At 39.1% G+C, this 72089-nt stretch overlaps 1 protein-coding gene across 2 annotated transcripts; it reads right to left on the reverse strand.

The window, feature by feature from the left end:
• Positions 1-33686: 33686 nt before the first annotated feature.
• Positions 33687-56359, reverse strand: GDAP1 (ganglioside induced differentiation associated protein 1). 2 transcript variants are annotated; one of them, XM_049853831.1, is made up of 6 exons: positions 56204-56359; positions 55297-55489; positions 41559-41732; positions 39880-39974; positions 37670-37784; positions 33687-36520 (listed from the first exon to the last, which is right to left on the reverse strand). In XM_049853831.1, exons 1-6 carry the CDS (start codon positions 56318-56320, stop codon positions 36138-36140), a joined length of 1077 nt encoding a protein of 358 aa, XP_049709788.1. In that variant the 5' UTR covers positions 56321-56359; the 3' UTR covers positions 33687-36137. The 2 variants fall into 2 exon arrangements, with proteins under 2 accessions (XP_049709788.1, XP_049709789.1); XM_049853832.1 differs by having other exon boundaries at positions 55442-55489; positions 56204-56242.
• Between the last annotated feature and the right edge of the window lie 15730 nt (positions 56360-72089).

Genomic DNA, 72089 nt, shown 5'->3' on the forward strand with positions numbered 1-72089 from the left:
ATTTTTTACGTCTTCTTAGATTTCTTTCATCAGCATTTTGTAGCTTTCAATACACAGATGCAGTACTTGTGGTAAATTTATACCTAAATATTCAAAGCTATTGTAAATGGTGATTCTGAAAATTTTGACTTGTAATTTTTTTATTAGTAGTAGATATAAATATGGCTGATAGTTTTCATTTACCTTATCTTCTGTCACCTTGATAAACTCACTTATTAACTCCAGGAGATAATTTTTTGTCCTTTTGAGATTTTCTACATAGACAATCCTATGTCCTCCGTAAATAGGGAGAGTTTTATTTTTTCCTATCCAAGCTGTAGAGTTTTTTCCCCTTCCCTTATTACACTGGCTTGTACTTGCGGTGCGATGTTGAATAGTAGTTGTTGCCTTGTCCCTAACCTTAAGAATAAAGCATTCAGTCTTTCACGATTAAGTAAGACGTTACCTGTAGGTTTCTTTGTAGATGACCTTCATCAGGTTGAGTAAGTTTGCTCTTAAGTTTGCTAAGAAATTCTGTCATAAGTGGATGCTGAATTTTGTCAATTTTTTTTTCCCTACATCAATTCATTTGATGATATGGTTTTTCTTCTTCAGATTGTTAATATGTTGGTTTGCATTGATTGATTTTCAGATATTGAATAAGCCTTGCATTCACAGACTAAAACCTCTGGTAGCACAGTGGTTAAGAACTTGGCTGCTAACCAAAACTTGACAGTGCAAATCCACCAGCTGATCTCTGGAAGCCCTATGGGGCAGTTCTACCCTGTCCTGTAAGGTCACTATGAATGGGATCAATTCAACAGCAACTGGTTTGGTTTGGGGGGGGGGTTGGTATTGGTGTGTAATTCTTTCTATATATTGCCAGATGGGAGGATTGATACACCTTCCACAAGTTCGGTGGTACTTCAAATTCTTGACGTCTTTCTGAATCTACTTGATACTCTATTTTCAATGGCCTCAGCTAACTACTCCATGAATTCTCTTCAGGTTTTATATCTGTTCAGTGGGAGAAACAGAAAGCTTCCAGCATTTACACCATCTTGTTATTCTACCTTATTTGTTTGCTTTCAGTTTTTGTTAGTACAAAATTTTTTTTACCTCCATTATTGTATTCTAGATTGACAGGAATGTTCTCTCAGTACTTTGAGGCTGTTATTCCGCTGTTTTCTATTTCCTGTGTCTTTTTTTGACCTATCTGTTGTCAGTTAATTGTAATTCCCCTATAAGTAACATACTTTTCTCTCTTTTTGCTTTTAAAATATTTATTCTTTGATTGAGCTTTGCTGTGCTTCCTGAATCTAGAAGTTAATGTCTTTAATCACCTCTGTAAAATTTAAGGTATTATGTTTTCAAATACTGTCTCTCCCCCATTCTCTCTAGGCTTTCTTTTTGGAATTCTACTTTGACTTTTAAATGTTGCACTTTCTCATTCCATTCTTCATATCCCCTTTGTATTTCTCATTTCTATATATTTTTGTGTCACTTTTGACACAATTTTTTTCAGATATATCTTCCATTAATAACTTTCTCTTCAGATAACTATAATCTGCATTTTAATCCTTCCAATGAGTCTGACTCTCACTCATAGCAAATTGTTTTATTGTATAATTGTGGATTGTGGACTCATGTCCCACTGGGCCTTTAGTGAAGGAATCCCAAATAATATGACTTAAAAAAAAGTCCCAAATTAATCTCCGTTTAAAAAAAATGGCTTAGAAAGAAAGAAGGAAGGAAGGAATCCTTAGTGTTTGAAAATCCCTGACAGATATTGATTTTGGGATTCAGGGATGAGAAATTGGAAATCTCAAGAATTCTCAAAATCATAAGTTGTTCTTAAAATATTTTCAACATTCTTCATACTCTTTATTTACTATTATGGATACATAAAAAAATGTTTAATAAATAACAAACATTAACTCATTAGTATTTACATGTGTGTTGTTGTTGTGTGCTGTTGAGTGCTTTCAACTCATAGTGACCTCATGTGACAGACTAGAACTGCCCATAGGGTTTCTTCACAAGAGCAGACCACCAGATCTTTTCTCCTGTGGAGCCGCTGGTGAGTTTGAACCACCAAACTTCAGATTAGAGGTGAGCTCTTAATAATTGCACCACCACTGCTCCTGACATGGAAGGGTAGTCTGTAGCAAATATTTAAACTCTGGAAAATACCAGCAAACATTATTGGATAGTATTCTAATAAAAACAGCGCTACACAGAATCGTGAGTCAAAATTGCCAAGTTGAGGTCTTATTTTGCTTCCAAAACTCATCATTTCTTAGAACACTACTCGTAGGAGTTGTATAAAGTATGCTATATGTAAAAAGATACTAGTAATTATTTTACTTGCAAGAATGGCTCACCATTACCAGCAGACAGGGCCACAAGCATGCATTTATAACGTGGCCACAGTATAAGTAAAACTGACTAGATCCTGACCACCAAGCTGCTGCTTTTCTATGTGCTCTTGTCCAGGCTTCTAGAATTATCCACCTTAACTCTTCCTCCACATGTCAGTGTATCCTGTTCTTGCTTTTGACTTGATCTCAGCAGATTCTTTTGCATCAGTGACATTGCTGTGTTGACAAGTTTTAACTCTTGCAAGGAATTATAATACTTTCTCCCCATTTCCTCTGTTTCTCTACTGAGAGTTTTCAGCATTTAAAAAAAATTTAAATACCCTAAGAAATGCTGGGAAGGAATTTCTACATGGCAACACTGATGTTGAACTATACATATCTATTTTTAACTGTATCTAGTTGAATATTTCATGGTCATAGACTCTAATACCCAAGTCTCGGTTCCTGCTGATGATAAAAAATGTAACATTGCCAGTTCAAGGTATCCCAGTCGTTTCTGGTTGTAAATACTGACAAACTCAATCACCTTAAGATATCCACTTTTTCCTTCTCTTTTTCTCCTCTCCTTGGAAGCTCTAATTTTTTCAGTGGGCTTCATAGCTTTCTGGCTATCGACCAAGGCTCTTGTGAGTGAGTTTGCATGACATTCCCTCTGCTGACTACATATAATTGATTTTAGAGGAAGAGAAAAAAAAAATTTTTTTTTTTTTGGAAGCTAATATTATGTATCGTGCTCTCTTATTGACAATTCCCTTTTGTAGCTCTCTTAATTCTCTTCTTTGCAGTGATGTGGATGTTATTACACAGTACTGGGAATACTTTTAATTGAACAGGTGTGCCTTATCTTAGATGACCAAAGAAAGGCATAAGGGCCAAACAGAAATAATACATTTTAAAAAATTAGCTAATCACATCTTCTAATTTTAGACAGAGTAGACTGCCACATAGCGTTTCCAAGGAGCAGCTGCTGGATTTGAACTGCCAACCTCTTGGTTAGCAGCCGAGCTCTTAAACACTGCACCATCAGGGTTCTTTGCTTCTGTATGAGGGAAAAATTCTGATTGCATATCAGAATCACCTGTAGGGCATTTTTTCCAAACTTACATTTTTCAATAGACAACCCAGAAGATTAAGTAGGTCTAAGATAAAGTCCATGAGCTGGAATCAACCCAATCTTAATGGATTTGCATTTTGGGGGGTTATTTTTGTTTGTTTGTTTTCTTTCTTTTTTTTTTTTTAGGATGAGGTTCAGAAAACTTCACTTTTCTTTCTTTTTTTTATTGTAATTTAGATGAAAGCTTACAGAACAAACTAGTTTCTCATTAAAAAATTGATAACACATTGTTTTGTGACATTAGTCGCCAACCCCAGGACATGTCAATACTCTCTTCCTCTCGACCTTGCGTTCTCCATTACCACATTCTCCCTTGCTCCAGGCTAGGTAGGACCAGTGGCCCATCACAAGCTTTTAAGACCCCAGATGCTACTCGCCAAAGTAGGATGTAGAACATTTTCTTCATAAACTGTGTTATGCCAATTGAGCTAGATGTTCCCCCGAGACTATGGTCTTCACAGCCCTCAGCCCAGTAATTCTGTCCCTCAGGGAGTAGCTTCCGTGGCCTTGTCTTGGTCAAGCTGTGCTTTCTTCCCGAGAATTGTTCACTGTCTTACCCTTCACCAAAGTTACCACTTACCTATTATCTAGTCAGTGTTTTTCCCTCCCCACAACTTGCCTCCCAGTAGCCATCAAAGATTGTTTCTTTCTGTGTGTAAACCTTTTCATGAATTTTTGTAATAGTGGTCTCATACAGTATTTGTTCTCTTGTGACTGACTTATTACACTCAGCATAATGCCCTCCAGATTCATCCCTGTTGTGAGATGTATCATAGATCATCATTGTTCTTTATTATTGCTTAGTATTGCATTGTGTGTATGTACCAGTTTGTTTATCCATCCATCTGTTGATGGACACTTAGGTTGTTTCCACCTTTTTGCTATTGTGAGCAATGCTACAGTGAACGTGGGTGTACATAAGTCTCTTCGTGTGATGGCTCGTATTTCTCTAAGATATATTCCTAGTAGTGGGATTGCTGGATCATACGGTATTTCTATTTCCAGCTTTTTAAGGAAGTGCCATATCGTTTTCCAAAATGGTTGTATGATTTTACATTCTCATCAACAATGCATAAAAGTTCCACTCTCCCCACACCCTCTCCAACATTTGTTGCTTTCTGTTTTTTGATTGGTGAGAGTAATATTGGGGTGAGATGATATCTCACTGTAGTTTTGATTTGTATTTCTCTAATGGCTAGTGATCTCAAGCATTTCGTCATGTGTCTGTTAGCTGCTGAATGTCTTCTTTGGTGAAGTGTCTGTTCATACCCTTTGCCCATTTTTAATTGGATTATTTGTCTTTTTGTCATAGAGGTGTTGAATTTTCTTGTAGATTTTAGTTTAGGCCTTTGTCAGGTTTGTCATAGCCAAAAATTTTGTCCAGTCTGTAGGTTCTCTTTTTGCTCTTTTGGTGAAGCATTTGATGAGCATAAATCTTTAATTTTTAGAAGACCCCAGTTATCTAGCTTATCTTCTGGTGTTTGTGTATTGTTAGTTATGGTTTGTCTGCTATTTATGCCAGTATTAGGGCCTCTAGAGTTGACTCTATTTTTCCTCTATGATCTTTATAGTTTTTTATTTCATATTTAGGTCTTTGATCCATTTTGGATTAGTTTTTTATATGGTGTGAGGTATGGTCCTGTTTCATTTTTTTACAGACAGACATCCAGTTTTGCCAGCACCGTTTGCTAAAAAGACTGTCTTTTCCCCCATTTAACAGACTTCGGGCCTTTGTCAAAGATCAGGTGACCATAGGTGGATAGATTTACATCTGGGTTCTGGATTCTGTTCCACAGGTCAACGTGTCTGTTATTGTACCAGTATCAGGATGTTTTGACTACCATAAACTGTATAGTAGGTTCTGCAGTCAGGTAGTGCAAGTCCTCCTACTTTATTTTTTTCCTACGGCAGTGGGTTAGTGGGTAGTGCTTTACTTATCTGAGACCTCTTTATTTTCCATATAAAATTAGTGATTAGTTTTTCCATCTCATTAAAGAATGCTGTTGGTATTTGGGTTGGGATTGTGTTATATCTGCAGATCACTTGAGTAGGATTGACGTTTTCACAATGTTGAGTCTACCTATCCATGAACATGGTATATTTTTCCATTTATGTAGGTCTCTTTTGGTTTCCTGCAATAATGTTTTGTAGTTTTCTTTTATAGGTCTTTTGCATCCCTGGTTAGATTTACTCCTAAATATTGTATTTTTTAGGGGTTATTAGGTGTTGCTTTCCTGATTTCGTTTTCCGAGTTCTCTTTATTAATGTATAGTAATCCTACAGATTGTTGTATGTTGATCTCGTATCCTGCTACACTCTTGAATCTTTCTATTAGCTCTAGTAGTTTTCTTGTGGAATCCTTTGCGTTTTCTCTATACAGCATCATATCATCCACAAATAGTGATAGTTTTACTTCTTCTTTACCAATTTGAATGTGCTTAATTTCCTTTTCTTGTTTTATTGCTGTACCTAGGACTTCCAGCACAATGTTAAATACGAGTGGTGACAAAGGGCATCTTCGTCTTGTTCCTGTTCTCAGGGGGAATGTTTTCAGCCTCTTTCCAGTAGGAACGATGTTGGCTGTTGTTTTTGTATGGATGCCCTTTATTATATTGTGGAATTTCCCTTTTATATCTATTTTATTGAGAGTTTTTACCAGGAATGGGTGTTGGACTTTATCAAATGCCTTTTCTGAGTCGATTGAGATGATCATGTGATTCTTTTCTTTAGTTTTATTTGTGTGATAGATTACGTCGATTGATTTTCTAATGTTGAACCATCTTTGCACACCTCGTATGAATCCCACTTAGTCATGGTGTATTTTTTTTATATGGTGCTGAATTATATTGGCTAGAATTTTGTTTATGATTTTTACATTTATATTCATGAGAGATATTGGTCTGTAATTTTGTGTGTGTGTGTGTGTGTGATATCTTTGCCTGGTTTTGTTATCATGGTTATGCTGGCTTCATAGAATGAATTCAGAAGCATCCTTTCCTTTTCTATGTTCTGAAATAGTTTGAGTAGTACTGGAGCAAGGTCTTCTCTGAATGTTTGGTAGTATACTCCAATGAAGCCATCTCAGCCAGGACTTTTTCATGTTGGAAGTTTTTATTAACCTTTCAATTACTTCTCTCTTTACGGGTCTGTTCAGATTTTCAACCTCAGTTTGTGTTAGTTTAAGTAGGTAATGTGTTTCTAAAAATGTGTCCATTTCCTCTAGTTTTTCAAATTTGTCCGAGTACAGTTTTTCATGTCCTCCGTTATGATCCCTTTTATTTCAGTTGGGTCTGTTGTAATGTCCCCCATTCCGTTTCTTATTTGGGTTATTTGCAACCTCTCTTGTTTTTCTTTTGTCAGTTTGGTCAGTGGTTTGCCAACTTTGTTGATCCTTTCAAAGAGCCAACTTTTGGTTTTGTCGATTCTTTCTATTGTTTTTCTATTCTCTATTTCATTTATTTCTGCTCTGATCGTTATTATTTCCTTTCTTCTGATGGCTGTGGGCTTCTTTTTCTGCTCTCTTTCGGTTTTTTCAAGTTGTATAGTTAATGTTAATGTTTTGATTTTGTCCCTTCCTTTTTGATGTGTGCATCTATTGCTATAAATTGATCTCTGATCACTGCCTTTGTCGTGTCCCAGAGATTATGGTATGATATGTTTTCATTCTCATTTGATTCTTGGAAATTTTTTATTCCATCTTTGATTTCTTCTATTACCCAGTTGTTTTTAAGCAAGGAGTTATTTGGTTTCCAGGTATTTGATTTTTTCCTTGCTCTTCCTATTATTAATTTTTACTTTTATGGTGTTGTAATCAGAGAAAATGTTTTGTATTATCTCAATGTTTTGGATTTTGTTTGAGGGTTGTTTTGTGGCCTAAGACCTGGTCTATTCTGTTTTGGAAAAAAATAAGTACTTTGCTGCTATTGGGTGGAGTGTTCTATATATGTTTATGAAGTCAAGTTCGTTGATTATGACCTTTAGATCTTCTGTATCTTTGTTGAGTTTCTTTCTAGATGTTCTGTCCTTTACCGAGAGTGGTGTGTTGAATTCTCCTACTATTATCGTGGAACTATTTCTCTTTTCAGTGCTATTAGAATTTGTTTTATGTATTATGGAGCCCTGTCATTGGGTGCATAATTTATTTATGTTTATGTCCTCATGGTAGATTATCCCTTTAATCATTATATAATGTCCTTCCTTGTCTTTTATGGTGGATTTTGTTTTAAAGCCTATTTTACCTGAGATTGGTAAGCTACTCCTACTCTTTTTTGATTGCTCTTTGCTTGATATATTTTTTCCCATCCTTTGATTTTTAATATATTTATGTCTTTGTTTCTAAGGTGTGTCTCTTGTAGACAGCATGTTGATGGGCCCTTTATTTTATCCATCCTGCCAGTCTCTGTGTCTTTATGGGTGCATTTAAGCCATTTATGTTCAGCATGATTATTGACTGGTGTGAATTTGTTGCTGTCATTTTGTAGTGCTTTTTTTTGTGGTGCTGACGTTTTCTTTGTTCCTCTTACTTTTCTGTGCTCAGTTCCTTTTGTTTGTGGATTTTTTTTTCATTTCTTTCATTTTTGTAGATTTTCAGTTTACTGAGACTATATGTTTTTCTTCTTTGCTAGCTTTCTTTGTGGTTGCCTTGAAATTTACCCCTATCTTCCTAAGGTTGAACCAGTCTTTTATTACTTGATAATGCCTTGACTTCCTCTCCATTTGAAAGTTTTATACTTACAGCATTTATTTCCTCTTTTATTGTTCTGACATTGTTGTCATTTACAACTTTCGCTGTTGTAATTTTTTTAGTTTTGCTTTATCCTTGAGAGTTCATTATCTAGGTTAGTACCTGGCTGATGCTGTCTTATGTACTAGATTCAGGTTGTTGTCTGATGTTGGTTCTCTAACAAAAGGACTCCCTTTAATAATTCTTCTAAGTTTGGTTTGGTTTGGTTTTTTACATATTCCCTTCATTTCTGTTTACCTGGAAATGTCCTAATTTCAGCATCATATTTGAGTGAGAGTTTTGCAGGATATATTATTCTTGGTTGGCATTTTTTTCTTTCAAAATTTTATATATGTCATCCCATTGCCTTCTTGTCTGCATGGCTTCTGCCAAGTAATCAAAGCTTAGTCTTATTGTTTCCCCTTTTTATGTGACTTTTTGTGCTTCTAGAGCTGCTCTCAGGATTCTTTGTCTTTGGTATTAGCAAGTGTGATTATAATAGGTCTTGGTGTTTTCTTTTGGGGTCTGTCCTCTATGGGGTTCTTTGAGCTTCTTGGATTGTCCGCTTTTTCATCTTTCATAATATTTGACAAGTTTTCTGTCAGCAAATCTTTGATTATCCTCTCTGTGTTTTCCATTTTCTCCCCTTGTTTTGGAATTCTGATGAAAGTGGAGGAGGTTTCATACAGGGAAGAAGAGTGGGGGGTGGGAAAGCATGTATCTCTAGTTGCCGGGTACTCTGCCCCCTATTGGGAGCTCTGTGAAGTTGCCTTCCCATACTCCCTGTCTGTGTTCTTTGGTGGCATAGTTCAAGATGGCAGATCTGGCCACATTAACTGATAGAGGGCCTCCACTGCGTAGCCCTCCTCGTTCTCTGCACTCCATCAGTTTCTTATGCTAGTCGGTGCTTGATCGAGTTCTTTATTCCTTCATTTGGTGCTTAGGTTTTCAGGGTTGACATTCGTACCTATTTTACACCGTTTTTTGGGCCTTTGATGCAGAAATCTTCATTTTTGAAAGCACCCCAAATGACTCTGATACAGGGGGTTGGGGCCACACTTCAAGAAAAACTGCCTTTAAACCTCTTTAAGAATCTATCTCAATTTACCTGGAAAGGTCAGATAGGAACTGTAACCAAATTACGTCCACTAATAAAGGGCATATTTGTTTAGTACCTCTGCTATATATACCCCTCAGGATCCTACTTGGGATAGCTACAGCCACATTAGAAGGTTTCAGAGATTTGGGGATCGAGTCTGGCCCTCTTCTTAGAGACACCATTAACAAACAAGTCAAGAAGTCAATACAAAGGCAGAGAACCAGGGGAATGGTACCACATTCTTCCCCTTCTGCCCACCTCCCCTGGGAGATATTTTAGACTAAAATGGGGATTGCATTACAAAACACACAAAAAAAATGCAAAACAACATTGTAGAAATGTAGGGAAGAACCTTTTAGGGTTACCCCCAGAGAAAAGAAAGAAGGAAATATACTCCTTTTTCCTCCCCTCTTCTCTTATTTAAAAGCAACACAGACCTGGAATGTGAGATATTTTGGTTACATGGAGGTGTGAAAGGATTCTAAAATCTGGAGGATTCTTAGCAGACTGCATCTGAATGGAGGTGTAATTTGATATGTGGGTACTTTAGTTTCGGGAAGTCCATTTGATTCTGGAAAGCTGAGAGAGGGATGAGGCCCAGAAGAAAAGTAGAACATCTTAGGCTTGTAATCAGGTCTGATTTTAAGAAGAGGTAAGATATAAGTACTTTTCTGATTGTTTAAGCCTATTCACCAGAGGAATAAATGAGCAGGGAGTAAGGACAGAAATTCTGCCCAGGAATACAGACTGTACATTTGTCAAGATGCTGTCAGAGCAGTTGTTCCAGAAAGGTATTTCCACGAGCCACAATTTCTTCCTGATTAATGGAAGACATACACGTTTCTTAGGTAATTTTTATTAATCAGAGTCTAAAAATTTCATTACACAAGAGGGATCGATACAGAATTTTTTTCAAGTATATCAACTACAATTAAGCGTTACATCAACAGACAAAATGATATCAGGAATAGGCAGCGATGGTGCACTTGGTAGGCCTGATTAAAAAAGATTAGCTGCCTTTATTTGAAGTAAATCTTCCTTAGTGAGTTAATTGCACACAGCTACCCACAGGAACTTTAAAGAATCCTTAATGTGTCTTCAGAACAAGAATTTTCTCATGGTGGCTTAACTTCTGGACCTTCACTAGAACCAAGTGGAACTATCAATCAAACACCACTGTTTACTACGGAAAACTGTGGTAGAATGTTTACTACGGAAAACTGTGGTAGAATGTTTACTATGGAAAACTGTGGTAGAAGTAAAGGATGAAGAGGTAATAAATGATTAGGCAAGTTTCCTCACCATTTACAAGCTTCTCCAAGTACAAAAACAATTAGGAGACAGAGAACATAATATATCCCCCATGTGTTAGTTCTAAGTTAAGCCCAATAATAATTATAGAATTTCTTAAGTGACCTTAAAGGTGTACCTGGTATAGAAGCTCTTTAAATGTGAATTTGCTGCTGTAAATACAATTTTCCATGGTTTCTTATAATAATAAGTGAAGTGAGCTGTACATTTAAGGCAGAACTGATGTTGCAGACCAAGTTTTCTTGGTATCACAGAGTATTATGGTATCCCAGAGTAGTTCTTGGTATCAGAGTATTAATGCCAGGCCTGTTAGAAGTACATGCATGTTTATAGAGCCCACTCCAAAGAAAAATTTCAGACATAGAAAATAAACAGCATCATTGAGTCACTGCTTATTTATCATTGCTAGCCTAGAATTCATTAAATGGCACTGACTGTCTTAAGCTTTAATTTGAGCCTCAATATTCTCAATGTATTGCCATGGTGCTGAAAAGACATGTGCACCACACATTTTTACCTCGTCTGCCTTTCAGCATCTAGGAATTACAGCTCGGCAGAGATTAAAAACAGGATTTAAACTAAGACAAGGTCAGGTGAGTGTCTTGGATGATTCAACGCATGTGGATCTGGCTAGGCAGTTAGCTTTTGTTTATGCCAAGGGATTTATATTGCTACGTTAAAATGGTTTAAAAGCCTATGCGTGCTACTGACATTTATCAATTCAGAGATATTTTTGGCTCCTCGAAAATGTCCCATGTGGAAACTTTCACAATTCGGAATGTCTCCTCAGACACCTATTCTTTGCCAGAACACACCGTTTTGTGCCCCAACAGCTCCCCTTAATGTTTTCAATGTCATATTAATGACTGGCCTCTGGTGCTGAAATATTGAAATCCTACTCCTTTGAATATGTTTTGCCCTCAAGAAGCTCACTTGTGTTTTAGTCCCTCGACCTCTCCTCTTGCTTAAAATGCTGCAACTCAGCTTTTCAAGACTGATTTAGCAATTGTGAAAATAATGCAACTGTCTATTCACTTAGAAGGAATATTATTTGAAAATCTAAGAAAAAATTAAGCTCCCATACCACAAAAGTAAACTTGTGGTAAGTACAATAATATAGGTGTGACAAAGATGCTAGCAAAGTAGAAAGGAGGGGCCCCAGCTCAGCACGGGAAATGATAGTTTAGTTCCGTTCAACAAGTACTTACTATGACCCTCTTTATGCCAAGCATATCCAACAAAGGATGATGGAAGAGGATGGGGCAGAAAGATAACTGAAACAGGTTAAAAAAACATTTAAGAAAGAGAAAATTCTCCCTAGATATAAGTTGGCAATAGCAATAAGCATGAACTTCAAAGGAATAGAGAGCTTTGAGAGACACTGTAGTGTAGTAGCTAAGAATGAGACCTCTGGAGTCATACTTGATGGTGGAGTCTTCACTCCATCACTTACTACCTGTATGATCGTAAGTGAGTGACTCAACCTCTCTACTTCTCAGTTTGTTCACTTGTAAAGTTGAGAAAGACAATAATTATATATACCTCAGAGAGTTTTTGTGATTGTTAATTCATATAAACTGCCCAGCATGTAGTAATCATCTAGAAAATGATAGCTACTACTACTACAATGGACTCAAACATAGCAATGTTCATGAAGATGGTGTAAAACTGGGCAATGTTGCTCTGTTATACAAAAGGTTGCCAAGAGTCAAAGCTGACTCAATGGCAATTAACAATAACAACTACTATTTTTAATAGAGTTATGATATCAATAAGCCTAGGAAAAGGTTTTTTTTTTAGTTAATGCACAAAATAAATAATTCTCACTTAGCAACTAAATGAGAGTGTATACACAGATTATTTAGTATATTGCCTAGTACATTGTCAACATTCAATGTATGTACATTTCTGCTGTCATAGAGCTTTCTACCATTCTGAGTTAGTTGTAGTCTATAACCTCAAAGCATTATCTTGTTATCTTTCTTTTTTAAGGTTTTTTATTTAAGATTGGTCATGGTAAATTTTGCTCAAATAAGAGCCAAAAAAAAAAAAGGGCTTTCCAGGTATCACAGCCTTCAAGATCTTATATACTCCGTATTAAAGTATTAAGTTTTAAAATCTCAATTGAGTCTAACTTAAAAGCAGCTCCATCAAGATTCATGCTTAAGGACAGGCAGTACCTTTCAGATGATTACAGTTCATTTTCGCAGTTCTATCAAGTGGTCTCTAAAAGTTACTGAAGCATATACAACAGAGGCACGGCAATTTGACAAATCTGCCGAAATGTCTTACCCAAATACTGCAGACTGTAATCCATATAGTTTTACTGGAACTTCTGGTGAAATTCAGTGGATATGCTCCATCAGCAAGAGCTAAAATGTAAGCTTGTAATAGTTATAAATATTTGGCGGGCTTGTTTAGAAAGGAAAATTCCACCATCTGGGTTCATTTGCAATTCTAGCCATCTCCCATGTAGAATGGGTAGACTAAGATAGTTACCCAAATAAAACATGTAAACATGCCCTGTGTTTTTCTCTGGCATGGCAGAAAAAAAATTAAGAATTAAATTTTAAAAGTTATTTGTAATCCTCTCTTCTTGTATTTTAAATTATTTAATCAAAAGAAACAATAAAATTTCGTCGATACTATAACAAAATCAGAGTCCCTGGGTGGTGCAAACAACACACTCAGTGGCTAACTGAAAGCTGTGGTTTGAGTCCACCCAGATACACCTCAGAAAAAGGCCTGGCGACCTACTTCCAGGAAATCAGCCACTGAAAACCCTATGGAGCAGAGTTCTACTCTGACAAACATGATGTCACCAAGAGTGGGAATTGACTCAACAGCAACTGGTTTGGTTTGTGGCTTGTTTTTTCAATAACAAAATTAATAAGATGGAACATCCAATGCTAACAAACCTTAAACAATTGAGCTAAAACACCTACATCACTTTAAAAAATACCCAGATGTTATCAAACTTGGAATATTCAAATGTTTTTTAAAATATACATATATACTCAGTGAATGACTTATTTTCTTCATTATTTCAAGGTATAAAGTGGGTTTCTCTGACCATAAAGGTCTAGTATGTATTTGAGATGAAAATGTCTATTACTATATTACAGAGGTATTTCTATTCACATAAATTTCCACATAGCCATTAACTTTTGAAGAATGTTATACATTGAGACTGAATTTTTCATAGACCAAACTCGACAATAACAAAATCAAAAAACAAACAAGATTCTGAAGCCTCGGAGGCTAGATAAACCCTCTAAACTATTGCCCTAAAATGATCTTTAAACCTAAATGAAAAATATCCCCTGGAGTCTTCTCAAAACCAAACAATAGTTTAGCTTAACTGGTAAAGAATGTCTGCCTTGAGCACTATGCTCTTTTAAGATCTATCTATGTGGGATCAAATTAACAATAGCAACTTGAAAGATTAGATCGGAACCTTAGGGGGCAGTGAATTTATGTTAATCGGGGAGGAGCAACTCAGAAAAGGGGGATGAGAATGGTTGTACAACTCGAAGAATGTAATCAATGTCACTGAACTATACATGTAGAAACTTGATTTGGTGTATGTTTTTGCTGTGTCTAATCTCAACTACAAAAATAAAAATACATTAAAAAATGAGAAGAATCAATGATATATCCATTCAGATAGGTAATTTTATGGAAGATTAACTTCTGTTAAATTGGAAGTTATAAAATAAGCCTCAAGACTTTTCACATATGCAAAAAAACAATGTGTTTATATTTGAATAGAAAGTATTTTTGCTTTTAATACAAAAAAGCACTTTTTTTTATTTTTACAAGATAATGTTACATTGGAATCATGAAAACCAATAATTGCTTAGGCTTTTGTTTCAATTTTTCTGACATTTGGAAATAATCCCTTTCTTGGAAATTAAAAAAAATAAAAGGCTACATTTGGGGAGTAATGGGCTTCAAATTCCCAAAAGATCCTAATTGAAATGCCAGTGTTTCAATAACAGGACTCCTTAAAGCAGTGGCTGTATCTGGCTTTGAGCCTTGTTTGCGTTCACGTTTCCAGATCCCTGTCTTTTGGCTCCTCACTTCTACTGTCACCAGCAGTACCGTTCCTAGTCTCCAGCTAAGCTTCACTCTACCTCCCTCCTGTGTCCCCTCTGAATCACAATCCCATTGATCCTTTATACTCAATCTTCTTGTCAGTACCAACATACATAGTGTGACGGGGTGTATATAACAGATGTATGAACCAAATGCTTTAGAAACTGAGGAAAGAATGACTAACTGTGCTTGGGAAAATCAAAGTATGCATTTGATCTGCACAGTGAAGCTGGGAAGAAAAAGAAGGGCATTGCCAGCAAAGTAGATGCAAACATGTGTCTCCTTCAGAGACCTGTGAGAAGACATCCCTGGAAAGACAAATACCAGAAGATTCTGCCCAAAGAAGTTGATTACTCCTCTTCACTCAAGGCAAAAATTCACATGAGAATTTTACCAGACTTTGCAGAATAGCAGAGTTATATAAGAGTGGGGGAAAAGTGTACATGGAAGGAGAAAAATAGAAGTTTCACAAAATATCTAAGCAGTGTGACTACGACCTTGATGGTTTTATTCTCTTCAGATTCTTTCTTGGAAGCTAAAGAATTATTTAGCTCTTAAAAGTGTTCACAAATACGTATGTCTTGGTAAAAAAAACCTTTGCTCCTATTTAATTATACTTGAGTGTTACAGAGTCATTATACCAAAAAGAATTAGTCGATGTTCTACCATTTCAAGAGGTGGCGTATGATCAGGAACCGATGGTACTGAAGGAAGAAGTCCAAGCTGCTCTGAAGGCATTAGTGGAAAACAAGGCTCCAGGAATTGATGCAGTATCAATTGAGATGTTTCAACAAACAGATGCAGTGCTGGAGGTGCTCACTCGTCTATGCCAAGAAATATGGAAGACAACTTCCTGGCCAACTGACTGGAAAAGATCCATATTTATGCCTATTCCCAAGAAAGCGGATCTAACTGAATGTGGAAATGATAGAACAATGTCATTAATATCACATGCAAGCAAAATTTTGCTGAAGATCATTCAAAAATGGCTGCAGCAGTATATCAACAGGGAACTGCCAGAAATTCAGGCCGGTTTCAGGAGAGGATGTGGAACCAGGGATATCATTGCTGATATCAGATGGATCCTGGCTGAAAGCAGAGAATATCAGAAGGATGTTTACCTGTGTTTTACTGACTATGCAAAGACATTCGACTGTGTGGATCATAACAAATTATGGATAATGTTGGGAAGAGTGGGAATTCCAGAACACTTAATTGTGCTCATGAGGAATCTTTACATAGATCAAGAGGCAGTTTTTAGGACAGAACAAGGGGATACTGATTGGTTTAAAGTCAGGAAAGGTGTGCGTCAGGGTTGTATTCTTTCACCATACCTATTCAATCTGTATTCTGAGCAAATAATCTGAGAAGCTGGAGTATATGAAGAAGAACAGGGCATCAGGATTGGAGGAAGACTCATTAACAGCCTGCGTTATGCAGATGACACAACCTTGCTTGCTGAAAGTGAAAAGGACTTGAAGCACTTACTAATGAAGATCAAAGACCACAGCCCTCAGCATGAATTGCACCTCAGCATAAAGAAAACAAAAATCCTCACTATTCGACCTGTGAGTAACATCATGATAAACGGAGAAAAGTTTGAAGTTGTCAAGGATTTCATTTTACTTGGATCCACAATCAACAGCCATGGAAGCAGCAGTCAAGAAATCAAAAGATGCATTGCATTGGGTAAATCTGCTGCAAAGGACCTCTTGAAAGTGTCGAAGAGCAAAGATGTCACCTTGAAGACTAAGGTGTGCCTGACCCAAGCCATGGTATTTTCAATCGTATTATATGCATGTGAAAGCTGGACAATGAATAAGGAGACCAAAGAAGAATTGATGCCTTTGAATCGTGGTGTTGGTGAAGAATATTGAATATACCATGGACTGCCAAAAGAATGAACAAAACTGTCCTAGAAGAAGTACAACCAGAATGCTCCTTAGAAGCAAGGATGGCAAGACTGCGTCTTATATACTTTGGACATGTTGTCAGGAGGAATCAGTCCCTGGAGAAGGACATCATGCTTGGCAGAGTACAGGGTCAGCAGAAAAGAGGAAGACTCTCAACAAGGTGGATTGACACAGTGGCTGCAACAATAAGCTCAAGCATAACAATGATTGTAAGGATGGCTCAGGACCAGGCAGTGTTTCGTTCTGTTGTGCATCGGGTCGCTATGGGTCAGAACCGACTGGATGGCACCTAACAACAACAACAATGAGTGTTACAAGAGAGATGTAATCTTTTTTTTTTCTATTAGTCGTAATAATATTCCATGATCTGCTTTTTGCTGGAGGAGGTTTAGTTTTTTAATCAGACATGTAACATATTTTGTTATTCTCTCAGGCCAATGTGAGACACCTGGATAGTCAAAGCCTATGCAGTTTTCTTTTTAAATTTCCTCCCCTTATTTTTTCTTTCTTTGGTCCCAGTAAAATGACTTAAAACAGTCATTACCATTTTTCTAGGCTGTTCAGCACATTTTCATCCAGGATACCTTACACAGTTTATGCACGTTGGGAAAAAAAAAAAAAATGAGGACCAGGCTTTTTTAATCTAAATTTCCCTGAGGCCTTTTATTTATGCTTTATGCCCATCATCGGTTATTCCAACTTCTTCAGCTCACCCAACAAAGAAAAGCAAAACAATGTGCCAAGATTTCAAAGCTAGTGATAGCAGAGTTGGAGAGAAGGAATTGAAAGTAGTTTTTTCTCATTTTTTGTCCAAACCAGAAATTATCAGTTCTCTTTTTAAGACAGGGAACACAAGGCCCCCCATATCTGCAATTCACATAAATTAAAGTAACAAAAGTACAGGATATGGGCCAGGGTACAGAACCAAAGCCATTACCCAGAACAATTTGGCAGGGTGTCAGAGAATAGCCCTCAAACTTTTTTAAAGTTGTCTCACAGAAGCAGCTGGATAAAACCAGCCCCAGGGACATGCGCACAACATCCACCTGTGACTGCTGTGACCTCCCACCAGGACAGTGAGGGGCAGCAGCTGGGTATTGAACTTGGGGAACGAGAGACTGCACAAGTGCAACACCCTATAATAAGTCCTGCTACAAATCCCAGAGGCCTCCAGGACAGGACCCATCTTAGAAAGCTGCTGCTCACACACTGTAGTTAACATAACCTTGCCTATGCCTCTAAATAAACACGAATCTTTTCCCACCCAAGAACTTTTAAAAACCTTGGCAAGTCCTTTGTTCTGTGAGACGGTGGTACACATTGCTTGGGCCCTTCTCATCTCTGTTTGCAAGCCTCTTCAATAAAGCTTTGCTCTTGTGGAAACTCTACCTGCTTTACCTGCTCATTCTTGACCAGTGAGAGGCAAGAACCTTATTCCAGTAACATTTTCTATTTTTTTTTCAAACCCTTTAATAAAAACCAAAAAAACACCAAACCCGTTGTTATCGAGTGGATTCCAACTCATAGAGACCCTGTAGGTAAAGTAGAACTGCCCCATGGGGTTTTGAAGGCTGTAATTTTTACGGGAGCAGGCTGCCACATCTTTCTTCTGTGGAGCGGCTGGTGGATTCAGACTGCCAACCTTTCAGCTAACAAACAAGCACTTAACAACTGTGCCACCAGGCTCCTTCTTTAACAGAAAAACCAGAAAAACCGAACCCTTTGCTGTCAGTTGATTCCGACTCATAGTGACCCTATTCTTTTTTTTTCTAGTGACCCTATAGGACCGAGTAAAACTGCCCCATAGGGTTTCCAAGGAACAGCTGGTGGATTTGAACTGCCAAACTTTTGGTTAGCATCAGAGCTCTTAATCACTATGCCACCAGGGTTCCAGGAACCATTATTTAAATCTCTTCAATTATTCAGCTTCAACCAGGAAATCTAAAAATGGTTTATGTGCTATAATGTAATTTGCGTGGTTGTTAAGAATGTTATCCCATATGATGCAATTCTAAGACACTGCCAAATATATTAAAATTGCTTCTTATAAATTTAAGGTTTTTTTAAACACCTGAATTTTTTTGTATTAATAAACACACACACACACACAAAAGATGGGTATAATATACATTCTGTATAAGTAAGAATAATACTAGCTGCAGTAACAAATAAACTCCCAAATGTCCATATCTTCACCCTATAGATTTTTCTTGTTTGTGTAAGTTTAACGTCAGTGTTCCTGATCAACAACAAGTTTCCTCTATGCTATGGTTCCTTCTGTTTTTGATTCAGCCATTTCCTAAGCCTTGACATTGTCCATGAAAGAAGAAAGTGTGTGGGAAAGACTAGGGAGGATTTAAATGGACTAGGTCTACTTATGGCATAAATCTCTCTGTTCTCATTCCATTGGCAAGAACACAGTTCATCATCAGGCCTAGATACAAAAGGGTCTGGGAAAGTAGTTGCTGTTCAACAGCCATTTCCAGGAACAACTCTAGTCTGTCAAAGAGGGAACACAAATATTGGTGGATTACCAGCTGTCTTAGTCAGGGTTCTCTCGGGAAACAGAACCCACGAGATGTATAAATAGAGAGAAAGAGAGAGAGAGATTTACTTCAAGGGATTGCCTCATGAAATTGTGGGGGCTGGAAAGTTCAAAATCTGTAGGTCACACTGCAGGCTGGAGACCTCTGCAGGCTTGCATCCCAGGATACATAGGTTAAGCAACTGAAAGAATGCAGAGTAGAGAGAGTGAGTGAGTTCTGCCAAAATATATATTTATAGTCTGAATGGAGACCACATCCTAAGGAACTCCCCCTTTCAAATGATTGATTTCATTACATTAGACCACACTATAGAAAGTGATTATATTACATTGCATTAGATTATATTATGGAACAGCAACTGGACTAGTGTTTGGCAAAACCACAGGGAACCATAGCCTAGCCAAGTTGTCGCATATAATTAACCATCACACTAGCCATCATTACAACATGTTGTAAGTTCCAAAAACGAATACTGGAAACTAAAATGTTAAATGGCTTTATACCATGGATAAAAAGATGCAACGACAGCAAGCTAGAAAACATTTTCCACTGAGACCAGGACAGGTTTTCCCTGTTAACCACTGCTATGTGTTTATACGTGCTTCTGGGGATCATTCATTTAGGTTTTATTTCCTTTCTACCATTTTTCTTTATCTACTTCTTCAAGTTATCACATCTAAAATTAAATTGTAAATTTTTTTGTGAAAATCCAAAAATAAAAAAAAAATAGGGTGTATTCAATGATATAGATATTTTAAATCTCACATTGACAAAATTGGGAAGCACTTAAGTGAGCATTTAAAGTAAAATTATTATTTTATAGTTGGAGGAAAGTGATATAATAGCAGAAGATGAATCAAACAAACTAAATGACTGGGGTCAATTGTATCAGGCCCTAATCATCCTTGTAACTGAAGTCAGTAATTGATGTGAGTGTAACAGGTGTGCCTTTATATATGTTACTGTACTGTAATGTCTAATTCCTACCTGGAAGGAGCTATGGTGGCACAATGATTAAGTGCTCAGCTGCTAATCAAACAGTGGACAGTTCGAACCCATCAGCCACTCCATGGGAGAAAGATGTGGCAATCTGCTTCCCTAAAGATTAATGCCTTGGAAACCTTATGGGGCAGTTCTACTCTGCCTATAGAGTCCCTATGAATTGGAATCAACTCGATGGCAGTGGGTTAATTCCAAACTAGTAGAAGAAATACTGTGGTAAAATATGATTCTAGTTCTTGTAGAAGTTAATAAATTAATTTTTAGCTAATTAACACCCATATCATTGCTTAGCTGGGCTTAACATCATTCAAATGATGTTTAGAATGCATCCATATCCTTATGATGTTTCTTATTACACTCTTTTGTGTACAGGTAGTCCCCTTCTTAAAACGTATTTGAGTTTCAATGAACCACGCTTATGACAGTCCATTTTCTATTTTTATTTTTTTTGGACATCTTATTGTTAGTAATATGTACTACATACTATGTTGCAGAGTATAATTTCTGATGTTATCATTCGCAGATGTTCACTTGAAGATGTTCAATTTTTTTGATTTACTGTTCAAAACACTGCCATATAGATTTAGTATTCTAAACTAAATCAAGGACTTCAGTTGCTTGAAAACATGAATCCAAACACTGGTCACTTTGCTAAGTGAATAGGTGGATTCCAGAAGCAGTGAGATGTTACCACAAAATATATGCAGAAAAAAGAAAACGACCATACAGACAAATGGAGTTATTTCTGCAACTGACAAAATGCCAACGTCACCCCAACTCTTCTTCCATTGTTGGAGTTTTTATGATTTGTGTATTTTTTTGTATGTATGTATTAAAATATATCCGTAAGTTTATGTATAATGTTTCCAAACCTAAAGACAAATGAAGATCAGATTTATAAAGATACTGATAATAAAAGGCAAAAACAATAAAAACTGAAAAATAAAAATGAGGTATTTGACTTACATCAGATGACTTAGATATGATGAAGTCATATGAATGGAACTCCATCGTAAGTTGGGTATTGCCTGTAATTTCAATATGATCTAGTTAAAGGCAATATTGGCACTTTAGTTAGAAATGAAATGTATATGGCTGTATTAAGTGCAAATATAAAATGGACTTTACTATTAGTAGGACTTAAAGACATAAATTCATACCAGTATGTAATGATACATAAGCATGACATTTCATTGGAAACAGAGATCATCTTCATCCAGTGTTGCTTGGTGCTTTTTTATAAAGTTATATTGAATTTTTATAGTGAAACCTGAACCCAAATGAAGTTTTCTTGATGTGGGGTTTATTTGTAGAGGTTTGGGGTTTGTCTGTAAACTCCAAATCCATGTGTGGTTCATATGTAAACTCCAAATCCATGTGTGGTTCATATAAAATGTTGGTAAGACTCAGTCAACTTTTTAAAAACCTGGATAGAATTTTGAGCAATTAGGAACAAGAGAATGAGTATATTTCGTCTACTTTAGATCAACTTCTGCGGGTTTTGAACGTAGAATTGAACAATTGGGGTTTTAGTTCCATTCACAGTGAAAACATGACTTCTTAGTGGAAAGAAAAGACCTGTGGGAGAAAAAAACTTTTACTTCGGAAAAATACGAAAATTGTTTATGCATGGCCTCTGTAAGCAAAACACAGTGGTTGAAAATAGGTTGCCTGAGAGGAATCGAAAGAAACAGTGTAATACAGCATATTAACAGTATGTTACTATTGGTTGATATTCTCCTCAATGAAGTGAATTCCCAGAAGTTATAAGAGGTGTAGACACACACCATCTTCTTGGGGGGAAAAAATGTTAACTTCAGTCATATGTTAATCGACTAAATTCTGCAGGTTGTTTTTAAAATAAACACAATGTTTTAAAAAGCAAACAGTTCCTAATTAATGCATTGTCTAAATTCAGCTGATTGGTTTCCAAGTAATAGGTTCTTGTCGAGGTAAACCGATTGGATCATTAGCAGCCTTGTTTCAGAAGCATACAGTCTGCAATTTAATATTAAGGGTTGAATCCATGTGTGCTCTGTGACAATGTGTATTGCTTAGACGTCAACTACAACCAGAACGTTGGTTGATTCAAAAGGTTGAAGAAAACCTGGCTACTATATTCATAGTTTTCTGCTTTTCATTTCTGGCATTTCGTAGGTTTTGATTGGAAGGCTTCATGGAAGAAGCCAATCTACAAGAGGTACACCAAAAAAACTGGTGGTAAGCTGGCAAATTAGAAGGAAAACTAACTTCTTCCAATCAGATGGAGATAGGGTGGAAGAGAGGTATGAATAATGAATGTCAGAAGATGGAGTTAAAGGGATGAAGAAGCCTCAGGTCCGGGGCAGACAAAGAGAAAGATTGGAAACAGAAGTCTTCTGTCATGGCTTACATACAGTATTGGATTTTCTTTTGCTAGAAAAACACGTTTTTAAATTAAGGATGGAAACACTTGTAGACATTCAAAGCCACATTATTAAACCTAAAACTTTTGAAATCAGTTCTACTCCTCAAAACATAGCCAGATTTTTCTCTCCCAAGAGAAAAAAAAAAAAAAAGATTTCTAGAGATGAGTTTTGGACTAATTTTGGCTTCAGTTTGAGTGGGATGCGCTTGGAAGAAGCCCAGGTCAACTCTAAAGCCAATGCCATCTGGTTTTCAAATAAACCGGCAATGAGTTAAGGGTCGGGGTAGAAGCCATCGGAAACCTGCAAACAGGTGAAATTCAGCAAGGCAAGCTAATTTGAATTGGTTTTTAAGATTTCTCCCCACCAAATTTTGGAGGGGCCAGCTGAGGTCCTGAAAGGTTGTCCTAGATTTGGGTTTGTTTAAATAAGGTTGTATGCAAATACCCAGAGAAACAAAATGTCACGTTTCATGGAACTTTGCCTAATTTGAAAGCTGTATCCTGGAGAGACCCAGGCTTAACCCAGATTTATAAAAAATGTTGGAAATTGTTACATTTTGCAAGCAGACTGATTTGTAAGCAAATTGAGAAAGAAGTTTTTTCATTTGTTTTGTTTTTAGTTTAAATGTCATTCAATTTCCATGAATTCTAAGTTTTTAATTTGACAAGTGGGGGTGAAAAGCTTAGAAGTGCTACAAAGAAGAGATTCAAAATAAAGAATTTTAAATAAAAGGGAGACAGAATTGATAATAGGAAAATCTCCCACCTGAATAATTCAAACTCCCAAGCGAATAAGTACTCAGGGAAAAAAAATTAGAATTTTTAACAGAGAAACTTTATTATAATTTTACCTAAATTGTAGATGACAACAAAAACTCCAGCCTGGCATTTTCTCCATGTTAATTATCTCTCTGAACAAATTCTTTTAAGCTCTCAATTATGTATTTAATATAGTCATCTGAATCAAGTGTCAATGAAGAGTACTCAGAGGTAGTATTCGCCTATGGAGAAAAGGATAATAGACTCAGGGATTAATTCACAGCATGTTACAGAAATTTTTATTTTTATTCTTAGGCAAATTGGCAAACTCTAGTCAAACTATAAACTTACTAAAAGTTCATGATGGTATTCTCTATATCTTTTTCTTAATACCAAAGGTATCTAACAATGAGCTAAACAGAGAAGCCCCATCACAGCTTCATGCTTTTAAAAATTAAGAACATACCAAGATCTATCTACTGGGGGAAAAAGTGATCAACCTGACAGCAATGGACAACCTTCACATCAATTCCCTCTAATAGAAACCAAGGACTTTTGGGAAAATAGCTGATTCTAAGTTTGGGGCAGGAAATGTAAGAAAATGAACTTGAAGCAACTGGTTATATCAGAAATCAAAGAAGCTATCAAATTATGTTAGGAGCATAAGAATAGAACTCAGGAACTAACTTGAATGAGCTTATATTGGCCCAAAATAGGACAGTCTGTGCATCAGTAAGAGAGTAATGACAATGGATTGAAACACTGCAAATATGTTTAAATCTCTGAGTTTATAATATTATGCAGAAAACCCTCACTGGACATAGTAGATAACCAATCCACTATTCTGAAAACGAAAATAGTAGAAAAGGATCAAGCTTTTAGTTGTTAATTTACCCCAGCATTAGCAACCAATATTGGAAGACATGAAGGAAAGAGCAAAGGGCTGAGAACTCGTACTATTGATAGAAAATACGAAGGAAAAAAAAAGTTCAAGTCTTCTTTTCACATATCCCTCCACCATTCCAATTCTCTCTCCAGAGGTCTCCACCGTTAAAAGTTTTAATGTTAAATTTTTTCATATGTACTTAACATTTTTCTTTATATAAATGGAGTCACACATAATATATACACATATAATCACACATAATATATACACAGATATGTGTTCATATATATGTATGTATTAATCTTCAGTTTGCACTTGATCTTTCTACTTACTCTTTAAATAGCTGCATATTATGAATGTACCATAACTTAATAATTCTCCTAGTAATAAATAAGATTGTTTCCAATTTTTTTGTTACACACTCTGTTATCATACACATCCTTATTCTTATATCTCTGTACACATGTGCAATAATTTCAATAAGCTAGAGTCTTAAAAGTCAAATTATTGGATCAGATCGTATATGTAATTTTAACATCTTTACTGAGGTAAAATTGACATAAATAAATAAAGAGAACAATTTAATAAATTTTGACATATGTATACATCCATGAAACCACAACCATCAAAAGAAAATAAAAGATAATGAACATATCCAACATCCCTACAAGTTTCCTCGTGCCCCTTTATCATCCTTCTTTCCTGCCCCTCCCCCACTCCCAATCACTGAACTGCTTTCTGTCCTATAGATTAGCTTGCATTTTTTAGAATGTTATGTAAATAGAACCATAAGGGGTGCAAACTTTCAATCTGGCTTTTCTTCACTCAGAATAAACATTTTTATACTTACCCGTGTCATTGCATATATCAATAGTTTATTCTCTTTTATTGCTGTGTAGTATTATGTTGTCCACCACCCATCTGTCAGCTTGTCATACTGTGGTGGCTAGCATGTTGCTATGATCCTGGAAGTTGTGCTCCTGGTATTTCAAATGCCAGCAGGGTCACCCACAGTGGGCAGGTTTCAATGAAGCTTACGGACTAAGACAGACTAGAAAGAAAATCCTGGTGATCTACTTCTGAAAATTATCAAATGAGGGAAGGAAAAACACTAAATAGACAATCGTTAAGTGGTAACTTTGGTGAAGGGTAAGACAGTACACAATACTGGGGAAGCCAGCAAAACTTGTACAAGGCAAGGTCATGGAAGTTCCATAGATTCGTTCAAACTCCCTGAGGGACTGAATTGTTGGGCTGAGGCCTGTGGGGACCATGGTCTCGGGGAATATCTAGCTCAATTGCCATAACATGATTCATAAAGAAAATGTTCTACATTCTACTTCGGTGAGTATCATCTGGGGTCTTAAAAGCCTGTCAATGGCCATCTAGGATACTCCACTGGTCTCACTCCTTCGGGAGCAAGGAAAAATGAAGAAAACTGAAGATACAAGAGAAAGCTTAGTCCAAAGGACTAAGGGACCACATCTACCATGGCCTCCACCAGTCTGAGTCCAGTAAAACTAAATGGACTTGAGTGTGTCAGCAAACACGAGAATGATGCAGGACCAGACAATGTTTCATTTTGTTGTACATAAGGTCACCATCAGAGGAGTCGACTCAAGTGCAGGTAGTATTACATTCTATGCGTGTGCTGCAATTTGTTTATCCATTCACCTACTGATGATTCCCGGCCCAGTTGGCCTTGAACCCACTCCCAGAACTCATATTCAACTCTTTCCTATCAAGGGTGGATCAAGCTGCCAGTATATATACCTGTAAAGCCAAGAGGTGGCGAAGAAGTTGGTTATGTGAGTGTGCCCAGAGCTTGAAACTGCAGACTGGGGTGTATACATATGTATGAGTAAGGCTGCCAGAAAGGAAAGAGATAAGGGCTAGGCTGCAGGCCAAGGGCTTCCATTTGGACACTTTCCCTAGGCCCTGTAACATAAGGGGTGGGCCTCGCCACAGGTCCTTGGAAAAACATTAAGGAAATATTTGTTGCATACTCTTGTGGTGGAATTAAATGCCTCTTTGTCAAATGGACATAGCCTCCCCTTCAGGCAATGGACTCTGTGTCTGAGAATTGGTTTAGATCTGGAGACTGAGTGAAGGATCATAATTTTTTATTACAACAGCTGTTATCACTCTTCTGCTCATCAGCTCTCAATTTTCCTCTAGTTATACAACTGATCTATGAGCCATCAAAGCAGATTCTTGTGGGTCATGGTACCCTCACTGTGACTCCAGCTTTGCTCCTTATTTTGGTAATTAGGCATACCTGTCCTTTCTCATTTAAATGCCACCACCCAGCCTCTGCTATTTAGAATCCTTTGCAATTGAGATTAATTGATGCCATTGATACTGGTTTGATGGCATTATCTTCTACTGTCAACCCTGGTCAGTCAAAGACTCCCATGACTGAACTTCTCAAACATTCTGGTGTTTCTGTCGCCAGTATTGCCCTTTGACTCAGACAAGGAGTTGGGATTCCATACCCTGGTGGGGGAGGCTGCATTTTAGGCTACTTTCCCCAAAATATCATAAGTCTACTTCAGGTGCTTGAGACTGGCCAGGACCAGCATGCCATCTAAGCAGAGAACTCCAATCTTGAATCATGACCCAAATGGGCCCTGTCCCAGTTTGGGGTACTTTCCAATGCTCTAACCTACATGTGGAGTCAACTAGACGCCCTGAGCAACTACAGAATTTACACCTATGGGGCTGTCTTGAGTTTCAGGGTCAGGACCCAGTTCCAGAAGACTGGCCTGGTATACAAATCACTCCCATTGAGCAGTGCAGTATTTCTTTCACAGGATTACATGAGATTAGTGCACCAGAATACTGCTGGCACACTGATTTGGGGTGACTCTCACCTCATACATGCACAGGTTCAGGACTCTGGAGCAGTGACAGCCATCCTTGGTTTTGAGCCACGTGTGTGAGCCCATGGATTCTTTCACACAACATAATGATTTTGAGATTCATCTATATTATTGTGTTATTGATAACTGATACTTTATTATTGCTGAATAGTATTCGATTGTATGAATAGAGCACACTTCGTTTATATGTTCATCTATGATGTATATTCCCCACGTGTCTGTCAGTTTGTTGTACTGTGGGAGCTTCCATGTTGCTGTGATTCTGGAAACTAAGCCACTGGAAATCAGATACCAGCAGGGTCACCCATGGTGGACAGGTTTCAGCTGAGCTTCCAGACTAAGAGACACTAGGAAGAAGGACCTGGCAGTCTACTTCTGAAAAGATTTAGCCAGTGAAAACCTTATGAATAGCAGCAGAACATTGTCTCATATAGTACCTGATCTCTAAAATCTACATGATACTGCAAAAACTCAACTACAAAAAGACAAATAACCCAATTAAAAAATGGGCAAAAGATATGAATAGACACTTCACTAAAGAAGACATTCACATAGCTAACAGATCCATGAAGAAATGCTCACAATCATTAGCCATTTGAGAAATGCAAATCAAAACTACAATGAGATTCCATCTGACTCCAAGAAGGCCGGCATTAATCCAAAAAACACAAAATAATAAATGTTGGAGAGATTGCAGAGAGACTGGAACACTTATACACTGCTGGTGGGAATGTAAAATGGTACAACCACTTTGGAAATCCATTTGGTGCTTACTTAAAAAGCTAGAAATAGAACTACCATACGTTCCAGCAATCCCACTCCTTGGAATATATCCTAGAGAAATAAAAGCCTTTACACGAACAGGTATATGCACACCCATGTTCATTGCAGCACTGTTTACAATAGCAAAAAGATGGAAGAAACCAAGGTGCCCAACAACAGATGAATGGATAAACAAATTATGGTATAGTCACATAATGGAACACTATGCAACAAAAAAGAACAGTGATGAATCTGTGAAACATTTCATAATATGGAGGAATCTGGATGGCATTATGTTGAGTGATATTAGTTGCAAAAGGACAAATATTGTGTAAGACCACTATTATAATAACTGGGGAAATAATTTAAACAAAGAAGAAAATATTCTTTGATGGTTATGAGAGGGGGAAGGGAGGGAGGGAGGGATAGGAAAAACTGAAAAAAAAATTTTTTTTTTTTAACTGGGGAAATAATTTAAACAAAGAAGAAAATATTCTTTGACGGTTATGAGAGGGGGAAGGGAGGGAGGGAGGGATAGGAGTATTCACTAATTAGTAGATAAGAAGTACTTTAGGTGAAGCGAAAGACAACAAACAATACAGGAGAGGTCAGCACAACCGGACTGGACCAAAAGTAAAGAAGTTTCCGGAATAAACTGAATGCTTCAAAGGCCAGTGTAGCAGGGGCGGGGGTTTGGGGACCATGGTTTCAGGGGACATCTAAGTCAATTGGCATAATAAAATCTATTAAGAAAACATTCTGCATCCCACTTTGGACAGTGGCGTCTGGGGTCTTAAACGCTAGCAAGCAGCCATTTACAATGCATCAATTGGTCTCAACCCACCTGGAGCAAAGGAGAACAAGAGACAGAAAGGGCCACATAAATCAGAGACTACATCAGCCTGAGACCAGAAGAACTAGATGACACCTGGCTACAACCAATGACTGCCCTGACAGGGAACACAACAGAGACCCCTGGAGGAGCAGGAGAGCAGTGGGATGCAGACCCCAACTTCCCATAAAAAGACCAGACTTAATGGTCTGACTGAGACTAGAAGGACCCCGGTGGTCATGGCCCCCAGACCTTCTGTTAGCCCAAGTCAGGAACTATTCCCAAAGCCAATTCTTCAGACAGGGATATATCTGGACAATGGGATAGAAAAAGATGCTGAATGAGCTTCTTGGATCAAGTAGACACTTGAGACTATGTTGGCACCTCCTATCTGAAGGGGAGATGAGAGGGCAGAGGGGGTCAGAAGCTGGCGGAATGGACATGGAAAGAGAGAGTGCAGGGAAGAAGCAGTCTGTCTCATTGGGGGAGAGCAATTAGGACTATATAGCAAGGAGCATATAAATTTTTGCATGAGAGACTGACTTGATTTGTAAACTTTCACTTAAAGCACAAAAAATTTTAAAAAAAAGATGGAAGAAATACGCAGTCACTGTAGCAACAAGAATTGATTGAAGTTCAATCATTTCATGAGTCAGCATATGATCAAGAACTAATGGTATTGAAGGAAGAAGTCCAAGCTGCACTAAAGGCATTGGAGAAAAACAGGGCTCCAGGAATTGATGGAATACCAATTGTTTCAACAAACGGATGCAGCACAGGAGGTGTTCACTTACCTATGCCAAGAAATTTGGAAGACAGCTACCTGGCTAACCAACTGGAAGAGGTCCATATTTGCACCCACTCCAAAAGAAGGTGATCCAACAGAATGAGGAAAATATCAAACAATATCATTAATATCTCATGCAAGTAAAATTTTGCTGAAGATACTTCAAAAGCAGTTGTAGCAGTACATCAACAGGGAACAGCCAGAAATTAAAGCCAGATTCAGAAGTGGATGTGGAATGAGGGATATAATTGCTGATGTCAGATGGATCCTGGCTAAAAGCAGAGAATACCAGAAAGATGTTTACCTGTGTTTTATTCACTATGCTAAGACATTCAACTGTGTGGAGCATAACGAATTATGGATAACATTGCAAAGAACGGGAATTCCAGAACACTTAATTATGCTTACGAGAAACCTGTACATAGACCAAGAGGCATATGTTAGAACAGAACAAGATGATACTGTGTGGTTTAAAACCAGGGAAGTTGTCTGTAAGGGTTGTATCGTTTCACCATACTTATTCAATCTGTATGCTGAGCAAAAAATCCAAGAAGCTACACTACATGAAGAAGAACGTGGCATCAGGATTGGAGGAAGACTCATTAACAACCTGAAATATGCAGATGACACAACCTTGCTTGCTGAAAGTGAGGAGGACTTGAAGCACTTACTGATGAAGATGATCAAAGACTGCAGCCTTCAGTATGGAGTACACCTCAACATAAAGAAAACAAAACTCCTCACAACTGGACCAATAAGCAATATCATGATAAACAGAGAAAATATCAAAGCGGCCAAGGTTTCCATTTTATTGGATCCATGGTCAATGCCCATGGAAGCAACAGTTAAAAATCAGATGACATATTGTATTAGGCAAATCTGCTGCAAAAGACCTCTTTAAAGTGATGAAAAGCAAAGATGTCACTTTGAGGACTAAGGTGTACCTGACCCAAGCTGTGGTATTTTTCAATTGCCTCATGTGCATGGACAATGAATAAGGAAATCTGAAGAACTGATGCCTTTGAATTACGATGTTGCTGAAGAATACTGAATATACCATGGACTTCCAGAAGAACGTCTTGGAAGAAGTACAGCCAGAATGCTCCTTAGAAGAGAGGATGGCGAGACTTCGTCTCACAAACTTTGGACGTGTTATCAGGAGGGACCAGTCCCTGGAGAAGGACATCATGCTTGGTAAGGTACAGGGCTAGAGAAAAAGAGGAAGACCCTCAATGAGATGGATTGACACAGTGGCTGCAACAATAGGCTTAAACACAGCAATAACTGTGAGGAGGGCACAGGACCAGGCGGTGTTTTATTCTGTTGTACACGGGGTTGCTAAGAGTTGGAACCAACTCAACAGCACCTCTTTGCACGTCATTATCATACTTTATCTTCTCGAGCCACCCTTTGAAATCTTCTGTTCAGTTCTTTTACTTCATCATTTCTACTTTTGCTTTAGCTACTCAATGTCCATGAGCAAGTTTCAGAGTCTCCTCTGACATCTATCTTGGTCTTTTCTTTCTTTCCTGTCTTTTCAATGACCTCTCGCTTTCTTCATGTATGATGTCCTTGATATCATTCTACAACTCGCCTGGTCTTCGGTCACTAGTGTCCAATGCATCAAATCTATTCTTCAGATGGTCTCTAAATTCAGGTGGGATATACTCAAGGTCATATTTTGGCTCTCCTGGGCTTGCTCTGATTTTCTTCAGTTTCGGCTTGAACTTGCATGTGCACAATTGATGGTCTGTTCCACAGTCTGCCCCGGCCTTGTTCTGACTGATGACATTGATATTTTCCATCATCTCTTTCCACAGATGTAGTCAATTTGACTCCTGTGTGTTCCCTCTGGTGAGGTCCATGTGTGTAGTTGCTGTTTATGTTGGTGAAAGAGGTTATTTGCAATGAAGAAGTCACTGGTCTTACAAAATTCTACCATTCGATCTCCAGCATTGTTTCTATCACCACGGCCATATTTTCCAACTACTGATCCTTCTTTGTTTCCAACTTTCGTAATCCAATCACCAGTAATTATCATAATAATATGTGCAAAGAGCTGGGGATAGAAAACCAAAAGGGAAGGACAAGCTTGGCGTTCCTCAAGCTGAAAGAACTGAAGAAAAAATTCAAGCCTCAAGTTGCAACAGTGAAGGATTCTGTGGGGAAGATATTAAACGACACAGGAAGCATCAAAAGAAGGTAGAAGGAATATACAGAGTCATTATACCAAAAACAATTAGTTCATGTTCAGCCATCTCAAGAGGTGGCATATGATCAGGAACTAATGGTACTGAACGAAGAAGTCCAAGCTGCTCTGAAGGCACTGGTGAAAAACAAGGCTCCAGGATTTGATGGAATATCAATTGAGATGTTTCAACAAACGGATGCAGCACTGGAGGTGCTCACTCGTCTATGCCAAGAAATATGGAAGACAGCTTCCTGGCCAACTGACTGGAAAAGATCCATATTTATGCCTATTCCCAAGAAAGGTGATCCAACCGAATGTGGAAATTATAGAACAATGTCCTTAATACTACACACAAGCAAAATTTTGCTGAAGATCATTCAAAAACGGCTGCAGCAGTATATCAACAGGGAACTGCCAGAAATTCAGGCCAGTTTCAGAAGAGGATGTGGAACCAGGGATATCATTGCTGATATCAGATGGATCCTGGCTGAAAGTAGAGAATACCAGAAGGATGTTTACCTGTGTTTTATTGACTATGCAAAGACATTCGACTGTGTGGATCATAACAAATTATGGATAACATTGGGAAGAATGGGAATTCCAGAACACTTAATTGTGCTCATGAGGAATCTTTACATAGATCAAGAGGCAATTGTTTGGACCGAACAAGGGCATACTGAATGGTTTAAAGTCAGGAAAGGTGTGCATCAGGGTTATATCCTTTCACCATACCTATTCAATCTGTATGCTCAGCAAATAATCCGAGAAGCTGGACTATATGAAGAAGAACGGGGCATCAGGATTGGAGGAAGACTCATTAACAGCCTGTGTTATGCAGATGACACAACCTTGCTTGCTGAAAGTGAAAAGGACTTGAAGCACTTACTAATGAAGATCAAAAACCACAGCCTTCAGTATAGATTGCACCTCAACATAAAGAAAACAAAAATCCTCACTACTGGACCAATGAGTAACATCATGATAAACGGAGAAAAGACTGAAGTTGTCAAGGATTTCACTTTATTTGGATCCACCACCAACACCCATGGAAGCAGCAGTCAAGAAATCAAAAGACGCACTGCATTGGGTAAATCTGCTGCAAAGGACCTCTTTAAAGCATTGAAAAGCAGGGATGTCACCTTGAAGATGAAGGTGTGCCTGACCCAAGCCATGGTATTTTCAGTCACATCATATGCTTTTGAAAGCTGGACAATGAATGAGGAAGACTGAAGAAGAACTGACGCCTTTGAATTGTAGTGTTGGTGAAGAATATTGGATATACCATGGACTGCCAAAAGAACGAACAAATCTGTCTTGGAAAAAGTACAATCAGAATGCTCCTGAGAAGCAAGGATGGCGAGACTGCGTCTTATATACTTTGGACATGTTGTCAGAAGGGATCAGTCCCTGGAGAAAGACATCATGCTTGGCAAAGGACAGGGTCAGTGGAAAAGAGGAAGACCTTCAACGAGATGGACTGACACAGTGACTGCAACAATGAGCTCAAGCATAACAATAATTGTAAGGATGGCGCAGGACGGGGCGGTGTTTCATTCTGTTGTGCATAGGATCGATGTGAGTTGGAACCGACTGGATGGCATCTCACAACAACAACAGCAGCAGCAGGTAACAATGATAAAAACAATCAACTCACCAGGAACTGGTTTTGGTAATAATCACACTATGCTTTGATTTTAAGTGAAAAAAATAAATATCTTTGTCTTCTGAAAAAGATTACAAAATGACAACTTTGTTTTAGGATTCATATTTATTTTCCAATTACTTTTATTGTTCTTACAGGCTTGATAGTATCTCAGTCTCTATATTACATTCAACAAAAACCAAAAATCTACAACTCTTGCATCAATGACAATAATTACTAAAAATTGAGCAAGCAATTTGCAATTCTGTGATTATGAGAATGGATTCAAAAGGCATATAATTACAATAAACGATAAAATAGTATTTTGTGTTAAGGCATAAATAGCTAACATAATTTAGTATCTCAGGCATTTTTCTCATTGTGATAGTTATACAAATTCTGGAAACTGAGAAACACATTGTCCAGTCACCAATGACCGTGAAAAAGAAAATATGTAAGTGCCTGTTTAGGGTCTTGTATATGACAACTTTTTCGCCTGACATTGTGTGCCTTTCCAAAGCATTACAAATCAACAGTACATGTGCCCCAGCTATTTTTTTTTTTTTTTTACAGATGAATGAGCTGATGAAGACCCCCTCACTTCAGAAACTACGGATACTAATATTTATTTTCACTTGAAACATTTCAAAAGCTTGTGGAGCCAAAATAAAAATAAATAAAATAAGCCCTTAGACTACCGGGTGAACAGCGGCATCTAGTGGCCATTCTATCATTTACAAAAACATGTAATTCCCATATTGCATCACCTTTAGTATAAACACCAGCATATTTTCCATGAAACTGTATAAGGAACTTACAATCACTTCCTAGTAGATACTTTCTGATTCAATAATACTATGAACTGAAGGAAAATCCAGGACTGGGTTCCTACTCTTTGTTCTTAATCAACCACCCTTTCACAGGTAAATATTCTTCGTAGATTTTTATTTCTTCACATCTCAGTTCTTGTTTCTAAATGAGTGATTCTATTGGAACTCTGAGACACTCTGAACCTCTGAGTAATCAATTTGTGGCTTTTTTTACAAATACATGTAGTAGAACGTTCCAGCAACAGACAGATGCAAATACTCTGGGAGACGATGCGTTAAAGTGAAGACACTATAAAAGCTGGCAGGCCATTTGCTGTTATGGGATTAGGTTTGCTCTGGAGATGTTCTCAATTTTTGGTAAACAGAGCAGATCTAGTTCATCAGGATTTTCTCAAACAACTGAATCATGAAATGGAATTATAGACTCATTTTACAATCAACAAGTCTCTGTTTCCTAGGTATGACTGCTGCTATTAATGAGAGTCAGGACCTCCTTGGGCCATTTTGCACAGCCAGTCTGAGGCAGCCCAGGCAGGCTCTTGATCACTGGGACCCTCAGCTCGTCATTTCTAGACAAACTACCTGCCTGAGACCTGAAATTGCTCGCAAGGCCTTTAGTCAGCTCCAGAGAAACTGTCCTCGTGTCACATGAAGGCATTTTCCTGTGCACAAACCGAGCTGACTGTATGATGTAGTCCCATGGTTGTTCAGGAGGCACACTGAGAAAGTCACTTCCAAATGGAATGAAGTACCCAGAAAAATGATTAGACATACACGAATGAAGATGGGTGGGCATCACCATCCACTAATTTCATCTCTTCTAAATTAACTGCCAAGGGCTAAGACAAGCTCTTTCTCTGTTACCTTTTAAGGCTTTGTTCATGACCATAAACAGATGCAAGACCTGGATACAGTCTCTGTGGTACCATACCAGCCTCCCCAAATGCAGAGTGAGAGTATTTGGTACTCCCGCATCATCAAAATGCCCGCTCCCCAGCCACATGCTGTGCTGATTAGCTGGGATACTGCCCTCAGTACCCTTCTGTACAGAGGCAAAGCCCCTCAGAAACTGGACAGAGGCTTGAGAAACCATGGGGAAAAGTAAGAAACCACTTTAATATAATTGCTTAAGACTGTCATGTAAATGCTAGGCAGACACATTCCTGTGGTCATGTCATACCAAGTATATATGCAGTTAATCTTATCAAATCAGTAAGCGTGATTCATGTACATTCACAACGACTGCTGTGGTTAAATGAGGTGTTATAATGTAAAGCCCAGGCTTCTCTCCAGCCTACTGTCCCCAGTAACTCCCTAGCCTTCTCCTCCTATGGGTTCTCAAGTACAGGAGGGTGCATGGGCAGTGGCCAAAAGGGGGGAGGATTGTAGTATTTACCAAGAGACAGGCAATTCTCAGTTACCTTAGCAGCACGGCACTTGCATTTTACTGTTCTGCATTATACAGGCTTCATTCTCCCTTTTTCCTCTTGCCCTATTTCTCCCTTAAAACCAGCTGTGGCTTGCTGCTGTCTAAACCCCTATGTCGTGTAACAAAGATGACTTTTGAATTCTAGGGGAAAACATTGCTAACTACTCAACATTTGGCATCTCCAGATGGTCTTAGATGAAGAGCTGTGGGCAAGCACAAGTTATTATTACCGTCTGCTCATAGTAACAATTCCCCTCCCAGGAATTCAGAATTTGAACTGGCATTTTGAGTTAAAGGTCTATTCTCTACATGCCAGCATTTATATATCTTGACCTTGCACATTTTTAAAGAATGGGTTTGTTTAGGTTTGCAAAGAAGTAATCTCAAAGTTACCAGCCCACAAAACATTTTCATGGCCTCCTCTCCCCATGTAAACTACCCAAAGAGTAAAGTAAATTATGCTGTTTGCTAGTTGCCCAGTATAATTCTTCACTGGGCCTGGAAGAGTGGACAAGTGTCTAGCTGAATGGCTGGATGAATTGCCACCACTAGATCCCTACAAGCCTAGAAATAACTTGGTCTCGGTCTAAGTGCTAGTATCATGCTGCCAAGTCTCTTTCTGAAAACCATAAAAGCAAAGTATCCCATTCCTGCAAGCAAACCAACCACAAGGGTGGTGCCAAGAACTTTTGGGGCCCTTTTCTTGGCCACCCGGAATGCTGTTGGCAGCACTGCAGAGATTAATATATTGTTGACATGTCCTAAAACCTTGTTAAATGTTTTTCTCTTCAAGACACGCTCGTAATAGGTTTCCAGGTTTGGTCGTTTTCCATTCCCCCAGTTTCTCCGCGCAAACCCCAGGAACTTCAGTCGATGCAATGTGACAGCGAGCGAGATGTCTGCCAGGGTGAAGGATTCTCCGCAGAGCCAAGGCTGGCGGCCCTCTTCTAATCAGAGAAAGGGACAGAGAGAATTGGACAGATAAACCCTACCTGGGATCTGTTGGCTCAGCCCTAAGAACAAGTGCGAGTACAGTAAAAATGAAGGCCATGGTACATTTTCCTGACAATCACCCTCAGCAAGTAATCTTGTGCTGAAAAAAAAAAATCCCTGCAAATGTATCCCAAGCTGAGGGAGAATTGCTTGACATCTGTCAGTGACTCGGGTCCCCAGGTGAAACTGGATCTACTTGAGCTCAAAGACTATCATTTTGTTAAGGACTCAGAGGAATAGAAAGCCAGAGAAGTTAACAGATACTTCCTTCCGGTTTAGGAAAACAACAGGTGTGCTTTAGGAAAATCTACCAAGTTGGATTTTCTGCTCTTAGTTATTTAAAGCAAAAGAGAGCCCCTGTTGTGAAGCAGGTTTCAGGTAACATGGACTTCAACTGTGTTGTCAGAGTAGCCCAAAGGGACCACGGGCATACACTTGAGCAATACCTTAATCATGAAGTTAGGCTCAGAGGTACAATACATGGATGGCCCCCGTCAGCCCTGCAGATACACATGTGGTGGGGGAGTCCTGTACTATGTTTTACTTTAGATTATCATATGTTACTCTCCCACCAGCTTAAGGAAAAACCTAGAGGGAGCATAACGCAGGTTATTCAACCAAACTCACTACTGTAATTATAAATTCGTAAGCTGGTTAGGTAGAAATAACCTCCCAACCATTATTTAAGTTGTACGAAAAAAATCCTTTACTGGTTATATTTCACTTAGATGCAGAATGAGTTACAACTAGATGCCTGAGTTTTCCTGAATTCAATATTACTGCTACTATAGCAATGAGGAAACCCTAGTGGTGTAATGGTGAAGAGCTACTTCTGCTAACCAAAAGGCTGGCAGTTCGAATCCACCAGGCACTACTTGGAAACTCTACAGGGCAGTTCTACTCTGTCCTATAGGGTCATTATGAGTCGGAATCAACTCAATGGCAAAGAGTTTGGTTTTGGTTTTTATAGTAATTAGAACTTCCAACTAACAACAGTAACAAAAAAAAAAAGATTACAAAATATTTTGAGTAAAAAATAGGAATACTCCCATAAATACTCTTGGTGTTGAGGAAAAGAGAAAAATACACAAATGAGAACCTACCTGGGGTTTCTTCGTTTCTTCTTTGCAACTCAGTTTCAACCTGGTCCAGAACTTTCTCCAACTCATCAAGAATTTTCTTCAAATATTTAACATTGTCATGGTCAAGCAGCTTTGACTAATTAAAAAAGAAAAAAAGTTATTTAAGCCTGTTTAAAAAATAAAAAGCAAACCAGAAAACACCAAACCCCTTGCCGTCAAGTTGATTCCAACTCTACAGGATAGAGCAGAATTGCCCCCACAGAGTTTCCAAGAAGCAGCTGATGGATTCGAACTGCTGACGTTTTGGTTAGCAGCCGAGCTCTTAACCACTGCACCACCAGGGCTCCAACATCTCTCTAGCATCTTAAATTTCTCTCCTTCCTTGGATTGCTGTCATTTGGTTCTTCCCATCCTCAATTTCCTATTTCTCTGTCTTTTTCATGGAATCTACCTCAGTCTATCATTAACAACTGGAGTTCTTAATATGAGACCCATGTCCCTTGGAAATTCTTGAATAGGTATTAAGTAGGAGTTACATAAGCCTCTTGAAATTGTATACTAAGGTTATGAAGGTATGTGCATATCTCTGCTGAGAGTGTCCATAACTTTCATCAAATTTTCAAAGAGGATTGATACCCTCAAAGACAGTTCCAGCCCTGCTTTAAATGTTGGTGCTCCCCATAGTTCAGTCTTTTTACTCTTAAATATTTGTACCTTTAGCCCAGACCAACCTATGTCTATATGCAATTTCCTACTAGATATAAAACCTAAATGTTCCCCAGGGATCTGAGATGCTACATGTCTAAAACCTTACCCATTATCATCCCTCCCATCCCCACTCCTCTATCACCTGCTCTACTTGCTCACACCATCAACTACACGACCATCCAAGAAACCTGGGAATCATGTTATAAGCCTCTTATTCCCTCACTTCCAACAGTTTCAGAAACTAAACCGATATATCCTACCCCCCCTTAAAACCTTGAGAATTCTTCCCTTCCTCCCCGTCCCCACTTGTCCACCTTGGTTTAGGCTCTAATCTCTGCTTGCCTGGATAAAACACACTTTGCCATCAGGATCTTACTACCTCCAATCCATCCTCCATACTTTTACCAAACTACTGTTTCTATTGTTTCTAACTCAAAACTTTCCTAACTTTAGCGGCTCTGACATACCTGCCTTCAGGGTCAAGTCCAAACTCGGCACGGTGTTGTGGGTCTTCCCTGATTTAGCCTCTGACTTTCCTCTGGACTTCACACTCTATACTCAAGCTCATGCAGTCATCTGCATGCCTTTGCTCTCTCTGGGGAGGCCTTTGTCCTTTCCCGCCCACTGAACAACCTACCATCTTCTAAGACTAAGCTCCTCTTTCACTGATACTTTTCATATCTCTAAAGGTTAAAATGACACTCCCGTCTTTATAGCCCCACTTGTACCTCCAAACATACCTACATCATCGCACCTACAGGATATGAGTATATCCTGCTACCTAACTATAATGTCTTGAGGCATAGAACTGTATCCCCAACACTAAACCCAAGATATGAACCACAACGGGCCTTAAATTAATACATAACTGAAGGGTCAGAAATGAGGGGGAAATCTGATTGCAGTGAGTAGAAAGTAAAGAATGTGACAGTACATATAGATGTTTCTTTGAGGAGCTCATTTAGTTCAGATAATATAAATAAAGTTGGGAAGCTGAGAGCAAGTTGGGAATGTGGATGTTTGCTATATTTTTAACATGGTAGAAGCTTGTCACCATGTTGGAACATGGAGAAGGAATCAACATAAAGACAAAGACTGACCATAATTGGAAAGGTTGACCACAAAGCAAACCCCACTCCTGTAGGGGGCCAGGAGGGAAGGGGTCAATGATGATCTCTACAGCAATAACACGTAGAGGTACATAGGTGTAGCTAGGCTTTAAAGTGGCAGGAACACCTGAAAGAACAGATTCCTAGAATAGCTTATCAACCTGCTTTTACATTTTATAACTTTCTTTGGCAATCAGCATGTGTAGTATCTGCTTTTAAAACAACTGCTGTCAGGTTTGAATATCAAATCCACTAAGGATAATTCTTTCTAAAAGCAGAGCATAAGCAGTAACATGTATACTGGTGAATTTCTACATTTAATAGAAAACATTCTAGAAATAGTGATGTTACCAAAAAATAGAATAATTAATGCAAACGATAGATGTCATTTGAAGGGAGTCCTGGTTTACTTACTTTAAGACGCTTTTGTTTTGCAATGTAAGCCTCTTGTAAGTCTGGATTTTCTTCAGCAAGTTTCTTCAGTTCAGATTCTGTGTTACCTATTTGGCCTGATAATAAAACATTTTTGAAATAGAAAAAAAAAAATCATTTTCTCCCTTCTACACCAGAAACAAGGAGAAGAAAGAACACTTGATGTTAAGACACCAGGTTCAGAGACCTGCCTGTGCTTTGAGCCTATTCTCTCTGTGCCTCAGTTTCCTCATCTGTAAAACAGGCATTTAAGAGCGTCCGCTGCATAGGATGAGAATTAAATAAGAAGCACCAAGAAAAGCACTTAGAGAAATGCTAGGCATATAATAAGTGCTCAGTGCAGGTTAGCTGTTCTACTTTTCAATACTTTCCAAGTTTTCTATAACGAATTTCTACAAGAGGGGGGATGAAAAGCCTTATTTAAAAAATAATTATTATAGGTGATAGAATTTTAGCCAGAATACTTGTTTAAAATCATATAATCAGTAGTTATAAAAAAAAAGAAACAAGAAGAATGGGAGAAGCAGGAAGAGAGGGCTAGGGGAAAAGGGGAAGGGAGTGGAGCAAAAGGGCAAGGAAGAAGGGGAGGTAAGGGGTGAGGAGACAGAACAAAGGGTATCGAAAAGAAAAATGACTGAACAAAAGAATGATAAAGGAGAGGTATGATGTAACAGAAAGAACATAGTTTTTCAATTTAGAAGACCTGCATTCTAGTCCTAACTCAACCACTAATTAGTAATGTGGCCTCAGAAAAGCTACTTAAATTTTATAGCCTCATTTTGTTATCTGAAAATAGATGGAAGGAGATCATAAAATTTCAATATGGATGTTGTGAAGATTAAAGACCTGGAATAGGTAGGTAAGTAGTCAGGTTAGATAGGTTAGTTAGGTAGATAGATAAATAGGCAGATGCTAAGAATGTCTTTTGAATTGTAAAATTATTCTTCCTAATAACATAAGATATAGTAGGACTGTATATGTGGTATGTACAGTCCAGAACTCTGGATTCATGTAATCTGTCACTTGACCAAGAACTCATGCTCCTAGTCAAAGACCCCCAGAACCTGACTACTGCCACCTTTCCTTACCTTCCTATCCCCAATTATTGTGCTGTAGAGCACATCTCCTTCTGCTTCCCGTCTCAAGCACTGACTCTACTCTATCCTCATGGCAGGAAGAAATGAAAAGGCTGGATGTCACAGCTCAATCTCAATAAATCTGCAATCACTGAATTAAGAGGTAGAGCAACGCTTAGACATCCTGTAGTCCAGCTCACTCACATAACAGAAAGGAACACTAAGGACCAGAAATGTTGACTCAGTTACACTCAATCCCAGGCATTTGCCAGCTTTCCTGATTCCCAGTCCAGCTGTCCATGGAAATATGTTCTTTGCTTTTCCAAAGGCCACTCTTTGAGATTTATCCAAATTTGGTACTCAGTGCCAAGAGGTGAAAATCAGGTCTATAGACAACTGAAGTGTTGAACCATCCAGTTGAATCACTGAAGCACAGATTAATCAGACTGACTGCATGGATTGATCTATAACATGCACATCTACGAAAAACTCAACAGCCCTATTCCCAGTCTTCTCTCAATGACCGTGAGACATGTTAGGTCTCCAAAATGAATGAACAGAAACACAAGACAGACTTTTACATACTGCGAATCCTTGTTGTAGCATAAGCTGGGATCATGGAGTCCACAGTTAGTTCAGGATGTAAAATGCAGCCGTGTGTATAGGCATCCATCGGCAAGGAGTCAAGTAGCTCTCGGTAATGCTGTACCCGTGGGTAATACATGCTTTCTTTATCAGGCATTAACCTGGGTGTTTTTTCTAAAATATGTAAACAAACACATACATACATTAAAGAAAAGTTACAAATGAGATATTATATCCAAAAGCAAAAACAAAAAACACAACCTCCTTATTGTCGACATTTTCAACATTACATCAGAATACTTAAAAGATACTGTTTCACCATCCCAGGCATTCAAAATATGGAATAGCCTGATGCACCAGACCAGATTCCAAGCCATGATTACACTGGCGTTCTCTCAGTTCTCCACCTTGCAAATGGTTATTCATCCTTCAAGGTCTGGTTATTTATGCCACCCCCATGGAGCATTCCCTGGCCTCCTACAACTGCCAACATCTGACTGGTCAGGTGTCCTTTCCTGTGTACATGCATAATGCCTGGTACATACTCCATTAAAGCCCTAATCACCTGGTAATTGGTTATCTGTATCTATTTGCCCCACGATCCCCTTCAGGGCATGGAGCCTATGATCCAAGGTCTAGCACAGTGCCTCATGCATTTTAAGCACTCAGTAAAGATTAGTTGAGTGAATGAAGAACTCACTACGGGAAGATGATCAGGGGCCACTCTTTTCTGGGTTCCAATTAACACCAAGAGTGACCCTGTTGATGCTATCTATATGAGTGTGAGATGATCATCTCCATGGAATGGAAATGGCCTTTGCCACGTTGCACTTTCTCCACGAATTTCTAGCAATTTATCTCTGCAAACTGAATTTTCATTAAATCCTCATTTGCTGATAAACTCTAGACTGTAGGGAGCCAACATGGCGCTCTAAACAGATACCGCCCTCTGCATCAAAGACCTGAAAAATTAAGTAAAACAGATACAAACGTCAATCTTGGAACCCTAAGCATCAAATGAAGGGATAAAGAACTAGACCAAACACCAAATGGAAGAAGAAACTGAAGGAAAACAGAGAGCAGGGAGAAATATGTAATGGACGTCCCCTGTCAACTAACATGGCACAGCATCACCATCTTGGAACACAGCCAGTAACAACCCTGGACAGGGAGGATGAGAAGGCAACTTTAAGGAGCTTTCAAGAGGCGTCAAGAGCACCTAGTAACCACAGAAACAGCTTTTCCACCCCTACCCTTCTGTCCTATATACCACCTCCACCTCTTCCTGCCAGGCCACGCCATGCCAAGTTTGCAAGAATACCACTGGCCTGACACCACCCTGGCTCTGCCCTGCTCCCACCAGTGACTCCCAGCACTGTTTGTTTTTCCCCTTTGCTCTTTTTCTTTCTCTCACCCACCTTGCCCTGTACTCCACCTCTACTGTTTCCCACCAGGAGACGCCACACCACCCTGGCTAGACAGCCACCAGCCCACCCTCACCCAGGGTCTGCATTACCCCCACCTGCTGGCTCCCTCCACACCATTTTTTCCCTTTCTTCCTTTTCTTTCTAACTCCCATCTACCCCCATACACCACCCCACCCCTACCAGACAACTCCCACCATGTCACAATTTGTTTTCTTTTTTCTTTCTCTTTTTTCTTCTCTTTCTCCCTTCCACCTAGCCCCAGTCACCTCCCCTCCCTTCCCACTGGCCCTCGGGCCCACCCCACCCACATTTGCTGGTCCCAACCATGCAGCCAGTTTTTTTTAATTTATTTTTATTATTTGTTTTCTCTTTTTTCCTTTTCATTCTCCCTCCCAGCTAGCCCTGTACACCATATCACCCCCTTCCTGCCAGACCCCAATGCACCACAGGGCTAGTGAGTCACTGGCACACTGGCCTGCCACTGCCCCAGATCCACCCCACCCCCACCCACATCACCAACCATGCTACCATTTTTTTTTTTGTCTTTTTTGTCTTTCTTTTCTTTCTCCCTCCAACCTAACCTAGTATGTCGCCTCCCCTTCCTTCCCACTGGCCCCTGGGTCCTCCCCACCCCATTCACTGGCCCCTACCACATTGCCATTTTTTTCTTTCTCTTTTTTCCTTTCTTACTTCCCTTTCTCCCTCCCACCTAACCCCATACACCGCCTCCCCCACTTACCACCAGCCCCCACCACACCATGATTGATAGAGAACCACTGGCGAAATGACCCACTGCTGCCCCAGGTCTGCCCTGCCCCCAACTACCAGCCCCCACTGAGCTGCCATATATTATATTTTTCCTTCTTTCTTTTTCTTTCTATATTTTCTATCTATCTCTCACCTAGCTCCACATGCCACCTCCACCCTCTTCCTACCAGCCCCTAGGTCTGTCTGAACCCACCCACCAACTGCCTTTTTCTTCCTTTCTTTTTTTTCTCTTTCTCTCTTTTTTATCCCTCCCCCAGCCCCCTGTACCACCTCCCTGCCTGCCAGCCCCACCACGCCACCACAACCAAAGCATCCCTGGTCCTAAGTCCTGCCACCAAGCCAAGCATGCACTGCTCCTTCCCACCTGCCACACAAACAGCTACTGAATGGTGGGAAGCAAGCCTGTGCTACTCCCCATCCAATACCTTGCCTATCTGGTGAGGGGCTATGAACACTCCCACACCACTGAACCAACATCAGGCAGCAGACAGCACCCATGCAGTCTACCCTCAGCCACCTCCCAAAACAGTGTACAGCAAAGTGGGCTCACCCTGTCTGCTGCCCTGCCTACCCAGGCAAGGTGGTTAAGAGCTATTGTGCCCACAGAGGAGGAAGCCAGAAAGTAGGCCTGGCCTTCCCACCCTGACATATCAAAACAAAACAAAGAAAAAGGATGAAACACATGAACATATACAATCAATAAATGAAGACAATTATACCTTAATGTGACAGCAGACAATATCAAAACATATAAAAAAGAAGAAGATAACTCCAGTAAGTGACTAGAATAAATAATCAGATGAACTTCCAGTAGAAGAAAAGGCAGTGGAACTGCCTGATATAGAATTCAAAAGACTAATATTTAGGGCTCCCAAAGAGATTAGGAAAGAGATCAAGGAAAACACAGACAAAACCAAGGAAAAAACAGGTAAAATCACAAAAGACACTAACAAACTCAATGAAAACATAGCCAAAATCAAGGAAAACACAGACAAAGCAATAGAAGAATTCAGGAAAATAATACAAGAACAAAGCATCAAAATAAATAAACGATCAGAAATCATACATTAATAGCAACTAGAAATCCAAAACATTAACGAATTTCACAAATGGGCAACTCAACAGAAGGTATTAGGAGCAAATTTGAAACAATGGAAGCCAGAGTCAGCGAGACTGAAGACAAATCCAAGGACACCACTTTGTTTCAGAAAAATCACAGAAAAGAATGAAGAAAGCCTAAGAATTATGTGAGACACAATCATGAGCAAAAGTGTGCACATGATCAGAGTACCAGAACAGGGGGAGAAAATGGAAAACACAGAGAAGATTGTTGAAGATTTACTGGCAGAAAACTTCCCAGATATCATTAAAGATGAAAAGCTAATCATCCAAGAAGCTCAATGTACCCCACATAGGATTGACACCAAAAGAAAGTCAGCACATATCATTATCACACTTGCCAAAACCAAAGACAAAGAAAGAATCCTGAGAGCAGCTCAAGGAAAATGGGGAAACAATAAGACTAAACTCTGATTACTTGGCAGAAACTATGCAGGCAAGAAGACAATGGAATGACGTATATAAAAGCTTGAAAAAAAAAAAAAAAAAACTGCCAACCAAGAATGATATATCCTGAAACACTCTCTCAAGACAACGGCAAAATTAGGATATTTACATATAAACAAAAATTAAAGGAATTCTTAAAAACAAAACCAAACTTATAAGAAATTTTAAAGAGACTCCTTCAGTTAGAGAACCAACAACATCAGACAACAACCTGAGTCTACAACACAGTACAGGATCAGCCAGATATCAGTCTAGGTGTCACAGATTGAATTGTGTCCCCAAAAATATATGTATCAATTTGGCTATGCCATGATTCCCAGTATTGTGTGATTGTCCACCATTTTGTCATCTGGTATGATTTTCCTATGTGTTATAAATCCTATCTCTATGATGTTAATGCAATGGGATTAGTGACAGTTACGTTAATGAGGCAGGGCTCAATCTACATGATTAGATTGTGTCTTAAGCCAATCTCTTTTGAGATATAAAAGACAGTAGTATGCAGAGAGACAGGGGGACCTCATATCACCAAGAAAGCAGCACCAGGAGCACAGCACTTCCTTTGGACCTGTGGTTCCTGTGCAGAGAAGCTCCTAGACCAGGGAAGATTGATGGCAAGGGCCTTCCTCCAGAGCCGACAGAGAGAGAAAGCCTTCCCCTGGAGCCGATACCCTAAATTCAGACTTCTACCCTACAAGAATGTAAGAGAATAAACTTCTGTTTGTTGAAGCCTCCCACTTGTGGTACTTCTATTATAGTATCACTAGATAACTAATAGCAGTAATAAAACACAATTAAAGACTTAAAACAAGGAAACAGAGACATCAATCTATAAATGATGACAACATAAAAACAACAAAAGGAGATATAAATGGTGTATGTATAGAACTTTCAAATGGAGAGGAAATCAAGATGATATCAAGTAGTAAAAGACTGGTTCAAACATAGGAAGATAAAGGTAAATTTCAAGGTAACCACAAAGAAAACTAACAAGCCGCATCAGAATAAAAAAGAAGAAAAACATAAAGTTTCAGTAAACACAAAAATCTATAAAAATGAAAGGAAAAAAAAAGTCACAAACAAAATGAACTCAGCACAGGAAAGCAAGAATAAAGAAAACAGCACCACAAAAAAAAGGCACCACAATATGACAGCAATAAAGTCATACCTATCTGATAATCACACTAAATGTAAGTGGCTTAAATGTGCCCGTAAAGAGATAAAAAGTGGCAGAATGGATAAAAAAGAATGACTCATCAATATGCTGTCTACAAGAGACACACCTGAAAAATCAAAGGATGGGAAAAAACATATCTAGCAAAAAGCAAACAAAAAAGGGCAGGAATGGCAATACTAACCTCAGATGAAATAGACTTTAAAGCAAAATCAACCATAAAAGACAAGATACTATACAGTGATTAAAGGAATAATCCACCAAAAAGACATAACCTTAATAAGTATCTATGCACCCAAGGACAGGGCTCCAAAATACATAAGATAAACTCTAACAGCACTGAAAAGGGAAATAGACAGCTCCACAATAATAGTAGGAAACTTCAACATGCAACTCTCAGTAAAGTACAGAATATTTAGAAAGAACAACAAATATACAGAAGATGTAAAGGTCACAATCAACCAACTTGACCTCACAGGCATATACAGAACACTCCACCCACCAGCAGCAAAGAATACATTTTTTTTCAATACACATGGAATATTGTTCAGAATAGACCACATTTTAGCCCACAAAGCAACCTCATTAAAATCCAAAATATTAAAATAATACAAAGCATCCTCTCTGATCACAATGCCATATAAGGAGAAATCGATAACAAGAGGAGCAAGAAACAAAATCAAACACATGGAAACCCTAGTGGAGCAGTGGTTAAAAGCCTGGCTGCTAACCAAAAGGTCAGCAGCTTGAATCCACCAGCCACTCCTGGAAACCCTATGAGGCAGTTCTACTCTGTCCTATAGGGCCATTAAGAGTCAGAATCGACTCAACAGCAAGGGGTTTTAAAACATCTGGGTAACAGAAGAAACCAAAGAGGGAATTCCTAGACTCAAATGAGAATGAAAGCACACCCTACCAAAACCTCTGGGACACAGCAAAGGCAGTGCTCAGAGGTCAATTTACAGCAATAAACACACACATCAAAAAAACAATGGGCCAAAATCAAAATGTTCACCCTACGCAGAGAACGGCAAAAGAAGCCCACAGCCGCCGGAAGAAATACTAAAAATTAGAGCAAGAATAAATGAAACGGAGAACAGAAAAGCAATCGGAATTATTAACAAAATCAAAAGTTCATTCTTCGAAAATATCAACAAAATTGACAAACCACTGTCCCAGCTGACAAAGGAAACCGGAAGAGGAATGAATAACCCAAATAAGAAACGAGATGGAGGACATTACAACAGACCCAAGCGAAATACAAAGGATCGTCACAGAATTCTACAAAAAACTGTACTCCAACAGATTCGAGAACCTAGAGGAAATGGATCAATTTCTAGAAACGTACTACCTACCTAGACTAACACAACCTGAGATAGAAAATCTGAACAGACCCATAAAGGAAATTGAAGAGGTAATTAAAAAAAAAAAAAAAAAAAAAACTCCCAACAACACAAAAAGCCCTGGCCCAGGTGGCTTCGCTGAAGAATTCTAGGAAACATTCAGAGAAGAACTCATGCCAGTATTACTCAAACTATTTCAGAGCATAGAAAAGGAAGAAATACTCCCTAATTCATTCTATGAAGCCCTGATATCAAAGACAAGCAAAGATACCACAGGAAAAGAAAATTACAGACCAATATCTCTCATGAATATAGATGTAAAAATTCTCAACAAAATTCTAGACAATAGAATTCAGCATATCAAAAACATAATACACCACCACCAAGTAGGAGTCATACCAGGTATGCAAGGATGGCCCAACATCAGAAATTCAATCAACATAATCCACCACACAAATAGAACAAAAGGAAAGAATCTCATGATCATCTCACTAGATGCAAAAACAGGCATTTGATAAAGTCCAGCACCCATTCCTGATTTAAAAAAAAACTCTCAATAAAATAGGAATAGATGGAAAATTCCTCAATATAATAAAGGACATATGGTGGCACAGTGGTTAAGAGCTCAGCTGCTAACCAAAAGGTTGGCAGTTCGAATTCACCAGCCACTCCTTGGAAACCATATGGGGCAGTTCTACTCTGTGTTATAGGGTTGCTAGGAGTTGGAATCGACTCAGTGGCAATGGGTTTGGTTTTTTTGGTTAAGCAAAACCAACAGCCAATATCATTCTCAAAGGAAAGAGACTGAAAGCATTCCCCCTGAGAACAAGAACAAGACAAAGAAGCCCTTTATCACCACTCCTATTTAACATTGTTCTGGAAGTCCTAGCTAGAGCAATAAGGCAAGAAAAAGAAATAAGGGGCATCCAAATTGGAAAGGAATAAGTAAAACTATCCCTATTCACATATAATATGATACTATACATAGAGAACTCAAAAAATTGCCCAAGAAAACTACTGGAACTAATAGAAAGATTCAGCAGAGTAGCACTATACAAGATCAACATACAAAAATCAGTTGGATTTCTACACACCAACAAAAACAACTTCAAAAAGGAAAACAATACCACTGAAAATAGCCCCTAAAAAAGATAAAATACTTAGGAATAAATCTAGCCAGGGGCAGAAAAGACCTATACAATAAAAACTACAAAACGCTATTGCAAGAAACCAAAAGTGACCTACATAAATGGAAAAACATACCATGCTCATGGATAGAAAGACTCAACATTGTGAACATGCCAATTCTATCCAAAGTGATCTACACATATAATGCAATTCTGATCCAAAATACCAACATTATTCTTTAACAAGGTGAAAAAACTAATCAACAACTTTGTATGAAAAGCAAAGAGGCCCTGGATAAGCAAAGCATTATTGAAGAAAAAACACAAAGAGGCCTCACACTACCTGATCTGAGAACCTACTACACGGCCAAGGTAGTCACAACAGTTTGCTCCTCGACAGTGGATTTACAGAACTAGAGCACACTTCATTGCTGACCCCTTATGGAAAGGAGGCAGGTAAAGTGTCTCTGTAGCAGTCAGTCTCTTAACACCAAGATCTAACAACTCCTCAGATCGACTCCTCAGGACCTCAACTATTTCAACCAACCAGGATCCCAAACGCATGACAGACATTTCCATGAGAAACAGAAAGGGTAAGCTGGAGGCCTTCTAAAATTCCTAAAGTTCTAAAGAGTTCTTAACCTTTTTGGGCCATGAACCTCTTTGGCAGCCTGGTGACTGGACTCCTCAAAATAATACCTTTAAGTGCATAAAATACAAGGTGTAGGATTGCAAAGGAAATAGATTGTATTAACATACAGTTATAAAAATAATTTTGTGCCTCTTTATTAATATATTAATAAGATCTGGCAGTATGTCTAATAACTACCATAATTTCAAACTGGTCATGAGCATAAATGATAAATATTTCAAGATATCTGCAATAACTTAATATGCTATGAACATATCTGTGATTTCTAATGGTAGCAAAGTTGCAGGCACTCCTAATATTGTTGTGAGTTATGCCTACATTGGTAATGCAAAGAAATGACAAATTTGTTAGATATTAGTAAAAATAAAGATGCAAATTTTGCTTATACAAGATCTCAAATTTTCTGAATTCTATTCACAGGTCCTTCAGAGCAATTGTTTTCAAAATGTAGTCTGAGGACCCCTGGGGCTTCCCAAGATGATTTTAAGGGTCCATAACATCAAAACTTTTTTTTAATAATACTAGTATGTTAATTGCATTTTTCACTCCATTTTCTCTACATGTACAGCAGAGTATCCCAGAGACAATAAGACAGGTAATGACGCCATCACTCTGACAGCTAATGAGTGTTTTCTTGTGTTTCAAATTTTTCTTCATTTTAATTCATAATATGGTAAATGTTGATAAATATAATTCACATAAGCAAAAGTTCTCTGGAGTCCTAAACAAATATTAAGACTACAAAAGGTCCTGAGACCCAAAAGTTTAGGACCACTGCCTTAGGGCCTCAAAGGCCTTACATTAATACTCCTGATTCTATCGCAAAGGATACAACACTTAAAAATGCTTCCCAAATGGCTGCATTTATGACTACTGGCTCTGGAGGCTTCCTGGTGCCAAGCCATGGGACTTGTCTCCAGAAGAGCATGACACTTCTTTCCCAGAAAAGTAAACTAAAAAAAAAAAAACTTGCCATCAGGTCAATTCCGATCAGGTCAATTCATAGCAACCCTACAGGACAGACTAGAACTGCCCAGTACAGACAGCTTCCCACCTACAACATGCTGTCATCTTCCTCCTGGTATACAAGAGCACAACAGCGTCCACTGCCTCTGAAAACAGGGTTTTGCAAAAGACACTTGGAAATTCCCTTCAAATAATACAAGAGCTCTTCCCTCTCAATCCCATCCTAATTTATTTTCCGACCCTCCTTCCCATAGAGCTCCTCTGTTATAATACTTAAAGGAGAAGAGAGAGTCTATGCCTGGTATTCCAGCTCAATTAGAAGTGGGAAAGTAACAGAAGGAAAGTAGGGAATCAGGGTTTAAGAAGCAGGCAATGAGAAGAGGTCCCAGGACTGAAGTGTGGAGTTTGGAGACAGGATTGGGGTGGCGGGGTGGTGGGGGGGTGGGTGGGGAGGCTGGCAGAGGGGGAGTTGCATTAGTGGAAGCTAGGCTTGGTGACTAAGCTCAAGGCATAAGACCCGACTTCCTAAAAGAACTGAGTAAGGGACAAGGCAGGTCTTGCATTGTGCATACACTTAGGCTGCAAAGTAGAAACAGGTAGACACATTTAAGGCAGAAAGGCATGATACATGAAAACAGGAAAAAGCAAAAGAAGTTAAAAAAAAAAAAAACCCAGAAAGAATCAATAAAAGCATTTGGTAGCCACTTAATGGGGACAAACAGCCCTGTACATTCTCTAGTCCCTGAGGGTAGCACTGTATTGCTGGGCAGAATGACAATGGCCCTGAGTTGTTAAAAAAAACAAAAACAAACAAACAAAAAAAAAACACCTAAATTGCATTCAGTTTCCTCAAAGGAAAAAATGGAGTTTAGGGGCTGTGGTTTCTGACATTCCCCAGTGATGGCAGATACAGGAAGCATTATTATACTCTGTTTTTGAGAAAGACTCCCCCTGGGCCTGTGCAAAGAACTTTCAGGTCACCCTTATTAGCTCAATGAAAGCAGATTAGGCTTTATTTCTAACCCAATCCCTTTTTGCTTAGATGCCCTGGTGGTGCAAAAGTTAAGAGTTCAGCTGCTAAGAGAAAGGTTGGCAGTAAGTTAGCAGCTCCATGGGAGAAAGACCTAGCAATCTCCTCTCATAAAGATGAAAACCTAGAAAACCCTTTGGGGCCATTCTACTCTGTTACATGGGGGGTGCTATGAGTCGAAATTTCACTCCACAGCACGTAACAACACCTTTTGCTAGGTCCCTAGGTGGTACAAACCTAAAGGTTGGCTATTCAAACCCACCAAGTGCTACCACGGAAGAAAAGCCTGACAACCTGTTTCCATTAAAATTACAGCCGAGGAAACCCTATGGAGCAACTCTATTCTCTAACACATGAAGTCGCAGCGACTCAGAGTGGACTTGACGGCAATGGATTTAGTTTTTTATTTGGATTCCTTTGCTGGTTTTTATTTTATTTCAATTGCTTAGTGAGGACACTAGTACATAAGACAATATGCATTATGTAGCTAAAGAATATTGTACCCTTCAACTGGTCACATGCAAGGCTATTAAAAATATATAATGATGATAAAGAATTAAAGCTATCAAAGATATGGTTACAAACTAACTATAATTCATAACTTTGGGACTAAAAAAAAACCAAAAAAAGGGTCGATAATTCATAACTTTGGGACTAGAAAACACAAATCTTAATACAGGTGAGGAAAAAACACATGGTGTCAAATTTTATAAATTAACTATATACATTCGGAGCCCTGCTGGTCCAGTGGTTAAGAGCTCAGTTGCTAACCAAAAGGTTGGCAATTCGAATCCACCAGCCGCTCCTCGGAAATTCTAAGGGGCAGTTCTACTGGGGTCACTATGAGTCAGAACCAACTCGAGAACAATGGGTTCAGTTCAGTGAGTAATCAGGCTTACGTTTGATTTTTAAATATATCTGGATCATCTAATCCAACAGGACAAGCTCAGAAGTCAACTCACCAAGTTATACATCATACAAGTTAGTAGCACCATCAGACTAAGAGCTAGGACTCTTGTTGGTTACTCACTCTAATGGGCCAGCCAGAATGAAAATCTATAGTTTCTATATTTTCACCCTATCATTTAGCCCAAAGTGCCTTCTCCTCTGATTGAATAAATAATCATAAAAGGACTTTGGCTATTTAAATCTAACTTAGCAGGACTAGTAAACCCTGATGGAGCAGTGATTAAGAGCTACGGCTGCTAACCAAAAGGTCGGCAGTTCAAAGCCACCAGGCACTCCTTGGAAACCCTATGGGGCAGCTCTAGTCTGTCCTATAGGGTCACTATGGACAGCAATGGGGTTGGGTTTGGTTTTAGCAGGACTAAGAATATATAAGAATATATTTCAGTTTTGTTATTATTATACACACCCTCTCCTCACTTATCAACATGGTTAGGTTCCCAAGACCAGGTAATTATTTGAAATCAGTGTTATGATAAAATGGAGGATGGCCACATCAGATCACAAAATGGAGGATGATTATATCATTACATAACTGTGAAACCACTGCAAATCATGGCTTAGCCAAGTTGACACATAACTTTAACCATGATAGCCAGTATTACTCTTGCCTCACACCTCAGCATTATTGCCAGATGTACATCATTAATACACAAAATAGTCAGATAATAGATATTTTACTATTGTCATAAATGCAAAATGTTGGATAATGAGATAGTCAATAAGTGAGGAGAAGGTGTAGTTAAAACAAAAGAGAAAACCTAAGGAAATTTTAAGAAATCATAACAACCATAATTAACATGATAATCATTAATATTACTATGTTATAAAGTATATTTTATATTACTGAATTCCTTACTGCAGAAACAATGGGAGGAGAAGGATGAGGAGGAGGAGGAAGAGGAAGAGGTACAGTAGTAGTTCAGGTGATGCTAGCAAAAGATTTAAACATGATTTTCCATTTACTTATATATTATTAACATTTTTGATTGTTTAAAATAGAATTCTTATACAATTATTTTGTTTTATTCACATTAGTATAATCACTTCTCCCATGAAATACAAATTATTTTAACAAACTTATCCATTTCCAAAAGCTAAAGGTTGAGAAAAATTGCCTTAAATTAATCAGTCACCATTTTCGGTTCAGTCTCTAGCATATACACTTATAAGTAATAGCAAGTAATGGTGAAAAAGAAAGCAACTCATTACACTCTTTGGTTTGGATCATGACCACCTTTAATTAGAACCTCCAATCAGAATCCTAGGGATTAACCCATTGCTAATTTAATTCCATACTGTAATTTTCCTTTAGCACCTCAGATACACATATATATACACATACATATATACATATATATATGTAGTAATTTGCTTTTCTCAGTTAGCTTCCAGCAATTTGAGGTTACATTCTTGCTTCATCCTGCCCAGTTAACATCAACACAAGCGGTGGTAGATGAAGAATGACTGGATCACCATGCAGCTCCTGAAAAGCATGAATACAACCTTCCAATCAATCCTCTTACAAATCCGTGAGGACATGATGATTACCTAGGCCTGGGCTTAATTTTATTAATTCAGTCATTCATTCATCTATCAAACTATTTTGAGCACTACCTACCAGGCACAAAATTAAATTGGGGGGAAAAAGTAATCAATCCTCAGTCCCTGCCCTCAAGTAGCCTACAGTTTACTGGGCAAGAACAGAAGTGCTATGTTTAAACACAGTATGAAATGGGAAGCAAGAGAAAAGTTTAACCTACCCTAAAAAATTTTTTTTAAGGAGTAGTTGGCTAAAAGATAAGAGCCCTAGGTTTTGCTCTCAGCAATTCCAGTTATCAGCTGTGTAATCTTGGGCAAATCCTTGAAGCTACAGTTCACCCTAAAGGGTTGTCATTAGAAATAAATGATAGAAAGTGGCAATGACTATGGGAGACCGTCAGTACAGTATGAAGATTTTGTAGATAAAAGACTTATATTCAGACTTACTCTGCCATAAAATAGCTAGATTGCCCTGGGAACCTCTGTTTCTCTTTCCTCATGTACAAAATGGGAATGACTCGTCTACCATGCCTGTCTCAGATGGGTTATTTTGAAGATTAAATAGAATAGAACTTATAAAATGCCTGACACATAACAAGCCGTCAATAAATATTTAAACACACTACACAAATTTAAACCCTGAAATTTCTTAGAAAAGATATAAAAATTTGAACGCTATAGAAGTAACAAGGACAATGAATTCAAACTATACAGTCTATTCACCTTTGCCTATAATTTATTTATCTTTTTTCCTCTTATTGTTTTTAAGGTGGAGCCACTTAGGAAAATGATAACCACTTTGGCAAACTCGGTAAAACTGATTTTCATAGTGTTCATTTGGAATCAGTATTATGACTTTGACTTTAAGACTAATGAATCACCATCACAAACCAGAAACCTGGAGGGTTTTTTGAAACGGAATTTAAGAGGAAAGTTTCAACATTAAAATTTGTAGGTTATGTAAAATTATTTTAAATCCAATTACACTGGCTTATGCAAATTTTATGTTAATTTACCTGCCAAATATTTGTGTGCTTATGGAAATGGAAAAGGTTTTTATCACTATCACCATCATGAAACCAAAAAAACAATGAAAGAGAGAAAGAGAAAAGAGAAGAGAATACATATATTTGTGTTGAAATTAAATCCAAGAAATCACAAATAGCCTTAACATTACCATCCAGGAAAGTCTGTTCAAGATAATCAATGATCTGAGTGGCCTCACAAATAATGTTTTCCCCGTGGATAAGGACAGGCACTTCTCCAGTTGAGTTCAAACGCATAAACCAAGGCTCATTGTGCTCACTCAGGGGCAGACTTACATCATGTTCCTCGCACTTCAATGCCTTTTCAGCAATTACCAAGCGTACCTGGAAGAGTTCACACTGGTTACTACACCGCATGCGGGCTTTCAATTAAGTGACTTCCCAGGATACTGATAAGTGTCCTTTCAGCGCCTCCCTCAGTTATTAATATTTTCAACATTTTTAACTATTCCTATCCCTAGGATTAACAAGTGAGGTATAGTCTAGTGTTGGAGTCTTACAAATTAAAAACGTTAAAATAAGTAATGAAAATGATTTGTTCTATATTCATTATACAACTGCCCTCCACCCCTATGCCCCACCCCACCTTGTATCCTAAACCTAATTATGAGTCCTCCCCAGACAAGAACCGGAAATATGGGTATGTAGGGCCTTGCTGAAGAAAGCGAATGGGAGCAAGGACTACAAGAAGGTACCCTAGATTATGTATATGGTTGAAGTGAAGGCGCTTCCCTCTGCCTCACTCTCCAAGGCCCTGCAGGCAAGGCCTCCAGCACAAATAATGAAAGTGATGCTTTTTTGTCATATTTCATGAGTGATAGTGATGGGTCATAGTCCTTCCATCTCAGACTGGTTTTCCTCGCTCCCGTCGCTCCCCATCGGGGCGCATCCCTGCCCTCCAGAGAGCCCGGGGCCGGAGGTTAGGACAGTAGATGCGGGTTTCCAGTAGGCCGGCGCCCTGGGGCGGGACCCAGAGGGAGCTGTCCTGGTGCTGAAACGCGACCGTGCCGCCCGCCCGGCAGCGGTCCCGGCCCTTACCTTTTGAGAGCTGAAGGAATGCGTCCAGTGGTACAGAATAAGCTTAACCTCCTCATCGGGCTTGCCTTCCGCCATTAAGGGCGCGCCCCCTCTCTGCTCGTCCTGCCTCCGAGCCATTTTGGGGTTCGCGAGCGCAGGTAGGCCTAGACTGTCCGCCCTTTACTTCTCCCACCCACACTGTTGCGCAAAGCGTCCCTAGGGTTTCCGCGATGCCTCCTGGGTCTGAAATATAGGATTCGTGCCGACGAACAGCCCACTGGGAAGTGTAGTTTCGCCAACGAGAAAGCTGTGCGCAGAGTCTGCAAAGACGCGCGGGTGTCTGCGCGCGGGGGAGAGCGTGGAACCCGGAAGTTACCTAGGAGGTGATCTTGGATATGTTTTAGAAAAAAAAAATCTAAATTATGAATCCTTGGTTGTTAAGCGGGTAGCGAATAATGTTGATTGCAAATTTCTCATTGGTTTTGGAGATGGGATGGGGACCGATTGGGTGTAAAGAAGCACTTTCCCAAGATGCGTAGGGTTCCTCTTGGAAAGATGCGAAAAAGAAGTTCCGGTTGACAAGCAAACAACAGGAAAAGGATCTCTGAATTTTAATTAGAAGATGTTGGTTACTATAAAGCCATGCCAAAAAAAAAAAAAAAAAAACCCGGTAAGTCACTAATATATAATGGTGAGGTAAAATAGCCTAGTTGTTCAACATAGAAATTTTAGAGCAAAACTACCTGTGTTCATATCCTGGGTTTTCTTCCACTCACCGTAAGCAAATTACCTAGCCTGCTTGGATCTCAATGTTCCCCGTTTTTGAAATGGAGATAATAATTTTACTTCCCTCATAAGGTTTTCGTGAGAATTAAATAAATAAAATATTAAACGCTCAAAGCAGCCTGGCATGTTGTAGACACTCAATATTATTCACAGATTATAACAACCTCTTTATAGCCATGGTCGGAACCATAAGTTTTTAGGAGTCTAGTTATTATTGTATGCCTCTTAAAATTTGGCATCATAATACTTAATAAAATTTCTCTTTCACTGAATACACACATGTTCGTGTGTGTGTGTGTGTGTGTGTGTGTGTATGAAATGAATGCTTGTTTAATCCATTCACCAAATATTTTTTAGTACCAGGCATTGTGCTGGGCCTTGGGAATACAAGGTTGTATATAAGATCCAATACCTGACACCCAAGTTATACGTCTGGAAGGGGAAACAACAAACTAAATCAAACACAATAGAAATGAGAACTATGTCTTACCAGTGAACACAGGGTGCTGTGAGAAAGGAGAGGTAGGCATCCAACCAAGGCTTGGAAGAGATGAAATGTCATGAGGTCCTCCCTCCCCTTTAGCACATTTCATTTTTTGTTCTCTGTAATTCTTTTATGGTTTTTAAAGACTCTATAAAGTTTTCTTATACCCTTTCTAATCCAAATGCTGCAACAACAATGATCCTTACCAAGTTTGTTCTTTATCCGTTCACTCTTCAATTTTGACTCATAGCGACCCCCTAGCACAAAGTAGAACAGCTCCGTAGGGTTTCCGAGAAGCAGTTGGTGGACTTGAACTGCCGACCCCTTAGTTAGCAGCCACGCTTTCAAGTCTTTGTGCCACCAGGAAAATTTGACAGCACCATTTAAATTCTAGCTTTGCCACTAAGTTTGGTGACTCGGCCTCTCCGAGCCTTCATTTCTTCATATGTGAAATATAGATTGATAAAAATATATGCCTCAGAAGACAGGCATGGCGATCTGCTTCTGAAAAGTTAACAGCTTTGTAAATCCTATGGAGTAGTTCCACGCTGCACACATGGGGTCGCCGTGAGTCAGAATCGACTTGACAGCAACCAACAACAACAACCAGACTACTGTGGCAATTCAGTGAGAGAATGATATCAAGCACCTAGGACATGTGGAATGTAGCACCTGAGGAAAATGTGTATAAAAAGCCCTCCATTAAGGGATGACCCTTAAGGGGACATCATATCCCACTGGATCTTCTTTCTCTAGGCCTCAAAATTCTTACAGCTACCTATGTAACCCTCCTCTCTCATTCCTCTTCAGAAGGGCTTTGTTTTTAATTCTCCAACTCTATATTCCGACATATACTATACAGTTCTATTGCCTTGCTTTATTAAATCACCTCAGCATTTGAATAAATTCACACTCTTTGTAGGCCATCTGTCACTTGCAGCTGAAAGAATCTTGACCATACAGCCCAAACACTGAGCATTTTCTCTATCACGTACTCACAGTAGCAAAACCATGTAGTAAGCATTGAATTGATTGATTATTGATTGCATTGGCGTTTACTAATAAGTATTCATATCTATATATGGAAATGTAAATGTGTACAGAGCTTCTGAAGGGAAATTTATCAATATGCATCAAAAGCCTTGAAAATGGGCATAACTTATAACCTAGCAATTCCTCGATTCACAATTTAACCAAGGCAATGACTGTGGCAGATTCTGAGAGATGGCCCTAAAAATCTCTTTTCCTCTTTTTCCATGGTAATAGGACTTTGAGCTGAGTCCATGGCTGTTGAGAATAAAGAGTGCATTTCCCGGGCCCCACAGCAACTGAATGTGGCCTCGTGACTATATTCTAGCCAATTAGATGTAATAGACATGGCACAGGGAAGTTCTAGGAACCTTCCTTAGGAGACAGTCAGCCTTGTGTCTCTTCTTCTTCATCCTGTACTCTATCCTGCTGCTAGGAGCATGGATGCTGACTTGGACCAAGAACAGGGCCATGCAGAGCCCTGAGGTGGAGGGAAACCAGGCCTCTAAAGACATTGGATTAGGGGCATTGGTGGTTCCGTGATAGAATTTTTGCCTTCCTCACAGGAGACCAAGGTTCTGTTGCTGACCAGTGAACCTCATGAGCAGCCACCATCCATCCGTCGGTGGAGGCGTGCGTGTTGGTATGATGCTCAACAGGTTTCAAGAGAGCTTCCCAAGACAGACAAGGAAGAAAGGTCTGGCAATCTACTTCCAAAAATCAGCCAGTGGATCATAACACTCCAGTCCGCAACTGATTATGGGGTTGGCAAATGACCCAGCAGTGTTTCGTTCAGTTGTGCACGGGGTTGCCATGAGTCAGGATCCAACTCGACAGCAGATAACAACAACAAAAGACGCTGGGAAGCAGAGCCACCATATCAACATTAGCCAGCAAACCTCCAAACTTCTACCTGAAGTAAAATGAACCATCTTGTTTAAGCCACAGTTACTAGTTTTCCAGATGCTATTGTCACAATCTATCCTCACTAATACATCAACCTTATAAAATATATGTAGCTTTTATTTTTTTATGCTTCTGTATATCCTACTTTTTCTGTAATGGATATATGTTGCTTTTACCACCTAAAGATTGAACACGAAAAGAATGTCATTAAACAGATGAGACATTAAACACGGTGGCATTAGGTTTTTTTACACTACAATGGGGTAGAAGAAAAACTACTACTTCTGCTTTCACTGGTCTATAATCCCTTTTATATTCCAGTCCAATAAATGCCATTTTATAGGTAAGATAAAAGTCTTATAACCCATTCATATCTTCATTCAGAGTTTCTACTAAATTGCCTGTGTGTTTCTTCTGTGTCTACGTGCCTTTGCATATCACAGCATTAGACAGTGTGCTTCTGGAGGGCAGAGCCAGTTCTAGTAAGTTTCTTTGTTAAATATACATTTCTTGAGCCCAGCCTGTCCCAGGAACAATGCTAATACAGAGACATGGAGGTAAATGTCACAATCACTGGCCTTAGGGAACTCAAGTGTAGCGGGAAAGAAATGATATTTCAACACAGTGTGTCAATTGCTTTGATATCTAGAAGATTATGATAGAAGTACAGAGAGAGGCACCTAATCCAGATAGGCTTCCCAGAAGAGGTGATAATCTTTGTCATAACTAGTACCATACTAGTGCAATTACCATATATTCAGTGTTGTTCCATAGCTGGCCAGTACTGGCTCACAAGAACAGATAGCTAAATTTTGAGAAATTTTGCTAGCTGTATATTTGACACAGACATTAATAAAATTTTAATTAAATTAGCTCACATTTAAATAAATTATTTTTAAAACAAAGGTAATAAATATTCAAAACTCATTGCTTCCCAATTATTTGCTACGCTTACTATTATCTACTTTTAAGTTTGTATGTACTGTATCTGTGTGGTGGAAACTCTACATAAGAGTGTGCTACTTCGTATCTCCTCCGAACTCCATGTTTAGTGGGGTCATGTTAGAAGCTTGATATTGGCCACAGTGGGGTCTTTACACCACAGAAATCAGCACATATTATTGCTCATGGCTTTTTTTTTTTTCCCCCAGTGAGTTGGACATTAAACATTTACTAAAACACCAGTGCATATATCTTATTTAGGATTGAATACAGTGTTTTAATAATAATGATAATCAGGAGGGCTCTGGGTAAATTTGTGAATTAGGAACTTTGTATATTAATCTGCTATTGGTTCTGTTTAAAAAAAATCATATTAAGCCAATAATAAAAATTGATCGAAGTTTATTTAATATACAATTTGCAAATCAGGGTAACATTTTGACTAATCCCCCCAAAAAACAAACCTGTCACCATCCAGTTGATCCTTACTTATAGCGACCCTATAGGATAAAGTAGAACCACCCCATAGGGTTTCCTAGAAGCAACTGGTGGATTCAAACTACAGACCTTTTAGTTAGCAGCCTGAGCTCTTAACCACTGCACTGCCAGGGCTCCACATTTTGACTAGAGTCAAAAATGTTCCAAAGATGAGAGAACCTCTAAAGATTCATACCAAATCTTATCAGCATTGCCATGGAAAAAGGGTTGGAACAAAACTGATAAAAAATCTGTGGTCAGGAAGAATTTCATACAGCATTGTCTTGAAGAACAATTAAAATTACTGATTTACCCTAAAACATAGCTCCCAGTCTGACGTTTGGAGGATGTTTCCCTGAAAATGACTGAATTCTCCAAAAAAGCACAATGTCCAAGGCAAAACAGCCTTACTAGTTTATCGAAACCACTGTTTGATTCAAAGGTGACTTTTAGAAAACCAGTTTCTTCAAAGCTCAAGGCTCCTAAGGATATCTACAGGCAAATGGTCTGGGTGGGTCATTCCAACTTCATGGACCCCCCAAAATTGGGATTCCAGGGGAGTTAAAAACTATTTTTTAGTACCTTTTCCTGCCCCAACCAACATGAGTTCTGTTTCCTTCTCCATTTCTCAGATACCCACTACCCTTACTACTTTTTCATGCTCTTCACTGTGCCCAGGAAAAAAGTGGATATGTACATATCTATCTGCTCACTATCAAACGCGTTCTCTAGCACGTATTCCCAGCAGTGAAACCAAGTAGTAAACATTGAGTGACTTGATTATTGCATTGGTGTTGAATATTAATAATACCTTAGAAACAAAGCCATAATGTAGGAACTTTTGTATCTAAAGATTATAGGCTATGCTCTTATAATCTCATTCGATTTTCATGATGTCCTATGAGGTAGCTAACCCATCGCCACTGAGTCAATTCCAACTCATAGCGACCCTGTAGGACAGAGTAGAACTTTACGGAGGCAGGCTGCCATATCTTTCTCCCGCAGAGTAACTGGTGGGTTCAGACTGGTGACCTTTCAGTTAGCAGCCAAGTGCTTAACCTCTGTGCTACCAGGGCTCCTGTGAGGTAGCCACCATCCCTAATTTACAGTTGAGGAAATGAGGTTTGGTAACTGAGAGACTTGTTTAAAATCCTAGAGCTAGCAAGTGAAGAAACTGTAACTCGAACATGAATATTTTCATGTTTCAATATTTAGTAGAAAATAATCCTCATCAAGTATTTTCTACTAAATTATGCTGGCCTTACTAGAAAGATAAACCTATGCACTTTCAAGATTTAGACAGCCTTTGAATGGCCTCAAACCTCCAACCTTCCAGTTAGCAGCCGAGCATGTTAGCCGTTTGCACCATCCAGGGACTCCATTTGAAAGATTAGGCTTTCTACAATCTAGAATCTACAATGTCATGCCAAGCTGTCAGCAATTTTCAGGTCCCTTTTCTCCTGGGGAATGTGAAAAGAAGAGGAACTAAAATCAGGGAAAGGAATGAAAGAGAGGAGGGAAGGACAAAAAGGAACCCACTTCTTCACAATTTCCCTAAGGCTGAATCCGGACGTGGAGAGTCAGCACTGCTTTCATGCAACTTTGAAAATGCTAAATTCTTGGATGCAATATGATCAAAGCAGAGGCTGTGTTCATTCACACCCAGCTCAACCAGGTGAAAGGCAAGAATTGCTTTTGTCTTCATTTTTGAAAAACAAAAATCCTTTGGTTTTCTTCCCACCAGAATGTTGTTTCTTTACAGCTTAGATGTATAGTCTCAATAATTAATATTCTTACCTAATTATTTATTAGAGATTTGAAGCATGGTCTGGCAATTTAGGTGCAATAGGATTAAGACAAATTAATGATTAGATCCATAACCAAAAAAAAAAAAAAGAGGGTTTCTGAGTACAGTAAGTCCCTGAGTTACAAATGTCTGATTTATGGACAACTCATATTGCCCCTTAATGTTATGTAAGGTTAGGGTCATGATCACAGCAGGTCATGATCACAAAAGGCCAACTTGGTTCTCAGAATCTGAAACACTTAAAACAATGGGAAACTACATCAAAGAAGTGGGACAGAGTGATCTAGCCAGTTTAATGGACAGTGGACACGCGTACCAAAAGTAAATAACAATTCACCCGAGGAAGTGAGTTAAAGATCTACCCAGTACCATATGTAACCCACATAACAAATAAAAACAACCATCATATGACCGACCTGAGACCCCTGAGCCAAGAGACAAAATTGTTAGAAAAGAAAAACAAGAACAGGTCACCCAACCATGATCTTAGTTCTTTGTCTTTACTTTAACCAATCGTAGTTTGTAAGTAATTTACTCATAATGAATCCCACCTGTCAAAACTGTATAAAAAGCACTTATAGAGTGTACTTCTTTAGATTCTGGTTTATAGCCTCAGTGCTTGCAGCCAATTTCCCACTTTATTTTCTGATAAAGTCACAATAAAAATCCCTTTGTTGCAGAAGGCTTTGGTGAAGGTTGTTTCTCTACAACACTTTGAAATGATTGGACCAAACCCCTCTCACAAAAAATTCTTAATCATGATCACCTTCACTTGCTGCATGTGCAGCTTTTAAATTACTGAAAAGACTTCGAGCCTTTTCTTGAACTAATGTAAGGCTAAGTAAGAACTGTATGCACCTGTTTCAATCTACCTACAAATTCAGCTTAAAGACACACTTAGAAACTGATCTCATTCATAACCCAGGGACCACCTGTATGCAGTCACAGCTTCTCTGGGGTCATACACCTCCTTCTCTAGGGTCATGTACTTCCTTCTCTGGGGTATATACTTACTTACAGTACTCCTTATAGTCAGGGCTTCAAACCTGCTCATTCCAGTTTGACCCCCGCTAAGAATTTGTATTTCCATCCCAGCTATACTGAATCAGAATCTGCATTTTAATAAGATCCCAAGGTAATTCTTATGTATATGTAAGAATCTCTGGGGTCTTGTTAAAATGTAGGTGTATACCTAAGAATTGCCTTGGGGTCTTGTTTATTTATAGATGCATACATAGGAATCCACTGGGGCTCTTGTCGTACTGTAGATTCTGATTCAGTATTTCTGGAGTGGAATGCAAATTCTCAGCAGGGGGTTGAGCTGCAACGAACCAGTTCAAAGCCCCGCTTGTAGTACAGAGCTAATAGAAGCATACTGAATTTCAAAAGTCCTTAGTATCATCGGCAAAGTAAAAACATTGGGCTGCATGATTCATTGTGGTAGAAGGCTAGGCTGGCCTGGTTTTAAGATTTGGAATGAGAAGAGCTGTGAGCCTTCTTTGTTGCTGTTGAGTGCCATCAAATCAATTCCAACCCATGTGACAGAGTAGACCTGCCCCATAGGGTTTTCTTGGTTGTAATCCTTACGGAAGCAGATCACCAAGTCTTTCTCCCACAGAACCGTTGGGTGGGTTTGAACCACCAATCTTTCAGTTAGCAGCTGAGCACTTAACCACTGTGCCACCAGGACTCCTTTGAGCCTTCTTTGGCCCTTAGCAGTTGTATGCCTCATTTTTGGCAAATCACATGTAACCTTTCTGAGTCTGATTCACCTTACCTGCAAAATGACGATAAAAAGTATAGCAGATACACTGGTGACACAGCTTCTTCTAGTTTAGGAGAATTCCTTGAGCTGAACAATTACAATTTGTGCACTTTTCTGTACATTTTATGCTTCAATAAAAAGCTTTAATTTACCAGATAGTACTGGTATGGCTGAACGATGTAAACATTTATAAAGACAATGTAAATTCCTATTCCTGATATAACCTATTTTGACAAATATTAGGTAATTCCTATACAGTTGGAAGAAAAAAAATCAAAGGGCAGAGATTATGAGCCCCATTGCTATGGAGTCAATTCCAACTCATAGCGACCCTATAGGACACAGTAGAACTGTCCCCTGGGATTTCCAAGGAGCAGCTGGTGGATTCGAACTGCTGACCTTTTGTTTAGCAGCCGAGCTCTTAACTACTGCGCCACCAAAACCTTCTGACAAATTAGAATATTTCAGGCTTCTGTTTTATAATGTACTTTTATAAATGACCACAAGAGGCCGCTATTCTTAAGAATAATCAATTCCCTGCTATTTTTCTTGAAGACAAATCAGAAAACAGGTATGGTTATATTTTTCAAAGAATATATTTAACTATTTAAGCTATCTAGTTCAAAATCAAGTTTTCCAAAAAATAAATAAAAACTTATGTATGTAAGAAATAGGACTTTCTCTTCTTTCTCCTGACAGTAACAACATTAACACTAAGCACCTAAAAACTATTTTGCCTGCTCTGTCTTGACACATGCTAGTAGTCTGATCCGTGTAAATTACCTAGGTGTCATAACTGGTATCCACATAAGAAATAAATAAATAAAAGGAGATCTTCATTTAGAAATTATTCTCCAGAATTTTTATCTTGAATGTGAACAATTCCTATTACTCGGTATTTTCAAGTATCTATTAAACTCTACAAATATTATCTAACTGAATGAGAGAAAAGTCAACCAGTTGAGTACATTGATTTGGTAAAAGAATAGGAAAGTCCTTGCAAGTTTACAATACATCAGAGCTCCAATCACCTTCGCTCCTGGATTTGACTCATCACCCAAAAATAAACCCACTGTCATCCGACTCATAGTGACCCTATAGGACAGAGTAGAACTGCTCCATAGGGTTTCCAAGGCTGTAAATCTTCACGGAAGCCGACTGACACATCTTTCTTCCATCGACCGGTCGGTGGGTTAGAACCAATGACCTTTCCTTTCGCAGCTGAGCCCTTTAACCACTGCGCCACTAGGGCTTCTTTGACGTTTCACAATAGCTCTCAAATTGTGACCCCCTGACAAGCAGCATCACCTGGGAACTTGTCAGAAATGTAGTTTCTACTAAATCAGAAACTCTGGGCTGGGGCCCAGCAATTTGTTTCAACAAGTCTTCCATGTGACTTTGATGCAAATTAAGTTTGAGACCAACCGATTTAGTGTTTAACTGGATGAATTACCCCAGTTGTCAGACCTTAATTTCCCCATCTGAAAATTTTGTAGACCAGAATAATGGATGAAAGTCAAAAGGGTGACTTAAGATGTCTGAAAAAAACAGTTAAATAATTTGGAACAATCTCCACACAACAGACCTGGTAAAACTGCACGGTGCCAAGCTACCAAATAGAGCTTCCAAGCTCAAGATGCCAGGACTATGCCACTTTCCCCTAAAAAGTGAAGATCATCACGCCCCTGTGAGCTTCTTAGCAAGTGCCTCAGTGACTCTAGAATAGCCCAGACTTGGACCAATATGCAATTCAAACAAAGATGCATTTGCATGATTTGATTGCTAATATTTTTGGAGTGCTTACTGTGTACCAAGAACTGCTTTGACGGATCTATATGTATTGTACTTAACACTTGGAAGATCCTGTTAGGCAGGGAGGAATATCATCCTCTTTTTATAGATGAAGGAGCCCTGTGGCACAGTGGTTAAGTGCCTGACTGCTATCTGAAAGGTCAGTGGTTCAAACCCACCAGCTGCTTTGCAGGAGAAAGATGTGGCAGTCTGCCATTGTAAAGATTACTGCCTTGGAAACTATGGAGCAGTTCCACTCTATGGGTTACAATCAACGCGCCAGCAACAGGTTTAGTTTGGGGTTTTTTTTTTTTTTAATAGGTGAGGAAATTGAGGCACAGAGAGGCTAGATAGGTTTTCCAAATTCACATCATCAGTGTCAAAAATGGGACTTAAACCCAGGAGTCTGGTCTAGACATCAGGTACTTACTGTTAAAAATCCTGCCTCAGTATAGGCAGCGCAACCATGGAGCCAAGGCTGTGATTTCACTAGTCTCACATGAAAACTACCTATTCTTTATGTCACTGATTATTTTATTTTAGAAATTGTTTGCCTTGGATTGTTGAGAGTCCATAGAGGAGGCTAGGAGGAACAAGATGAAAGAGAATATCCTCCTAAATATAAGCCAACACTTACTGCAAATTTGTATCAACATTCCCCTAATAACATCTCAGTTTCTTCTGTAGGTGTATAGAGTGCCTTTATATACAGTGCTTATTTGATCTTTCCAACAACTCCCCTTTTAGAGAGAAGGAATTAGCACTGAGGTGTGAAACTAATTATCCCATTAATAACTGGTAGAACTGGAACTAACTCCAAATTCTATACGCATTCTACCACATCCCAGAACTTCTGTGTGGCCCACCACTTCCCTAGAGCAGTCTCTTTACTTATGTATCAGAGTTACAGCCTGACTTTGATTCAGCGTCTTATCTTTACAAGGAAAGATCTGGACATGATGACCCAGTGCTCTGGGATCTTCCCCTTATATGAGCACAATGATGAGGTTATACACCACTGTGCCCCTTTTCTTTTGCCCTCTACAAATGCGACTTCTCCACTTTCACTTAGCACTACCCTCCACTCTAGTACATGGAGTGGTTAAGACGTCAGGTCTAGAGTCAGAAGTGGATTCAGGTCCCAGTTCTTCCACTCACTAACTAGGTGATCGCGGGCACAGCTTCCTTGTCACGGGAATATTTGATGAGTAAACGTAATATTTAAAATGTGAAGTATTTAACTCAATGCCTACCAAGTGGTAAGTAAAAATTATGATAGATAATAATGATAGGATAGTTTTTTTAAAAACATATTTTTTAACACTCTGAGTGTTAAATGTTAACTATTAATATATGCTGCTCTCAGAGAAATTAGGCTGCTAGATTGGCTGTACTTTAGAACTTCACTATTGGCAAGTCTCCTTAATGGTTTAATGTGGATTTTAACCATTTATAATTCAAAAATGCGTATAAAACAATCAGTATTAGTTGGACATTCAGTTTCTCTAAAGAAAGGAATAATAAATGATAAAATACTTATATTTAGATAATATGCATAGACCCACACAGGTTCATTTCTGGACTTCTTACTGTGCCTACTAGAGTACAGAGAAAAATTTTGACAATTATAATAATGTCAGGCAAATATCACTTATAAAATGAGAAATCAAGAAGAAAAAAAGGAGTCATTTCTCAGAGTACTCTAGTGGTATTTGAATAAAATTAATATTACCACTGTTTCTCACTGTGCCACCATCTCCTTTTTTACTAATGTAACAATAGCAAAAAGGGTATTTGTAAATGTTTGTAACTATGAAACCATCTAGGATACGTTAGATACAATCTTGGTGTCTTAGGCTGGGTTCTCTAAAGAAGTAAAACCGGTGAAGTGTATATACAGAGAGAAAGACAGAGAAAGTGAAGGAGGGAGGGAGGGAGGGAGAGAGAGAGATTTATCTCAAGGAACTGGTTCACATGGTTGTAGAGACTGGCAAGTCCCAAGTCAATGGGTCAGGCATCAGGCTGGAGGCTTCTCCTGACTCACATAGCTGCAGGGGCTGATGAACCCAAGATTGGCAGGTCAGGTGGCAGGCTGCTGGCTGACAGGCTGCAGAGGCTGATGAATTCGAGATCAGGACACAATACAATGGGCTGCTGGCTCGAGCCCAAAAAACTAGAGGTCAGGTGTTGATGAGTTAGATGCAGGATCCAGAGCAAGCAAAAGACAGCAAGTTTGCCAGAACATTCATATATATTGGATGCAGGCCACACCCCCAATGAAACTCCCCTTACAACTGATAGGCTGATTCCATCAGCTCGTATCATGGAGGTCATTAGAGTATATCACAAAATGGAGAATAACTACGTCATTATATAACTGCCAAACTACACCATTACATAACTGCCAAACCACTGAGAATTATGGCCCAGCCAACTTGACATACAACCTTAAGCATCACAGTGCACCACTTGTCAACTTGGCACCTGTACACATCTCCTTAAACCATACACAATCTTTCAATAAAGACAATTACAAAGTCATACTTGTGCGTAACATGATACAACTAACATGTGTACAACTGGAAATGCACTAGCCCCACTTACATCTTATATTTTATAAGTAAATAAAAATATTTGATGTACACATACAAAAAAGGAACACTGGAAACGATAACAGTCTTCGTTCTTACCACTGATCACATGGTTGTAGCTGGTATTTGGAACTATCTTCTTCCACCACCCATTCTGTATTCCCTTTTCCCTCAGTACGTACCTCAGCTGGTCATGGCTTTTTTCCTGGTGGAGTGATCCAAATCTTCATACTTGAAGGGTCTGGGCCATTAAGAGTCATGTAGGAATTGGGTTACTGTAGTGTTCCACTGACTTTAATCACAGGGCATAGTAGTATTAGGGCATCTCTTGTATTCCAGACATAGTCTTCTTTACCTTCATTGTATAATATCAATCCGATTTCACCTTGGAACTCAGGATCAATCACAACAGACAATACAGTAACTCCTTCTTTGTCTGTTGATCCAGAGGCATGAGGAGCCCAAAGAAGTCAGGTGGCACTCTTAACTTCCAGTTCAGTGGACACAGTGTTGCTTCTCCTGGTGGCAGCATTCCTCCCTTTGGAACAAACACCTCTAGGACCACAGAGCATAAGTTAGTGGGGACAGGAAGTCAAAATTTGTGAGTGGTTCCTGGGAGAACAGTGAGTGGTGCCACTCCCATTTTCATCCCTTAATTCCTGGACCCATGATCCTGGCTATGAGAGAAAGAGCATATTGGATGCTGATTTAGAGCACATACAGTCTCCTGGAGAACACTGCCTCAACCCTGCAAGGTATTGCCACCTTGCTGGCACTGTTACTGTGTCTTTAGACGGCCATTCCATTGTTCTATCAAGCCAGCTGCTTCAGGATGATAGGAAACATAGAAAGACCAGCAAATTCCATGAGCATGGGTCCACTGCCACATTTCATTTGCTGTGAAGTGAGTCCTTTGATCTGAGGCAATGCTGTGTGGGATACCATAACAATGGATAAGGCATTCTATAAGTCCACAGATGGCAGAAGCATTGTGTGCAGGGAAGGCAAATCTGTGCCTAAAGTATCTATTCCTACTCAAGAAATACTTTAAACAGAGAAAAAAATATCCTTTGATGGTTACAAGAGGGGGGAGGGAGGGAGAAGACTATTAGATAGTAGACAAGAACTATTTTGGGTGAAGGGGAAGACAGCACACAATACAGGAGAGGTCAGCATAACTGGACAAAACCAAAAGCAGAGAAGTTTCCTGAATAAACTGAACACTTCAAAGGCCAGCGTAGCAGGGGCAGGGGTTTGGGGACCATGGTTTCAGGAGACATCTAAGTCAATTGGCATAATAAAATCTATTAAAAGCAAAGAAGTTTCCGGGATAAACTGAATGCTTCAAAGGTCAGCGGAGCAAGGGCGGGGGTTTGGGAACTATGGCTTAAGGGGACTTCTAAGTCAATTGGCAAAATAAATTCTCTTAAGAAAACATTCTGCATCCCACTTTGAAGTGTGGTGTCCAGGGTCTTAAATGCTAACAAGTGGCCATCTAAGATGCATCAATTGGTCTCAACCCACCTAGATCAAAGGAGAATGAAGAACACCAAGGTCACATGATAATTATGAGCCCAAAAGACAGAAAGGGCCACATGAACCAGAGACTTCATCATCCTGAGACCAGAAGAACTAGATGGTGCCCGGCCACAACCGATGATTGCCCTGACAGGGAGCACAACAGAGAACCCCTGAAGGAGCAGGAGAACAGTGGGATGCAGACCCCAAATTCTCACAAAAAGACCAGACTTAATGGTCTGACTGAGACTAGAAGAATCCTGGCGGTCATGGTCTCCAAACCTTCTGTTGGCCCAGGACAGGAACCATTCCTGAAGACAACTCATCAGACATGGAAGGGACAGGACAATGAGTTGGAGAGAGATGTTGATGAAGAGTGAGCTACTTGTATCAGGTGGACACTTGAGACTATGTTGGCATCTCCTGTCTGGAAGGGAGATGGGAGGGTAGAGAGGGTTAGAAACTGGCAAAATGGTCACAAAAGGAGAGGATGGAAGGAGGGAGCCGGCTGACTCATTAGGGGGAGAGTAAATGGGAGTATGTAGTAAGGTGTATATAAGTTTATATGTGACAGACTGACTTGATTTGTAAACTTTCACTTAAAGCACAATAAAAATTATTTAAAAAAAAATCTATTAAGAAAACATTCTGCATCCCACTTTGGAGAGTGGCATCTGTGGTCTTAAATGCTAGCAAGCGGCCATCTAAGGTGCATCAATTGGTCTCAACCCACCTGGAGCAAGGAATAATGAAGAACACCAAAGACACAAGGTAATTATGAGCCTAAGAGACAGAAAGGACCACATAAACTAGAGACTACATCGGCCTGAGACCAGAAGAACTAAATGGTGCCTGGCCACAACAGATGACTGCCCTGACCGGTAACACAACAGAGAAACCCTGAGGAAGCAGGATGCAGACCTCAAATTCTCCTAAAAACACCAGACTTAATGGTCTGACTGAGACTCGAAGGACCCCATAGGTCATGGTCCCCAGACCTTCTGTTAGCCCAACGCACAAACCATTCCCAAAGCCAACTCTTCAGACAAGGATTGGACTGGACTATAGGATAGAAACATACTGGTGAGGAGTGAGCTTCTTGGATCAAGTAGACACATGAGACTATGTGGGCAGCTCCTGTCTGGAGGGGAGATGAGAAGGTAGAGGGGGACAGAAGCTGGCTGAATGGACATAGAAATACAGGGTGGAAAGAAGGAGTGTGCCATCTCATTAGAAGAAGAGCAACTAGGAGTATATAGCAAGGTGTATATAAATTTTTGTATGAGAGACTGACTTGATTTGTAAACTTTCACTTAAAACCCAATAAAAATTTTGAAAAAGAAAAATAAAGTGTCTATTCCAATAAGAACAAAATGCTGCCCTTTCCGTGATGGAAGAGAACCAATGTAATTATCCTACTACCAGGTTGCTGGCTGATCACCTCAAGGAATGGTGCCTTACGGGGGACTCAGTGTTGGTCTCTGCTGTTGGCAGATTGAGCACTCTGCAGTGGCTGTAGCCAAGTCAGCCTTGGTGAGTGGAAGTCCATGTTGTTGAACCCGTGCATAACCTCCATCCCTACCACCATGGCCACTTGTTCATGAGCCCATTGGGCAATGATGGGAGTGGCTGGGGAAAGAGAGTGCGTCAAATTACACACTTGATTGTTAAAATCCTCCTCTGCCAAGGGCACCCTTTGGTGAGCATTCACAGGAAACACAAATGTCTTCACTCTTTGGCCCATTCAGAGAAGTCTATCCGCATACCTCTTCCCCATACTTCCTTGTCTCCAATTTTCCAATCATGTTCCT

Source organism: Elephas maximus, chromosome 15 (assembly GCF_024166365.1).
Source record: "Elephas maximus indicus isolate mEleMax1 chromosome 15, mEleMax1 primary haplotype, whole genome shotgun sequence".
Lineage (NCBI taxonomy): Eukaryota > Metazoa > Chordata > Mammalia > Proboscidea > Elephantidae > Elephas > Elephas maximus.

Coding starts and splice junctions, on each gene's coding strand:
- GDAP1 (XM_049853831.1), bottom strand. CDS start 56,320: ATGGCTCGGAGGCAGGACGAGCAGAGAGGGGGCGCGCCCTTAATGGCG. Junction 55,490..56,203: donor ATTCCTTCAGCTCTCAAAAG/GTAAGGGCCGGG, acceptor GAACTCTTCCAG/GTACGCTTGGTAATTGCTGA. Junction 39,975..41,558: donor TGCTACAACAAGGATTCGCA/GTATGTAAAAGT, acceptor TTTTATTATCAG/GCCAAATAGGTAACACAGAA.